The 70,176-nt window shown below is 36.9% G+C and overlaps 9 protein-coding genes and 1 pseudogene across 11 annotated transcripts in view; 6 read left to right on the top strand and 4 right to left on the bottom strand.

Annotated features, from left to right (window-relative positions):
* Positions 1-4,894, bottom strand: part of LOC124823062 (uncharacterized) — a 6,911-nt gene extending 2,017 nt beyond the window's left edge. Inside the window, exons 1-9 of one of the 2 annotated variants that reach the window (XM_047295190.2) lie at positions 4,285-4,894; positions 2,626-2,704; positions 2,465-2,521; positions 2,306-2,361; positions 1,306-1,534; positions 987-1,073; positions 824-898; positions 657-737; positions 1-60 (exon numbers count right to left, since the gene is read on the bottom strand). The exon at positions 1-60 is cut by the window's left edge and continues 5 nt beyond it. In XM_047295190.2, coding sequence (XP_047151146.1) covers positions 1-60; positions 657-737; positions 824-898; positions 987-1,073; positions 1,306-1,534; positions 2,306-2,361; positions 2,465-2,521; positions 2,626-2,704; positions 4,285-4,790 — 1,230 coding nt within the window. In that variant the 5' untranslated portion in view covers positions 4,791-4,894. The remainder of the gene's footprint in view (positions 61-656; positions 738-823; positions 899-986; positions 1,074-1,305; positions 1,535-2,305; positions 2,362-2,464; positions 2,522-2,625; positions 2,705-4,284) is intronic. The other variant, XM_047295189.2, reaches the window with a different exon arrangement.
* Positions 4,895-19,218: 14,324 nt separating this feature from the next.
* On the top strand, positions 19,219-26,186 carry SRT2 (sirtuin 2). The gene is made up of 11 exons (XM_047295191.2): positions 19,219-19,419; positions 19,700-19,742; positions 19,878-20,115; positions 20,278-20,343; positions 21,854-21,899; positions 22,440-22,600; positions 22,692-22,821; positions 24,097-24,261; positions 25,067-25,194; positions 25,552-25,651; positions 25,735-26,186. The coding sequence occupies exons 1-11, from the start codon at positions 19,396-19,398 to the stop codon at positions 25,783-25,785; spliced, it is 1,152 nt and encodes a 383-aa protein (XP_047151147.1). The 5' UTR covers positions 19,219-19,395; the 3' UTR covers positions 25,786-26,186.
* Positions 26,187-26,902: 716 nt separating this feature from the next.
* Positions 26,903-29,229, bottom strand: LOC124823065 (RNA polymerase II transcriptional coactivator KIWI-like). Of its 2 annotated transcripts, none has more exons than XM_088106413.1 (5): positions 29,110-29,229; positions 28,837-28,988; positions 28,636-28,741; positions 27,323-27,378; positions 26,903-27,174 (listed from the first exon to the last, which is right to left on the bottom strand). In XM_088106413.1, exons 2-5 carry the CDS (start codon positions 28,963-28,965, stop codon positions 27,115-27,117), a joined length of 351 nt encoding a protein of 116 aa, XP_087962539.1. In that variant the 5' UTR covers positions 28,966-28,988; positions 29,110-29,229; the 3' UTR covers positions 26,903-27,114. The 2 variants fall into 2 exon arrangements, with proteins under 2 accessions (XP_087962539.1, XP_047151152.1); XM_047295196.2 differs by having other exon boundaries at positions 27,323-27,345.
* Positions 29,230-30,314: 1,085 nt separating this feature from the next.
* On the top strand, positions 30,315-31,484 carry LOC148203603 (uncharacterized). The gene has a single exon (XM_088107674.1). It carries the CDS (start codon positions 30,315-30,317, stop codon positions 31,482-31,484), a length of 1,170 nt encoding a protein of 389 aa, XP_087963800.1.
* A 4,562-nt stretch (positions 31,485-36,046) lies between these two features.
* LOC148203602 (uncharacterized) lies at positions 36,047-37,286 on the bottom strand. Its single transcript, XM_088107544.1, has 2 exons — positions 37,154-37,286; positions 36,047-37,077 (listed from the first exon to the last, which is right to left on the bottom strand). Exons 1-2 carry the CDS (start codon positions 37,266-37,268, stop codon positions 36,047-36,049), a joined length of 1,146 nt encoding a protein of 381 aa, XP_087963670.1. The 5' UTR covers positions 37,269-37,286.
* An 867-nt stretch (positions 37,287-38,153) lies between these two features.
* On the top strand, positions 38,154-45,333 carry LOC148203601 (uncharacterized; annotated as a pseudogene).
* Positions 39,496-50,481, top strand: VPS20.2 (vacuolar protein sorting-associated protein 20.2). The gene is made up of 7 exons (XM_047325650.2): positions 39,496-39,930; positions 47,778-48,099; positions 48,305-48,457; positions 48,671-48,823; positions 49,420-49,503; positions 50,014-50,143; positions 50,240-50,481. The coding sequence occupies exons 2-7, from the start codon at positions 47,998-48,000 to the stop codon at positions 50,263-50,265; spliced, it is 648 nt and encodes a 215-aa protein (XP_047181606.1). The 5' UTR covers positions 39,496-39,930; positions 47,778-47,997; the 3' UTR covers positions 50,266-50,481.
* A 3,964-nt stretch (positions 50,482-54,445) lies between these two features.
* On the top strand, positions 54,446-63,742 carry LOC148203598 (uncharacterized). The gene is made up of 5 exons (XM_088107673.1): positions 54,446-54,495; positions 54,711-54,768; positions 63,211-63,285; positions 63,410-63,475; positions 63,566-63,742. The coding sequence occupies exons 1-5, from the start codon at positions 54,446-54,448 to the stop codon at positions 63,740-63,742; spliced, it is 426 nt and encodes a 141-aa protein (XP_087963799.1).
* On the top strand, positions 55,413-56,923 carry LOC148203600 (uncharacterized). Its single transcript, XM_088106640.1, has 4 exons — positions 55,413-55,472; positions 55,568-55,702; positions 55,787-56,232; positions 56,521-56,923. The coding sequence occupies exons 1-4, from the start codon at positions 55,413-55,415 to the stop codon at positions 56,921-56,923; spliced, it is 1,044 nt and encodes a 347-aa protein (XP_087962766.1).
* On the bottom strand, positions 57,639-61,725 carry LOC148203599 (protein FAR1-RELATED SEQUENCE 5-like). Its single transcript, XM_088106638.1, has 4 exons — positions 59,572-61,725; positions 59,248-59,478; positions 58,000-58,353; positions 57,639-57,914 (listed from the first exon to the last, which is right to left on the bottom strand). The coding sequence occupies exons 1-4, from the start codon at positions 61,723-61,725 to the stop codon at positions 57,639-57,641; spliced, it is 3,015 nt and encodes a 1,004-aa protein (XP_087962764.1).
* Positions 63,743-70,176: the final 6,434 nt, after the last annotated feature.

The following is a 70,176-nucleotide window of genomic DNA, read 5'->3' as shown; positions in this document are numbered from 1 at the left end:
TGCAATGCCAGAGCGGTCCAGTTTCTGCATAAGCAATGCTCTTGATTGGGCATTTAAAGCCTGTATACAGAAAAATGCATAATATATCAGCAACAAACTCATAACAAAAAACAGACTAAAGTAACAATTTTGATTCAGTTTTCTCAACCACCACACCATGTCCCAGAAGCCCACATAGAAAAGAAAAAGATGAAGGTTCTGGCTGCAGAATAAGTGGGAGCATAAAATACAATTTAAAACTTTAGATTTTGAGCCGGATCAGGGAAATAGTAGATGGAAATATGCCTAGTGAATATGCAAAAACAACACAAGTAGTAAGACATCAATTGGTATTTAATTTGTTTGACATCAAAAATTTGTAATGCCTTCTCAATCCTAAGCTTTACTCAGTAAAATAATAAAAATGGTCAAAACTTAATTGAAATAAAGCTTCAATCAAGTATCTATCAAATAGTAACAATCCAGTCATCTATCCCCGTGCAAATATTTAAAGCTAAATTATTAGTTACCAAAGTGCTACTCAAACAAACAAGTTCTGGTCAATTGAACCAAACAAACTGGAAATCAAATCCACCCAAAATTATCATACAATGAGAAATGCCAATTAAAAAATGCCTATAGAAACCATTTTTGTTTTTATTCAACTGAACACTTACCAATCCACCTTCATCATCATCAAAGTCTGCAGATTTTGCAGTTGTATCTTGGTTTCCAACATGATCTGTTACAGATGAAACCTGTGTTTGATGAACAACATTAATTACAAACTCAAGGACAAACATATGGGAGAAAAACAAATAGACCCACACAAAAACATGTCTACCTTTATAGTCCTGCCAGCAATTTCTAGCTTTCCATTTAAACTCTGAGCAGCCTTGGCATGCTCAAGATGAGCAAACTGTTCCAGAATTTAATATACAAAAGAGATGAGTAACATCATTATTATTGGAAACAACACTTTTTGAAGTTAAGCATTAGTAACAAACTTGAACAAACCCAAAGCCCTTGCAATGTCCTGTCTCCAAGTCAAGAGGCAGTTGCACAAGCTCCACTGGACCAAATGGCTCAAAAATCTAAAGAAAAAAAAAAGTCAAAAGCTTATAAATGACAAGTTATCAAATTATTTTAATTAATGTCTGACAGCAGACTAGATTGCACTAAGCAAGTTTAGCGGTTCCCAATTCACTTGTTCTTCAGGTTTTATTTAAATAAAATCAGTGTTTGGTTCTCCTCTTTCCTATTCCCTAGGATGACTGCAAGTAATGAAAATTCATGCCATATTCACCACACAGCAAAGTAAAATACCTCTCTTAACTGACTCTCTGTCATGTTGAAGTGAAGATTCCCCACATACAGTTTCCTGTCCACAGCTCCATATGGTCCTACTACCCCAGCAGCTCCACTGGTGGTATTAGATTGGACAAGGTTCTTTTCGGCCTCAGAAGGCTTGACCATTACAGGTTGTCCCAGAAGAAGTTGGCCAGAGAGAGCAATTGCCATTGGCACTGACATTGCATCATAAAATTCAATGTACCTGCAGCCTCATCAAGAACTTACATCAAGTTTTCAGAACTACAAAATAAAAAGAGTTCAAACAAAAACTTACAAAGAATACAGCAAAGATGTAGGGAAACAAAAACTCTAGCACACACAACTCAATCTGAGGGTATCTTTTGATGCATCTGATTCGTGAAGAAAATGTTAGCCTGATATAAAATACCGAACTAAAGCATATATTTCAATCAATAGAGAATAAGATACATGTCAGAACCAAAAGCCGTGGGAAACCACTAAGGCGGGGAGGATAGTAACCAGCAAGCAGCAACTCTTCTTTACTTATATGTGTGTTCAAGCAAATGAAATGCTATGAAAGGGACCTAAGGAAGGCAGGCCTGGAGAAGAAATTATTTCCACATTCAATGCCACTACCTATCCCCCAAAAAAGTAATAAAATGAATGGAGAAGAAATGTCCTTCCATATCAACCTCGTCAAGAAATATGAAATAACCAGTTCAAGAGATATAAACTGAAAAGGCTCAACAACAAACGAAAGAAATCTTCACTGCATGCAGAGGAAGAAAATTGGTAAAAGGACCAAAAAGGAAACCGGGATTATGTCATCTACCTTCAGTACGCAGCATGAATTGATTAAACATGAGTGCAAGGTATTCCCATCATCCCTCATCATTATCGCATTGCTAGTCCATTTAAGAATACAGTTAAACATAATTCTTGAAAGTTGATACCTAATACCACAATTGTGCATGCACATGAAGAATAAATTATGCTATAAGAGAGCGCATACCCAACTCCTTTAGATCGTCTTGAGTTCCTATCCATGATTAGACGGACATCCCTTACCTGAAAATAAGGAATACTAGACGTAAATAGTGATACTATTAAATCAAGCATACAGAAAACCACATCCAACTGTTCAAAATAACATGAGTGCAAGTTTACTGACCTTGCCAGCTTTTGAGAAGAATTCATATACATCCCTCTCTGACGCCTTTAAGGGCATCTGTAATCATCACATAGCAGATGGCATTAATTAGAACGAAATACCAAATCCCAAATAGATCAAGGCTTTTAATATTTATAACAAAAAAGGCTCAATCAATCAACCTGGTATGCAAAAACAGTCCTCTGATCCCTTTCTGGATCTGCCTCAGGCTCTGCTGCCTCTTTCTTGTCCCTAAATCTCCTGCAATTGAAATTGAATTTTAGCATAAGATATGAATAGAGCAGTTCATCAAACTTATACCTAATATTCAGATTGTATAATTTGTAGCATAAATCCAAACGTACATTGCTAATATTAGAGTCCCAAACAGCACCTAATCTTGAGAGGGAGTAATGTCTCAATCTCTTAACTGTAGCCATTATTCCAAAGTATATTGTTAATATAACAGTCCAAAGAAGCATTCAATCCTATAACATTCAGATATACCACTGCCCTTGTTCTGGACTTTATTTTCCCTCATAAATTAGTCAAAAATATTTCCAGGTTCTTAACATTTAAAATCCAATGCAACCTCCTAGCTGCTTGTGTATCTCAATATTTATCCCCATATTTTCAATCTCAAGTAGCAGGGCGCTGTAGCAGGCAGGTTCTTATTTTAAACACTACAATACAAACCACAAAAATTATACTCCTCTTATAACTATTCAAAAACCAAAACAACCCAAAATTAAAGAAACTGATGACAAATAATAAGTTGCTGTCCACGCACACAGTCACCACCAATCAAAGTAAAAAAATGGGAGATAATAGCGGAATTGATACTACAAAAATACTCGACATATTACATAAAACTAGCAGAACGTGAACTAGGAAGTATAAAGAAACAAGACAGCATGGACAAGGGAAAAGATAGTCCTCTAAAGTGTAAAGAAACATGGGTCAAAACAAAGGTAAGTTTTTGCAGGATAGTAAAGGAAGAAGGGTTTAAAATCTCACTATTTATATGAAGCAAGAAAACCATTACAAAATGGGGCAGAAATCACAATTGCAACCCAAAAATTCAAACATCATTGTTTCTAGGGTAAAATGTCTATATCACGGTAGCACCAATATAACACATGGAAATGGTCACTATCCAAAATCACACCCCTATTTGAATCCCATGGCAGCTTAAAACCTCCCCACTATTAGCACGCTATTGACTTTGTATACACTTAAGAAAAACCCAATATTTACTTGATGATGTAGAAAATTTAAATCTACATCCCGGGTGGAAGACATCAGACAACAAAACACCGGGACGGATTCAATGACTTTTTCGGTAACTCTGGTTAATTTCCATGTGTTAAATGACCAACCTCAATTTTCCAAAAAAATATACATGTATAAGAACCCAGTTAAAAATTGAGCAAAGTTATCGAAAGTTTCTTTACATTTCTCGAGAAAAAAAAATCACTTTCTCGAAAAAAAAAACCACGGAATCCCTTTCCTAGTACACCTCACTCATACACGAATAAAAGATACAAAGAGTAATGAAAAATAAATTAAATTAGTGCAAAAAAATTGACAGAAACTCTACTTGGCTCCAGAAAAGGGATGTGTACTTCCTGAAACCAAATAGTACTCTTAATTTCTCTGTTACATCCCATCTTCTAAAAGTAAAATGACTTGGATGATAGACAGTCTAGAGGAAAAATGAAGCTAATCATACTATCATGGACTATAGAATACCAAATAGTATATTTCCTGTGATTTAATATATAATATAGCCATAAATTAAAATGAGAGTTGGCAAAAAGAAGAAAGATTAGAAACATTACCTGGTATCTCTGGTGTCGAAATCCCGTTCTCGTTCTCTTTCTCTTTCTCGCTCAGAACGACTCCTGCTCCTCCGAGACCTCTCCCTCTCTTCCCGTTCTTTGTCCCTTCGGTCTCTATCTCTGTCTCTCTCCCTTTCCCTCTCCTTCTCCCTCTTCTCCTTATCTTTGTCTCTGTCCCTACGATCCCTCTCCTTGTCTCTCTCCTTCTCCCTATCTCTGTCTCTGTCCCTGTCCCTGCTACTTCTCTCGATATCTCTGTCTCTATCTCTATCTCTATCCCTGCTACTTCTGTGGCGCTCCCTGTCGCGGTCTTCGCGATCTTTATCCTTCTTCGAGCCATTCTCATCGTCGCCCCTTGACCTCTTGTTCTTCCTCTCCTCGGAGACCTCGTCGATCTCCTCGCGTTTCCGGTAGCTCCTTTCTGTCTCTTTCTTCTTCCTGCTTGAGTCGCGGTCATCTTGTTCCTCCACTGTCTTCTCCAAGTAATCGTACTCGTCAAAGTCCATTGCTCCTTCTCCTCCGGCGATTCTCAAATTCTAGGGTTTTGGGTTTTCTGTTATCTGCACGTGGATAGATAGAAAAAGGAAAACAAAGGACCGGTTTGGTTGGCTATTCCGCATCCTAATCAATAAAACCCTTTAATCATAATATTATTCTTATTATTATTATATTATTAAACAAAAATATATGTCATATATCTATTAAATCATTATGTCTATTGGTATCTTTTTATTCATATTTATTTTCCAAATTTATCTTTTAAATAAAAAATTTAAAATTTAAATTATTATTTTATAATTTTACTGTTTCTTTAAACTTAACCTACTTTTTAATTTGACCAATTTCATATATTTAATTATTTTTTAATTATAAAAATACTTATAAAATAACTTATAATAAAATTATAAATATTATTTATATTTTATTTTGATAATTATAATAATAATGATAATAATTTTATAATTTTTTATTATCGAAAAAAGTAATACACGTTTTCACTAATTAGATATAATAAAATAAGGATATTAATAAAAATAACTCATTATTCTTAAATTTTTTTTAAATTGTATAAATATATTATATGAGTCATCATCAAAATTCACAAGTATTCATAATTAATTATAATTTTTGAGTAAGAAAATATTCTTGTCCCAATAGTCAATTATGAATATATTCCTAAATATAATTTGTTTTTGTGGTTAAAGTATGGGATGAGGAAGTTTTATTTTAATTTCTTACAATTTATTGCGTATGTTACATGATTGGGATCATATGGTTCCATTAGTCATAAACATTAAGTGAATTGGTTAGTGAGTAATATGAATCGAGTAGTCAATTTTAAATAACAATTATGATGGATGATGATTAACTTACGTTAAAGCACAATCATTATTAGTTAGGTAGCAACTAAATAGACGTTAATGTGAAGCTCATTCTAAAATTCATAAATATAGGTTTAAGGTATTGTGGTAGGGTGGTTACATTTAATATGCATTTATTGTTAAGAATGTTGAATTTTTACTAACTTCGACATCAGAGTGTCTTCTATACGTAAACTCTCAGTACGACCGAACAGAGTAAAGGACGAGTGGTAATTGGTGCAAGGAGTTGGACAAACGGAGCTTGGAAGCCTAAGCCTTACGAATCGGGTATTACAAGCCAATGATGGATGAAGACTACAAAACATTTATTAAAATGTGCAAGAAGTGCCAAGAGCACGGAAACAACGTCAAGGTATTATTGATCGAGTTGCATAATATAGTTATCCCTTGACCGTTCGTCGAGTAAGGCATGGACATCGTGGGTCCCTTCCTGATCAATCGAGCCTAGAAGAAGTTTCTCCTTGTAGTGATAGACTAATTCACTAAGTGGGTGGAGGTAGAGCCTCTCGCAACAAAACAGCACAACAAGTGCAGAAGTTTGTGCAAAAACTCATTATTGTTTTGGTCTCTCCCGCACAATCATTACTAACAATGGCCAACAATTCATTGATAAGAAGTTAGTTGAGTTTTACAAAAACTTGGACAATAAACACGTGACGGATTCAGTGACGCACCCTTAAACGAACGATCAAGTCGAAGTTGTCAACAACACCATCGTGGTTGAGCTTAAACATTGACTAAGAGACGCTAAAGAAGCATGGGTAGATGAACTCCTAGAGGTCCTATGGGGATATCACTGTTCACCTTACGGTACCACTAGCAAAACACCCTTCAATCTCACGTATGGTACTAACACCATGATCCTAGTTGAAGTGGACAAGTCTTCTCTTAGGTGGAAAATAGAAGACATAAAGATCAACGAAGTTGAGTTAGACACCTTACAAGAAAAAGGAGAAGCAACAATCGTACAAAAATAGTATAAACGAGTAATCGCAAAATGGTATAAAACGAAGGTAAAGTCGAGGAAATTTTATGAAGGGGACTTGGTATGGAGAAAGACTTGTGAAACTCGTAAGAAATCCACTCAAGGAATGCTGGTAGCAAATTCGGAAGAACTGTTCAGAGTTGTTGAATATCTGAAGAATGGGGTTTACAGTTTAACACAATCATTCCTAATACTTAGAACGCCTCCAAACTTAAATTTTATTTTAGTTGAACTATATTGTAATCTTTTATTTTCCCAAATTAATAAAATTAGAACTTCGAACTATTCTCTCGTGTACAAGTGATCGAGTCAAGCAATTGAGTCAAGTCCGTCCAACAAAGGTTGCTTGGGGAATGTTCTCAATGAACTCCCAACGACCTCTAAATCGATCAACAAGGAACATTCCTAGTGAACTATTGTTGTATCACAAAGACGTGTTTGGAAAAACTCCCAACACTCTACCAATCGACAAGGAATGTTCTTAGTGAACTCTTGTCATATCGCAAAGACGAGTTTTAGGAACTTTCTTAGTGAACTCCCAACACTCAACCGATAAGGAAATAACGTTCTTAGTGAACTCTTGTTGTATCGAAAAGACGAGTTTGGGGAACATTCTTAGTGAATTCCCAACACTCGACCGATCAGCAAGGAACATTCTTAATGAACTCTTGTCGTATCACAAAGACGAGCTTGAGAAACTTTCTTAGTAACTCCCAACACTCGACTGATCGATAAGGAACATTCTTAATGAACTCTTGTTGCATTACAGATACGGGTTTGGGTAACGTTCTTAGTGAATTCCCAACACTCGATCGATCAACAATGAATGTTTAGTGAACTCTTGTCACACCATAAAAGCCAGTATGGGGAGTACTCTAGGTGAAATCCTAATATTCAACCAATTGACAGGAAACATCATAAGTCGGTCTTATCAAACAAATTAGAAGGAGCTTTAATTAAACTTCAATCACTAAACCCATCAGTTAACCGTACATGAAAATTAGATATCTAGAAAATGTGATAGTCATGAGAGTCATTATTTAAAATAAAAAAACAATTATTATGAAAGTGAAGGGTAACATAGTTGATTAGAGCTCCTTATAGGTTGGTGGTCTTGTGTTTGACTCTTATTCTATGTGTAATATATGTTTATTATTTTTATTATTTGTTTTATGCGCAAGTATGATTGTATTAATATTTATAATAATTGTTGTCCATATATTTGATAAAAATTAATTAAACTTGGAATAATGAAATTAACATGTTAATTAAAGTAGTTTAGAAAAAATATTATTAAAATAAAATAGTATTATTTTTTTTGAAATAAAATTTGAGTACACTAGTGATTAATTTTAGGTTTAATACCCAATTTTGTCCCCACTTTGGTTCGGAAATCTCAAGTTAGTCCCTTTATAAAAATGTGAGTGCAATGGATCCTTACTTGTAATTATTTGAGTCTAATGAGTCCCTTCCGTTAAATAAAAGGAAACGGAGTTAGTGGGCTGATGATGTGGCAGTTGTCTTTGGTGAGGTGTCAAGACGCAATTGTTTGCGTGCTTACGTGGTGTTAGGGTTCCCCATTTTGAAATTGGGTTTTATTAAAAATTGGGGATAAAAAGATTTGGGAGTGATTTGTTGGAGATTAGTGCATGTCCGTGTGTGCGAGAAAGAAGACAGAGGCAGGCAGTGATTTCTAAGAGTTTTAATCCCACTTTCACTATCATGTAACACCAATTTCCCTGGCTGTGGAATGATTGAAGTTTCACATACCAGTTTATGATTAGGTGAGTGGATTTCCAGAATTTTCCCCATGTAACTTTTCCCAGTTTTTTCAACTGCAGATCCATTCAACTGTTTCGTTTTCAACTTTACCAGACGAGCAGGGTCCCTACAAGCATTCTCAATACGCTCCTCGAGAAATAACTCATGTAGTCTGCAATAATGGAAATGGATCGAATTTTGAGTTACTAAATATCCATTTAAAGACCTTGCATTTCTAAAACCAGAAGAATAATTAATGCACCAAAATAAAATTATTGGAGCTCACTTTGCATGCGATGGTACGACTTCTGGGGTTTCACCATTCTTCAGTCGTGTTCCTTTCTTTTGCTGGGTACAACAAAAAACTACATATAATATGTATCAAGGTTGCAGATATTCAATTTTGCATGGCATAAATTGCTTTCCGTGCTATTTAAATCAATTGTCCAGAAATTTGTGATATTAAGTTGCAGAATCAGCCGTTTAGTACCTCAATTTTACGAATTTTCTTTTCCCTTTGAACTTCTGCTGATGCTGTTCCAGAGGAAGCAGACTTCACTGTAATAATCTCCAACAAATCACCCCCAAATCTTTTTATCCCCAATTTTTAATAAAACCCAATTTCAAAATGGGAAACCCTAACACCACGTAAGCACGCAAACAATTGCGTCTTGACACCTCACCAAAGACAACTGCCACATCATCAGCCCACTAACTCCGTTTCCTTCTACTTAACGGAAGGGACTCATTAGACTCAAATAATTACAAGTAAGGATCCATTGCACTCACATTTCTATAAAGGGACTAACTTGAGATTTCCGAACTAAAGTGAGGACAAAATTGGGTATTAAACCTTAATTTTATATCTTAAGTATAATGTATTTATATAAATAATATTTTAATGAGCAGCTTTGTTCTTTGATTCATGATATATTAATACATATTTTTGTTTTATTTAAAAACTTGAATTTACGTTTTTAATATGGAATAAGTTGGTTATAGTTATATTATATATATTATGTATACTATAATTTCACACTTATATATAGTTAATATATAAATGAATAATTATATTAAGTGGTGTTGTAGTGTTTCAATATTATATGGAAATAAATCATTATAAATTTTGATATTAAATATAGTTTATATAGGTAGTTAGATTTTATATACGAAAAAAAGAGAGTATATGATTAGGATAATTATAATATTATCTCACTGCAATTGTTTCAAAATATATATATATATATATATATATATGGCATACATTATTGTTATTGCATATGTTTGTAAGTTGTAATTAGTGATATACAAATTAAATATATTTTTAAAATAAATATGATTAATTGTGAGTTTCTTTTATATATACCTATAGTTTTTATATTATTTTATTATATAATTGTTATAATGGTTATAAAAGTTAACATGTATGGTTTTGATAATCTAATTGGAAGGTTTTGGATAATTTAATTAGAAAAGTTGAGTTAGTTTTTATAGAATATATTACTTAGAGACTTATCAAAATTAATTAAGATAAAAGAAAAGTAAGTTTATTTTCGAAAGATAACGGATTTTTATAAAATTCAAAAAATAAACCGAATAGAGATAAGTATAGGTCTTCTATTTATATTATGTTAACATAAAAACCTTAGTTATCAAGAAAAAGAGATAGAAAATCATATAACAATAGTGGGAGAGGTTTGAGAAGAGAAGATTATTTTTTGCCAAGGGAGAAGGAGTGAAGTTGTTAGGAGGGCTTAGAAGATCTTGATCTCTTTGTTGGATTAGAGGAAGGAGAGCTTACATTCTTGGTTTTGTCATTCTTGAATTTTATTCTTGGTTTTGTCATTCTAGATTTTTATTCTTGGTTTTGTCATTTTTTATTCTTATTCTAATTGGTTGCAAGTTATATATGATCCTATGGTATAGTTAAATTGATGTTGTTGTTGTCTTTTTATTGGCTATTGTTATTGTAAAATTGGTTGGTAGATGCTGTTTGGATCTTTTATCCGTGGTGAATGATAGTATGAATGATTTTGAATGAGTTACGAGACAAATTAAAAAAATCACAACAATACGAAAAATTAAAAACTCAACAGAATTGGATAAAAATATTGAGTTTTTTTTAATATGATAGAAAAATGAGATAAAAGAAAATATTCAAACCAGAATTTTGCTCTAGATACGATTCTGTCTAGAAAATAGTATGATCTTTAATTAATTTGAATTTTCAAGAGGCATAACAAAAATAAATCAAAGAAGAATGTAGAATAAGATAGAGATGGAGATGACATAATCTAGTAGATTGATAGGCAAATGAAGATTCGCCACAAAGATGTTAATCTTTGATAAGAATTAGAGTTTTAATCCAAAATACCAAGAGAATTGATGGAAGCCGCCCGAGGAGGAGACAAATTGGCGCGACGCGAACGCATGTAATGCTCCTCGAAGCTTCCTTTGATGAGAAGACGCAACGAAAAATGATTTGAACACAAGATCGAGAGAAAATCTATGAAAATCGAAGTGCAATAACCTTCGCAGAAACCCTAGGCACAACAGAAGAGAGAAATCGAAAGAGAACGAACCAAATTTGAGATAAAGCTCAAAGAACCCTAATATAGACAGAAGGATCCTTAGAATAATGAGGAAACACTAACTGAACTGATTAATCGGTGGGAATGATGGTTTAATTAGTCGAAAGTGAAGAATGATCAGTGTGATTGGCTTTAATCGGTCAAAAATGGAGGACAAGGTATAAGGAAGGGAGAAACCCTACTTTGACAGAGAAAATGGAAATCGGCTGATGAAGATGTGCTCGAGAGGAAACTCTAAAATGGCGAGGCGTGCATAAGAAGAAGATGTGGTTTCTATGAGAATGAAACTATGAGAAGTGAAGTGAAAATGAGATGCGCTGATGTGTTCAAAGCGCTGATGTATACAGGATGCAATTCGGACGAGAAGTTAACTGTATGGGCACTCAATTCCACCAAGGTAATTTCAACCACGAGTGGTTACCTCACTCAAGCATGGGTCAAAGTCAATTTAGGCAAGCTGTCGGACAATTCAATAGACCACCACAACAACAACAACAATGACAACAACAATCCTTTCTTTCAGAAAAAATGACAAAGCTAGATGACACACTTAAACAGTTGATACAAATGTCTGTATCTCATCATAAAAACACTGAAGCGACACTCAGAAGGATGAGGATGCAGATTGGTCACATAGTTCAGACGATGGAAGATTTTGGGGGTAATATGAAAGTTAACCCTAGAGAGGAGTGCAAAGTCGTTGTTACTAGAAGTGGCATAATTTTAGATGAGAGAAAAATAGAGAGAAAAGAAGAAGAAAGGTTGATTGAAAAAAAGAAAGATGTAGAGGAAGAGAAAGAAAAAGAAGAGAGTGAGAGAAAAGAAAAGGAAAAAGAGAGAGTAGTAGAGAGAAAAGAGAAAATTGAGTCAAAAGAGAAAGAAGAGAAAGAAGAGAGAAAAAGTGAGGTTGAAAGAAAGAGAGAAAAAAAGAATGTGGAAGAAGAGGTTGAGAGAAAAAATAAAGAATTATATGAAAAACCCCTTCCTTACCAAAAGAATTATTCTAGGAAGAAGAAGGAAAAACAATTTGAGCAATTCATGGAAATCTTCAAGAAATTGGAGATTAAAATTCCTATAATTGAGACATTGCAACAGGTTCCTGGTTATGTTCAATTCCTGAGGAAATTCAACAAAAAGAAAAAATATCCAGAAAAGGAAACAATTGAGGTGTAGGGCAATTGTAGTATGATCTTGCAGAAGGCACTTCCTCCAAAGGTTAAAGATCCAGGAAGTTTCACGATTCCCTACACTATCGAGAGCATCAATTTGATGCCCTTATCTGTACTTGAAAAGATTGGTGGTCTTGAAGTCACGCCTACAAATATGACCTTGCAAATAGCTTATACATCCACTAAGAAGCCCTATGGTGTGGTGGAGGATGTTGTAATTCGAATAGACAACCTTAGATTCTTGGTGGATTTTGTGGTGATGGAGATGGGGGAAAATTTGGAGATCCCTATTATTCTTGGAAGGCCATTCATGAAAACGGCCAAGGTAATCATCAATGTTGATGATTGAACTATAACCCTCAAAGACCAAGAAGAGGAGGTGATGTTCAACGTCTTCAATGCTGAGCAGTAGATCCAAGTGAAGAAGACTAGTCTCAAAGCTGCATGTGAAGATGCACCAGGGACTAGTACAAAAGCTGCTAAGCCAGGCAAGAAAGGTAAAAATTGTTTCCTGTCACAAGTGAAGGAAGAAGAAAAAGACAACAAAGGAAAAAATGTTCATCAAGACTCTTTGGTCAAACATGAAGAATTCAAACCAGGCATACCAGTGAGATTCAACAACAAATTTTGGGTTGTGAAAGAACTTAAAGCTGATGGACTGATAGAGATTGAATCTCCAATTTCAAGAAGAGTCAAGAAGGTGAACAGGAAGCTGCTGAAGATAAGTTGTTGTGGAGAAAGACAAGAAAACACCAAGATTAAAGATGTGATGGGAGTTTGATGGTGTCTAGCTAATGACGTTAAAGAAGCGCTTACTGGAGGCAACCCAGTTTCTGATTTTTCTTTTTTATTGATTATTTGTGTGGTTTGGATTTGATTTTTCTTTGTGTGTTTGAGTTTTTTTTAGGTTATATGCTGCTTCTGATGGTAGTGATGACAACATATACTGATGGATGTTAGGAGGACTCAGATAACAACATTTATTAATGGATGATGTTATGATGAGGATGACGAATAATAACATCTATTGATGGATGCTATGTGATTAAGCATCTACTGATGGATGTTATGAGATTAGACATCTACTGATGGGTGTATTGTCAATGTCTACTGATGGATGCTGGAAGATTCAGATGATAGCGTCTACTGATGGATGCTATTTTGCCTCTAGAATAGGATTTCTTTTATTTTTATGTCTATTGTTTTTATTGTTTTCATTATTGAACTATATTTTGCTTCTGTTTTTATTGCTTTGTTTTTATTGTAGTATAGGTTGATGTACTCTGCTTGAATTAACTGTGCTATAATGGTTTGATTATGATATGTTATGTGATAAGTATTGCTTTATGATGCTCTATTATATTGATTGATGTTAAGGTGATGCATGATGTGCTTATATACAGGTGATGACTCATAGTTTGTATGAAACAAATGCTTGAGGTAAAAAGTTGATTGAGATACTGAGCAGGATGTTTATCTGAATTCTGAACTTGAAAGTAACCTGTGTGAGGTTTGGGCTTTAGAGTTTTTGTGAATAATTGCTATTACTTTGAAAGCATGAATGATTTTGCCCAATGTTTTTGTGATTGAACTACTTGCTTGCAGGTTTCATATGATCAAGGCCATATGTTGTTATCCCTTCTTTTAGCCTACACATGATTCTAGCCCAATGAAAAGAGAACAATTTGTTCTAACCTTTGAACCTTGATCCTTAAGCATGTTTTGAAAACCCTGTTTGAAAATCTTTGCCTTGAGTTAAGTTGAGAACATTTGTAAGGTATTGATGAAGGTTCAAGTTTGGGGTTGTTGGGAAATTTGAAAAAAAAGATTAAAAAAAAGCATTGAGCTAAGTAGTGAGCAAATGAAAAGCAAAAACAAAAGAAAGGAAAAATGAAAAGAAAGAAAAGAAAAGCTCAATGCAAGGGAAAGTTGGGAATAAGTGAGGATGGTTCTGGGAAAGAAAGGTTGTGTTTGTATGATGAAATCATAAATGTCTCTCTTAACTCAAGGATTTTGTTATCCAGAAAAACCAATTTTCTTCTTATCCCAGCCAAGCTACAAGCCGAGAAAATACCTTGTGATGAAAACTTGCTTGTGAGTATGATTGGTTATGGTTAAATGAAAGGCAAAGTTAATTTGTGTGACATTGTTATAGTAGAGTGAAAGAGACACCAACACCTCACTATACACCTGTGAGTTTGAGTGATACACTTTTGAGTGATTGAGTGATACACTTTTGAGTGCTTGAGTGAAACACTTTCTTTGAATTCATGATTTCATCTTTGCTTGGTTGATTGATCATTCTTAAGGATAACATCTGTTGAAGTACATGAGCATCACATTAAGTTTGACTGAATTAAGGCATCTGTACATCTTGACTAACATCTTTATGATGAGCTGATAAAAATGATTACTTATCCTGGAAGAAAAAGTTTTGAAACATGCTGAGCCATTGTAGTAATTGTTGAGAAAAACTGAGTTACATTTTGTTTTGCTTGAGCACAAGCAAAGTTCTAAGTTTGGGGTTGTGATAACGGCTCAAAATACCGTTATCTATGATGTGATTTTGATACTAAATACACCCTTTTCTACTTAGAAACTTGCTTGAAATCATGTTTTTCTGTTAAGTTGTGTGAATAAGAGAGTTAAGGTTGAACTTGATGATTTTATGACTAAATTCTCATGTTTTAGCAAGAACTGAGATAATATGGAAGCAGAACTGAAGTGCCAAGGAGATTGAGCTCAGAAAGAGCTAAAAAAGCACCAGAAAGTAGGAAGGCCTGAAGCTTGAGCGCCCTTTTCGGGAGCCCTCAACGCCAAAGTCTACTACACACCGCCTGGGCGCCCTTTCTGGGGCGTTGAGCGCCACTTTTCCTGAACCACTCCTGCTTGCCCTCCAAGTGAAGCTGAGCATAAGTTTTAGTGTCGCAGCACGCCCGGGCGCCCTAAGTGGGGCGCTGAGTGCCAGCGAGATGGGCTTGAGCTTCGTTTTTGTTTTGATTCCACTCTGTTTAAAGGACACAGACGCCCTAGGTTTTGTATCTTTTACAGAGGAGGCGCAACAACACACTCTTCTAGTCCTTGAAGGCGGATTTAGATGCGGGAGCATTCATCTTCGACTTTTAGGGTTTTTCTATCTCATTCTTTTCTATTGTTCATCTAGATTCTTCATGACAATGGGGAACTAACTTCTATTTGTTGTTGGGGGATGATGTAACCTTGTGAACTCTCATGTATTTGAATTGATTCTGAATAATTTATGCTTCTTTCATTAACTATTAGGGTAATTCTTCTGTGATCAATGCTCACTTTGTTTAACTCATTCATAGCGTGATGTATGAATTGCGTGAGTGCCGAGAGGTTCCTTAATATTCAGGTTCTTGTAGAATTATTCCCAAGAGCAGTATTTCTCAAGGATGGGGGTGTGAGTCATGGTCGTCTTAAGCTCATGATCTTCAGAATTAATTATTAGGAATGCTAGGAATTGTATGAACTAGTAATTAAGGATAGGCTTTCTTCACCGAGGGATCGGGTTTTAAGTAATTTAGTGAGTGACGTTGACTTTCATGAAAGAAGAAGAATTCTTATATACATTAGAGTAAACGTGGTGAAATCTAAACCCAACATCATATTCATCTCATAACACAAACCTCATCCGCTCATCGCTGTGTTACTCTTCAAGTGATCAAAACTGTATTCATATTTAATTTTCTGTATTTGCATTCTAAACCAATTATTTCGTTACTTTTAAGTCTTAATTAATCGAGTTATCACACGATTGTCTATTGCCGAGAGTCTCTTGGAACACGATACTTGGTCTTACCATTTTATATTACTTGTACGATTCGGTACACTTGCCGAAGTCTCAAGAACAGACTCTAGATCAGATTGTAAAAACAAACAAAAGCTTCAATTAGGAACAACAAGTCAGAGTTCACATGTGAAGTAGACAAGACCAAGACAAGCAAATAGAAACAAGCTATTTAGAACAACTGACACACAAACAAAACCTAAGGAATATAATTAGAACAAATTATTAAGGCAATAAAAAGGAATAACGTTGAACCAATTATGATTGAAGAGAGCTATATAATTTTGGCAGAGATAGTCTACTAAAACAGTGAACACTATTGTGAATTGCACTAGTTCTCTTTGCATTTTTTATTTTAAATCCCAATTTGACAGCTAAACCAGAGTTGGATTACACTTTACAACTTGCTATTTTCATTCAAAGTTCACAATAGATCACCTAATAAGATTTTGAACTTAATCAGACTTTTGCAAAATGAACGTGCACATGATTCAACTCAAAGAAAATCCAAAGGAAAACAAGAGGCTAATCACTCTCAGCCACAATTGTAGTTTCATGAAAACTAACCACAACAAAGTCCCAAATACGATTGTTTTAAGCTTCCTTGAGTGACCAAAAATGTATCAAGAATCATCTATAAAAAATGTAAATGCATATATTATGACTCAAAGTGTCTACATATGCTTTTGGTACCTTTATATATAGGTACAAAAGTTTAAGAAAACCTAGAAACCCTAGCGAGGACATCTCGCTCAACAAATTTAACATTATGTAAAATTAAAATAAAATTACAATTTCATTAACTTCCTAAATTGTTCTTCAATTGCTCTCATGATCTCCATGTTCTTTAAATTCTCTCCTTCATAAAACATTATAAGATTCATGGAGACGTGTTTTGATATTGGACCTTGTCATAGATTCTTTGAATTACAAATGTTCTTCTACAAATTCTTCTCATATATGTTTCAAGAGATAGTCCTCTATCATACCATCTTTCTTAAAAAAAAAAATTGTCCTAAATTTGTACCACTTGAAGGTTCTTTATCATACTCTGAAACATGTATAAAGTACATTCTAAATTTTATATCAAATAGCAATGGAATAAGAAATTTCAAACAAGTACATTGGCGCTTAGAAGTGGCACTCAACACTAGGCTTCTTGTATATGGTGGTGCCCACTAGCAATCCTGGCGCTCAACGCCAAACTTTTTTGCAAAAGGTGGTGCTCAATGACAGTCTTGGTGCTCAGTGTCATTCTTCTCGCAAAAAGTGACGCTCAACAACACACTACAACCACTCAGTGTCTTGAAACAAAATGCTTTAGACCTGCAATGAAATATGGCGCTCAATGGTGTCCTACTACCGCTCAGCACCAAAGCATTCGCATTTTACTGTGTTCAACGATACAAAACTGGTGTTTAGTGATCTTGAGCTAAAATGCTGCCAGACCTGCACAATAAACTGACTCTCAACCTCAGTCTACCACCGCTCAACGCAGTATCAGAAAGCAGTTGACCAATTTTTGTGATTGGAGAAAAATGGAACTTGTTCAAATGGTCAAACCGGTATTTCCTTCTTAGTACCTTGGTAAAAATAAAACTTTTAATGTCAGGGCACATACCAATTGACTCAAATAATCAGATCTCAAATTCTTCAATCAATACAACTCAATTAAGACAAATCACAACGTAAACATCCAGAACAACCAACTTCAATAGATGAAACTTCATCAGAACATTCAATCATGCAAAGTCACAAATTTTAAGATATCTATAACTTATAAAAAAAAGCAATTAGTTTCCCTTACCTGAGAGACCGACGAACTAGCTCTAAGGAACCCCAAAACCCTTGAAGCTTAGAATCTATGCCTAAGAACAACATAAACACGATTAAGACACACCATTAGAACCACTTATTAGTAGAGACTAATATAGATAACTTAAAAAGACACATGCAAGTGGAAGAATACTCACATGCAACATATATCAAAAAGAGACTGAGAAAAAGGATTGAAACCCAACTTACATGAAACAAAGAAACCAATCGGTCTAAATTGAAGAGCTTATCACAACAATTAGCCCTACGATCTCAATTCTTCAGTCAGACAAACAAAGAGAAAAAAAAATCTTGGAGAGAAGTTAAAGAACTCTATTAAAGTGGTTTCTAGAGAGATTATGTGTTTTAAAATAATGAAACTCGTTCATAACAAAACTATTTGTATTAAAACTTTTTAATATTAAAATAATCGAGTCTCATTATTTTTAAATCATTATCACTTCTAAAATTTCATTTTATATGTCTTTACATACAATATTAGAAATCAATATTTTGACCCATACATTTCTCTCAATGTCAAATTGAATATCAAGATAGCCTAATTAAACTACGAAAGAATGAAAATAGGTGTGATTTATTAACAAAAGTTTGCTTTAATAAATTTTTAGACTAAAGATGTTTTCAGTTCCATAACTTTGATATGAAATTGGGATTCATTTATGTATGAAATTTTGATACATTTCTATCTCAAAACTTTAAAAGTAAACATATATAATCATTTAAACCCAATTACGTTAATTTTTTTTTTGTGTTAAACATGTATTCTATTGTTATTGAAGTGAGAACCTTTAAACGATCTAAACAAATTGATTGCATTAAAAAAAAGTTTAACGTAAAATTGAGTTTAAAGGATTATACATTTTTTAAGTTTAGAAACCATAATATATTAAACTTTTATTAATGAATTGAAAATTTATATTAAAATTAAATACTAAAAACATATTTAACAATAATTTTTTTAAACTTTGGAATAGTATTCCTTTTTGAAATTATGAGAATAAATTTTAATTTTTAATTTTACATTAATTTTTTTTGTACAAACTTGAGATGGCATACTTGAACTCCACATTCACGAGAAAATAAGTTTTTATATATTCACAGTATGGCTGATTAGTCAATTTTTTATTCATAATTAGGACTAAATCCAGGAAAGAAAAGAAAAAGGATCAAATTAAAATAAAATAACAATAAAGGGATCAAATTAAAATAAAATAACAATAAAGGGATCAAATTATAAGACAAATGTAATAATACGTAGTTGGATAGCGGACAGTGTCAGTGTGACGTGATAAAAAAATTATTTAGAAAAAAAAGAAAAAATTAAAACTATTTAATTGATTGAGAGGTTAGAAATTTCGACCGTGATAGTCTATTAATTATGTTCACTTTTCTAACAAAAAGATCATAGATTTATATATGATTATTGTGTTTTTGGAAAAGAAAACAAACTGTGTTATTGTAGGCGGAGAAGTATGCGACGTGGAAGTGGTTGAACATAATGAACCGAAATCCAGAGTAAAAGGCCAAAGAGCGATGCGCAAGGTTGTTTGGTTGTTCTCTCCACCACACAAACAAAATGCCTTTGTCTTTCTCTCTCACTGTAAGTTCCCTTTCTCTCTCTATCAGAGTCTTAACAAAGATTACTGCATCGAAATTGGATATTATGAGTAAAGGAAGAATCAGAAACTGGACAAAATTGAAGTAGAGAACCATTTTCCCGGTAATTTGGATTATTATTGCAAGGAGGGTTTTCTAGAAACATGGTTAATGATAGTAGCATTCCCTGTCCTTCAAATTGTTACTCATGTGATTATAGACACCGAAACATAGTTATTGATGTAACTAAAAAATGTGTTTTTTGTTTTTATCTAAATGAACAGTCTTTTGGGGTTGTGAGGAAAGTGTTGGGGAATCTTATAACAGGCAAGTATTCTCCCCTTGCATTCAAGCTTCTTCTTTTGCACTCACACAAACTATTAATTTGAGTAATTCCTCACAGTAGTGGCTTATTTTACTCACTATAGCATTGCGCTTCTGCAAATTATTTCATCTTAATAGATATTGTTAAACCAATGGGTGGAAATTGGCACTTAGCAAGAAGAGGTGAAAGACTTGTATCATTTAAAGGTAGTGTAAGGCTTGCACATACAACGTGCCGAATCTCTGTCCCTAGGACCTTCCCAATAAATGAAGAAAAGGCCTTGTCTAATATCTCAAGGGATAAGAAGACAGTTCCAGAAGCAGATCCTCCCAGTATCAAAGATGTTAATCTTTTGTATGAATTTTTCGACCAGAGGTTTAATTTCTTACTCTGTCTTTTTACGGGTTAGAAGTATATTAGATCCCTCCATGCATACTACATGTAATAATAACAGTACTTTGGTAGTTTTCATTTTTGTAAATTTTAACAGTTCCCTAACTAACAGTTCCCTAACTGAACTTCAATTTCAACGTACAGTACCAAGCTCACGGTATTGACTGGAGCTGGAATCAGTACAGAGTGTGGCATCCCCGACTACAGAAGGTTTCTGGCTCTTCTATGTACTACTTTCTAACGTTATAAAGCAACCTAAAATTTTTATCGGGCAAAAGTAAAACATGTGCTCATAATTGCTACTTGTGAGAATTTGTTTATGATATTGAAAACTATTTCCGCTATTTTTAATATTTGAACCGTGTAAGTTTTGTAGATGTAGCATTAAGCATTCACCGATGGCAACATAAAAGGATTTAACGTTTTACTCAGTTAGCTACTTTCTTCTTTGGTAATGTTATAGATACTGTACTTTGACTGATAATATTTACTATACTTCATCACATTTCTATTGATCCTACCACTTCCTTTAGAATATTCAGGTACTTTCCCTTTATTATAAAAGCAAGATGTGATTATATGTTAGGTTTCTTTATGCGAGAAACCTAAATCGATGCTCTCTCCTCACTCAAATACTATAACAACAAAAATGAAAGTATGTATGTGTATGAATTTTATTAATTCTGTAAAGTATGTAAAACAGAATTACAAGTATCCCCAAGGAAGCCTCCCTTCCTCCACTGGCAAGAATGTCCAGTCTATACCCAAAAGAAATAATCTAAACAAACAGAAAATCCACGAAGATTATTTATAGTGCTGCATTATACTATCTCATTCCTGTGCTCCCTCCTAGCTGAAACAACCGTTTGGTCTTTAACAAACAATCGTTCGGCCTTACCTCTCTTCCCCACCAACCATTCGGTCTTTTATAATTACTACCGTTCGGCCTCTCTTCCTCCACCGTTCGGCCTAACCTTCCCGTTGTCTTCCTTCTCTCATACACTCGTAGTATCCTACCATTATATGTATGTATTACCTACGTACTTTAAAATATTTTTCCTATTTTTGTTTCGTTGTAGATGATCTGAAATTTTTGGTCATTGGTATTACGTATGTTTCTGTCAATCTTAAGTAAAAAGGGATCTGTAGGTCTCTTTGGGTTTCATCTTTTTCATTTAATAGAGTTGGATTGGTGTTCTTTAACCAATCTGGGTGCTTTTCAAACTAGTAGATCAGGGGAACATAAAATAAAAAAATAAGTCTGAGATCACATGAATCTGATCTCAGTCTATGCTAATTTGATCTTATTCTATTCTATGCTTCTAGAAGAATTGTGTAATTGAAAAAAAAAATTCTAACATCATTGCTGCATCAATATGTAATAATGTATGTGTGGCAAAGAGGGCTAAGAAAAAAAACAAAGTTACTGTGTAAATAGTTGAAATCAAATGCATCAATGACTTATCAATTGGAGGGGTTGCGGTCCATTCACTCACTGTCACTAGTGCTAATTCTGACCAGTTTCCACTTTCAATCATCGGTGGAATCAAAGAGATATCCCGTACTTGTTGTGTGTAAAGATTATATAGACGTCATCCTTTTTGAGTTTGATATCTTTAGAATGTGGAATTCATTACTAAAATTTATTATTCATGTTGCTAGCTTTATTTTCCTTTATCTGTTCTTCACTTAACTGATAGCAGTTTATTATTTACTGCAGCCCCAATGGAGCTTATAGTTCTGGTTTCAAACCGATAACCCATCAGGTAATTTAAAGGCTTGTTCTGTTAGATTATTGTACCCTCATATGGCCTAAATAATTTAGAAAAACATGGCCAATGGAAGAGGGAAAAAAGGGCTAAGCATATGAGAACATAGATCTTTTGCTTTGAGATGTCGCATTCCCGATGTTGCTTTAATGGCTTGGGATTTCATATCATTTTTCAAATACATTAGATGTTACTGTTCATAGGGGAAAAGAAAGAACACAATACCTGCAGTATGCCGTTATCTTTGGTTGTGTTCTTTGATTTGAGAAAAAAAAAGTTATTTGCCAAAAGAGTAGGGAACACTGAATACTAACCATCTACAGATGGGTAAAAAGGACTTCAAGTTCGACTGTTGATAAGTTATTAAGAATTTGGCACCGGTATTTATGTGTGCATATTTAAATTTGAATGCTTATGGCAATGACTTTGATGAAGAATACTCAGCTAAATTTGCATGCCAAAATAGTCATGACTCAAGAAGTCCCTTGATCTTAATCTATGTCTTAAGTTCTCCTTTCTTTTGACACTATTTAAAAGGAGTTTCTCCGTTCAAGTCGAGCTCGGAGGAGATATTGGGCAAGGAGCTATGCTGGGTGGAGACGATTTACAGAGGCACAACCATCTGCTGCCCATACTGCTTTGGCAACACTAGATAAAGCTGGCCGAATTGATTTTATGATTACCCAAAACGTTGATAGGTACCTTATACAATTATAAATTTGCTTATTTGGAAAATATGAGATGTTAAAAGCAAGGCTATCCTGGAATTTCACTGTACCTCATTTGCAGGCTGCATCATCGTGCTGGTAGCAACCCATTAGAAATACATGGGACTGTATACACTGTAATTTGTATAGATTGTGGATATTCCTTTTGCCGGAGCTTATTTCAAGACCAGTTGAAAGCCCTTAATCCAAAGGTTAGGATTTGCAGCTAATGAAAAAATTGTATGATCGATGAATAAGAGTTTAAGAAGTGCTTTCTGTAATGAGAAAAATGCCATTGAAGTGAGTTTGTGATTAAGTCATGATACTTTAAAGATATAATCTTTTTGAAATTAGCACCTGTAAAACGTTGCTTACACGTGGCATTTGATCTATGATTAGTGGCTGATGATCAGCAGAGCCTCCTCCTCGTGCAAGGGTGCTGAAATCCCTATAAATTCAGCTCCTCATCCATTGTATTTCTCAATTTTGATGCAATTATAGTGTTATGTTGTAGAGATCACTCCAGCAATGCTATGCTTGAAAGTCACCACCACACACACCATAAATTCTTCCATCACACCATACATCTTCCATTTCTGCTGTACCTTTAGTTCTCATTTTCGTGGAGCTTCTGCGTTGGCTCTCTGCTTGTAATTCAGTGACTGTCCAAGGCCCTTGGAGCAAGTCACCATGAAATAACGTTTCTTGCTTTTCTTAACAAGGTTAAAAATGTGAATATACTGTCAAATTAAATATTTTGTTAAGTACTCGAACTTCATTTTTTGGCGTCTCTCTTTGTATGTCCTCGTGTCTTACACTTTAGACATTATTTGTTTCAGGAATGTTTGTGTCGTGTTGGATGTTTGTTAGAGTCCATGCTTCATAACTAAAGGTAGAGAGATAAGTATGGGAAAAACTCTGAAATATTTCAAATGTTTAAGTAAATATTCCATTTTTACGTAAATAAAGCTTAAATATTTCAAATGTTACCTAGTAATACTGGCTATTAAACCTCATGTTTTAAGCAAGACTTATGCCCTTTGTTGCGGCATTGATATAGACTTTCTTAACTCCTAAATCTTCCTCAAATACTTATTGTTTTCTTAAATTCCTTCACACTGCACATAAATAAAGGAGATAAAAAGACAATTCATTGAGGGGTTCATCTTGAATCTTGCAGGGATTACTAAACTGTGTACGGTAGAATTACAACGCTGACTATATATTAGGATGGTTAGTTGATTTTTCTTACGAATTATGCTTTGCATGTTGAGATCATTTCCATAATTTCTATTAAATGTGTCCCTTGTACTGAAACTGAAACTCTGAAAGTAGGAGAACATAGCTTGCGTCATTACTGTGCATCTGAAAGCAACAATATATTGCTTCATTTTATCAATGCTTTTATGCAGTAGTTGTAGTTTTCATTTCTCAAAACAATAAGACTGCATTCTTCTGTTCTGAGATTCCCTTTTCTGATAAACCAGTGGGCGGAAGCAATTGATAACTTGGACCATGGAAACCCTGGATCAGATAAGAGCTTTGGCATGAAACAAAGACCTGATGGTGATATTGAGATTGATGAAAGATTTTGGGAGGAGGATTTTGTAATCCCAACATGTCATAAGTGCAATGGAGTTCTCAAACCTGATGTAAGCCAATCGGTTTCTTTCAGTTGAAATATTTGGTTGTGCGTGATACTTTTCTGGATACTTCAGCCTGTTAGTATTGTTCTCTATTATCTAGTTGGTAACAAGTGGGGGCAAGAAGAGTATAAGAAATCTTAATCATTACTTTATAATTATGGATCTGATACCGTGAGCCTATGAGCACACCCTCTCTACTTCTCATAGAGAAAAAAACATTACCATAAAGCATTATACGACTTGAAATGTAGAGAAGCTGAGTAGACACCTCTGGATCTTTTGATTGCCAGTTCAGAATATATAAAGTCACTAAAGGACAGTGGTAGCGGGCTATGTAAGTTGGATATAATGATATATGTATCCACCCATCAACAAGTGACTCATTACCCATAGGCACCCATTAAAGATACCTATTTAATATCCATTTTATTATGAATTTTACTCATGAATATTGGAGCATGCAGATTATTTTGTCATCCCTGAGATAAAATTCCTTGTTGATGACCATCGAAGTTGAGTATTATTTTTTGTAGTTCTATTTTATGTGATAAATCTTGGTGTGTTCTCTAATGTATCTCTTTCGTGTGTTATGATTTATGCTATTCTATCTCCTCTTGAATAAGTTCAGGGATGCTATTCAAGATATTTCGCGATTCAGCTGAAGGAAAAATATACAAGTACATTTTGAACAAAAATGATTATGGACAGAGAAAGCATACTTAGTCAATCATGTATATGAAAATGTGTGATCGTTTTGATTTGTCTTATTACGCTGGTGTCCTTAATTTTCTCGTTTTGAATAATTATGAAGGTTGTCTTCTTTGGTGACAATGTTCCCAAGGACCGAGCTGATATGGCAATCGAAGCGTCCAGAAGATGTGATGCTTTTCTTGTTCTTGGGTCGTCTCTGATGACCATGTCTGCTTTTCGACTTGTCAGGTAGATTGAAGTTTACAATGTCCCAGGGTCTTCTTGTTATGGTGTCGATATTATCTAAATTCTAGTATTTGTTATACACAACATACTACTACGACTAATAATAATAATAATGATAATAATGTTTGAAATTAAAAAACTACCTGTTGCAATGCAATTCGGGCTATTATATTATTGAGAATGAGATCCGTATAAAAATATCATTTGAAATTAGAAAACTATTTGTTGTAATTAGCTTCAAAACTCTAATTTAGAAAGAAGCTTTTAATCCCCAATTTCAAGCAGTGAAATATTTTTCATTTTCTTGTGTGCATTGATTGCGTACATGACATAATTGGATTTGTGATTTGACTTTAACAGAGCAGCTCACGAGGCTGGTGCTGCTACTGCAATTGTGAACGTGGGTGTGACGCGTGCTGATGATTTTGTTCCCTTGAAAATCAATGCACGATTGGGTGAGGTATGGATTGAGTTTATCTTCTCTGTTTATACTCAATACTGCTGCATGCTGCCTCAAACCTTACAAGCTGTGCATTGTTGCAGATCCTGCCAAGAGTACTTGACATGGGATCTATAAGCATACCTGCTGTATAATGATGGTAGATGAAAACATGTATCAAGTTATCCACTAGCCCAACTTTCTTATACACTCTTATTCAGGTAAAATCTAAACGTTGCCACACTCTCCATTAGACATCTCTTCCTAACTCTTCAAATTCTGTATATGCCACTTTTCACCATAATTACCTGAAAATTAAAATGCATTGGGTGAAGCATTTTCAACTTCAGAAACAATGAAGTGATGCTTGCAGAGAATATACGCACTTCCAGATGATTGTTGTAGCACGACATTCTAGATTTTTAGAAATGATTGTGATGTATTTTTGCTCTGATTAACTTTCATTGATTAAGAGCTTCAAGCTTTAAAAGTGTTGCGTTCCCATTAGTGACTGCAAAATTGCTCCAATTTCATTGACTTATACGTTATTTTATCATTTTTGCCGTATAAGGAATTCATCTTACGAAGCTCAATGCGTGACAGAACTGTAGCCAGATACTTCATACAAATAGACAATTATAAATTCCTTCTCCTATAACGTTGAATTAGACCAACACTAACTAATGAAAATGCAGTATTAAATTTAAAAATGTTGCAGAACCCTTTTCACACCTCCCAGTGAGATTAAAAGTCTTCTAGATAATAGTCAAATATGGGAATACTCTAAATTTTCATGTCACCAAAGAAATTACTTCAGAAATTAAACTAATAGATTAAACAACTCATATTTTTCTGAAATATGAAAAAGAATTACATTCATTTATCGAGTTCCAAAGTAATGTACACATACACCCACCCTACAAACCTCATTTTTATTTTTTTAAACAGCAAAGATGAAGTAGATAAAAAGAAGTGTCGAAAAAGAACAATATAATTCTCTTAACCAAATTGATTAAATACAAAAGAAAATAATCTTAGCCCAGATGCTCCTCTAACATTAAAAAGGCCTAATAAAAGACGTCATACGACAATATTCGGAAAAACAGAAAATAGTTTGTTATAATTGTAAAATATTTTTCAATGCGTGTATTTTCTTTCCATTTTAAGAGAACTTCCAAGGTTTGTTCCAAGAGTTCATTTCTATCTTGGTTTGTGCATTCCAACGACGATGAAGAAGTTAAGTTTAAATCAAAGTTAATGGAAGACCCACACTAGACTGGAAGCAGAGCATATAGATAACAACTAGCATACAACTGTTCACTTTACAGGCACCATTAAACAAAGCTAGGCATCCAAAACCTACAATAGCAGTACCGGCTTACAAAAGGTATGAATTAGACATCACATAACCCTTCAGTGTTGTTCTAATAATCCAAAAAACTGTATACACATGTCATTTCGTAAGTACACACGGTGCCCATTTCCTAAGAATTCTCACTGACTGCTTTGTCAATTTCTTCAACATGAGTGCGAAGAACATTCCACTGCATACGAGAAAGAAAATGAATCATTGATTGCTAACTTGAAAATCATTTCTTCAGAACTTTTAGGAAAAAAATAAAGCTTTGATTGATCATATGCATAAAAAAAGAACTTGTAACCATGCAACATCCAAATTATTTCAAGATATACCTGATCCATGGTCAACGAGATACCTGAAAAGAAATTTAAAGATGTTAGGGTAACCCCTGGGTTTAAAATAAAAGGATAAATATCAAATATCTATGTAAATGAGCTCTATCAAGAATCAAATTTTTAGTGAGGACAAAATAGAAGACAACAAAATCTATTCCTGCACTCCAATCTTTCTACATTCTGGAAGAACTTCACAGGCCATCTAAGGATGCCTCAATTGCAATGCACAAGCATGATCTTGGAAACAAATGGATGGCATAAATCAGGACCTTTGAAAAGTCAATCAGGTCAAAAGCCAAAAAACTATTGTTCACAAAAATAGAAGATTGGTTAGCAGCAAAAGCAAATTTTCAATATAAATGCATAGCTACTGATCTAGGATATCAGTACATGCAGAGTAGCTATTATTCTACTTAAAAATGATTTATATACAAGTAAATACTCTCTCTCTCTCTGTCCTATTCAAAATACACAACAATTATAATAAACAACATAAATACATGTGTGAACAAAATGCAGCAGGAAAACACGGGAATACAGCAGAAACAGAAAAGAAAACATGTAGTCAGGAGGAGAAGAGAAATCCCCGTCATTATTTCCATGATAATTATGCAAAAGTGCAGTCCATATATACACATTAACAACATTATTTCCAATGAGCCAACAACTAATATGGTGACTAGTAAGTATTATTACCAGTTCATTCATAGAAAAAAGTCCAGATTCTTAAACAAAATCAAATTGAATGTTCACAGATTTAATAAATTTATTTATACTAACAGTAACAAAGTTCAAAATCATAAAAACCAATTCCGTTTTCATATTATCCTAAACCTAATTGTTTGCCAAAACCATACATTACAATGGACTAGAGTTTCCTTTAATCACAAAATGAGAAAAAATAGGCTATGAGTAACCAGTAGCTAACAAAGTAAATCTCAAAGAGGTGGCTTGATATCCCACGGAACGTGTTTATCATCAATCTTATCAATAATATATTACCAATCTACAAGTAAGAACTGCATAAATCATCAGCCAGAACATATCACGTTCATCAGTTTAACTACCTTCTCGAAACAAGAATGAGCTACCCCACCAGAGACATAGGGTATGAGATAGCAATAGTTCAACCATCCAGCAAAATACATTTTATACCCTTGGAAAATTAATCCAAAACCCTTCCTAATCCTCAAACAACGCACCCACTGAACTAAAAATAAACTCACAGACCAATACATAAAAAAAAAATAATCGAAGAACCAGATAATTTCGAAAAATAAAATCAAACAAAAACGTCAAAATAATATAACCTTTTTTGCCAGGATATTTCTTGCCATCCTTGGTGTAAAACTCGCGAATGTCAACCACAACCCTGCCTTGCCAGGTCCTCACAGAAACCCTCCTGTTCTTAGAAATCTACATTCCACCAAGATAACATAGTAAATAAACGATAAAATAAAATTTATAAAAAAAAGGAAAAAAGAAAACCCTAGTATAGTAGAGAAGTGGACCTCGCAAACGACAATGGAGTCGGATTCGTCGTCGGAATCCTTCTTGGATATCTTTTTTGGCGGCGGGTGAACTTCAGAGTCGGCGTCAGAACCACCGGCTTCGTCTCTCCTCTTCGCCTTCCCAGACATTTCTCGAATCCTCTTTTATGCGTCTGTGTCGTGAATGAGTGATGAGAGTGAATTTTAATGACAAACGAGAAAATGGGATTTTATAGAAAAATGAAAAAATGAAAACACTAATAGATTGAGAGAAAGACAAGAAAATATTGAAACCTAAAATAGCTTTTGGCGCCCAAATTTCACTCCAGTCCAAGAGTCACTCTCCTCGTGGAGTGAGTTAACTTGAATCGCTGCGTTTCAAACTTTTCACGTTCTTATTCTTTGTTTACACCTATCTAAGACGAAAAAAAACTTGTAAGTATTATTTTTATAAAAAATTAAAATAAAATAATAAAATTAATGATTGGTTTATGTTAATATTTATAATAATTATTATTAATTATAAAATAATTTTAAAATAATCACAAAATTACACATTATAAAAAGCATTGTTAAAATAAAATAATCGATAGTGTTTGATAAAATCATTATTGCAGAAACTATAATGGTAACCTAACCACTGAAAACGTTCACATATTTTGTTACGTAATAAACATTATTAAAAAAACATATTACAGCGGCATTGTAATAAACAATTATATTATATGTACCGTAGGATACCTGAATTCATCAACGGTCGACGATTACCACGGACGACAGCTTGTCGATCCATCTTACGATCGTAATGTCACGATCGCAGGAGTGTCGAACGTTTCTTAACATCAATCGTTTGTTGATGTCGACACACTGGTAGTCGATAAGCCAGCAGCGGTGTTGCGACATATAACACACGACACAACAGCGGTGTCACGACATATAACACACGACACAGAACACTCACAAGTCTGTCTCGATTCACCAGGCGCTCGACAATCAGTGAGCAATTCCTAATTTAGCAGTTAAGAGTAAACGGTTACAAAGATCAGTCAATGCCACGAATCACGGGAATAATTGACCCAGTGTCAAACACGATCCAACAGTTACAACATTCCAGGTAACCAACTTCGATAACTGACCGGATTTTCAGGTATACGGTTTATTTTACTGTTTTAAATATGAAGATCACACCAGAAAAAAGGTACGTTTTTCCCTTTAGAGAAATTAAGAGAGAGAAATTATTCTTTTTCTTCATCACTTTGAACTGAAAAGATTCAGTAGATCCCTTTTTGACTTGAGCGTCGGAGTGCCTTTGCAGGTACCCAGCCCATTTTCCCATCAGAGAGTATAGCGCAGGAAGGGAGATATCATAGTAGCGGCATCACAAGAAGGAGCAGCTGAGGTTTATTAGGTTCTATCTCGGTTTCCACATCCAGACAGAAACATTTTGGCGCCCACCGTGGGGCCCGAGATTTGACATCCCAACGACGACCACCGGAGCTATGGAAGACTTCAACACTCGCAATTTGATCCAGCAGCTGCAGACACAGATCGAGGCACAAGCACAAACCATAAGGGAACAACAAGAAATCCAGCGCAAACAGGCTGAAGAGATGGCAGCACTGAGGGCGCAACGTCCACCACCAGAGTTGTCTGCCTCGAACAGACAGGATGATAATGAAGGAAGCCATCATGGAGGAGCATCTGATCCTTTTGGCGGGGGGAGGAAAGGGCTTACTTCCATGCGCCTCACCAACTTACTCCCGTTCACAGAGGCCATTATGCAAGCAAATATGCCAGATAAACCTCCCCCAGCCTTAGAACGTTACAATGGCTCCGACGATCCCGACAACCACCTGCGTAATTTTATAGATGCCATGGCATTCTATACTAACAATGACCCTGTAATATGTAGAGCTTTTTCCTTATCTCTTAAGGGTGAAGCCCTAGAGTGGTTCCACACCCTTCCACGGAATTCGGTAGATTGTTTCGCAAAAATCAAATCCCTATTCCGAAAGCAGTACGCGACCAATAAAAAACCGGCGATGACTGCTGCTGAGCTTGTAAATACCAAGAAGGAAAAGGACGAAACCCTGAAAGCTTTCATGCAACGGTACACCGAGACGGCCCGGCGCGTGAAGGATATCAGTCACACTTTCATCATCAGCAATCTACCGTTGTGCCTAAGGCCGGGGTATTTCGCGGAGCAGTTGTATGCTGACCCTCCAGCAACAATGGAAGAGTTGCAATCCACAATTGCAAAATTCATCCGCATTGAAGACCTCCGAAATTCTAGGAGGAAGCAGCAGCATGATGCCTCCAACCATGATGCGAAGAAACCCGCCAAGCGATCGACCAACGACTATAAATCAGATCGAGCACCCCGAAAAGAATCGGGGTGGACGTCTAAGTATGATCGTTACACGACCCTCAATGCACCGAGAGCAAGAGTGCTCGAAGAGGCCTTGCACGCCGAACTCCTAACCGTGCGGCGAAAGGCTACTCCAAAGAACGCAGATAATAGCAAAACCTGCCGGTTCCACCTGAACCATGGGCATGACACGGAGGAATGCAACATGGTGAAGGACGAACTGGAGCGACTCATCCGCGCAGGCTACCTCCAGAATTATATCAAGGATAGAGTCTCCACTAGAGCCGCGACTCCTCGCTGAAAGGATCCTTCTAGGCGGAGTCACGAACGATCGCCTCCTAGAGATGACCGACATCGCAGGCGATCGCGCAGCCCGTCCCGACGGACAGAGAGGGAACGTTCGGTTCGAGGCCGAATCGACACCATATCTGGTGGTTTCGCCGGGGGGGAGTGTCATCTTCCGCCAAGAAGCGACATCTGAGACAGTTAAAGTCGGTTCATATGGTCGATCGACAGCCTCGGTCAATCCCTGACATCACATTCACGAACGCGGACTTCCACGCGCCCGACCCTGATCATGATGATCCCATGGTCATCACTGCTAATATAGCTCGGTACGATGTCAGCAAGGTTCTCGTCGATCAGGGGAGTTAAGTCAACATTTTATATTGGTCCACTTTCAGAAAGATGGACCTATCTGAGGACCTCATCGCCCCTTTTAACGAACAAATCGTAGGTTTCTCAGGGGAAAGAGTAGACACCCGAGGATACCTTGACCTGCGAACTCGGCTCGGAACAAGTCAGGAGGCACCTGAGCTCAGAGTTCGATTCCTGTTGGTCGAGGTGAATACATCGTACAACGCCTTGCTAGGACGACCTTGTCTGAATGCGTTTGGAGCAATTGTGTCTACCCCCCACCTCGCCATGAAGTTTCCAGCAGAGCGCGGTACTATTTGTACCGTGAGGGCGGATCAGCGCACAGCTCGACAGTGTTATGTGGCCGGGCTAAAGGTCACCCCTTTCGTACCAACTAGAAGGCTGAAAGGAGCTGAGACAGCGGCGGTCGACTTGGATCCCCAAACCAATGTAGACGAACGTCTTCATCCGCAAGGCGAAGTCAAACTCCTGTCATTGACGGCAGACGCGTCCAAAACCACCAACATTGGCGGGAATCTCACTTTGAGTGAAGAGCATGATCTGGGACGCATACTGCGGAACAATGCAGACTTGTTCGCGTGGACGGCCGCCGACATGCCGGGAATCCACCCCGAGGTTATGGCCCACAAATTGTCCATCTTCCGAGAGGCACGACCTGTCGCTCAAAAGAAGCGACGGTTTGGAGAAGAGAAGCGCAAGGCCATTCAAGTCGAAGTCGAGAAATTGATGAACGCCCAGTTCATCAGGGAGCTACCTTACACTACGTGGTTGTCGAACGTAGTCATGGTCAAGAAGTCGAACGGCCAGTGGAGAATGTGTGTCGACTTAACCGATCTCAACAAAGCGTGTCCCAAAGATTCATATCCCCTACCTAGCATCGATCGTTTGGTGGACAAAGCCTCGGGTCATGTTGTACTCAGTTTCCTCGACGCCTACTCGGGATACAACCAAATCCCAATGTACAAGCCCGATCAGAGCAAGACAGCCTTCATTACCGAACGCGCTAATTACTGTTATGAAGTAATGTCGTTCGGTTTGAAAAATGCTGGGGCCACTTATCAACGCCTCATGGATAAAGTCTTCCATCATCAGATAGGACGATGCATGGACGTATACGTCGACGACATGGTCATTCGCAACAATTCTGTGAAACAACACCTGTAGGATCTAAAGGAGGTGTTTGGCCAAATCAGAAGGTACAGCATGCGCCTTAACCCTTCCAAGTGTACCTTCGGAGTCCCTGCAGGTAAATTTTTGGGTTTCATGCTTACTCGTCGAGGCATCAAAGCCAACCCAGATAAGTGCAAAGCCGTACTTGACATGGCAGCCCCAACAACCCTCAGGGAGGTACACCATCTAGTTGGTAGGCTCACAGCCCTCTCTCGCTTCATTCCGAAATTAGCCGAACACATCAAGCCCATCCTGAAGAACCTGAAGAAGGGCATCGCACGACACTGGGATGATGATTGTGAAACAGCATTCAGCACTGTCAAGCGCATCCTCACTAGCCCTCCAATTATGGCTAGACCGGATGTTGGGTCCGACTTGCAGCTGTATATCGCAGCATCCCACCAAGCCGTCAGTGCTGCCCTAATCCAAGAAGCACCCTCCCTCAAGTTAATATACTTCATCAGTCGTACGCTGTAGGGGGCCGAAGAAAGATATTCTCGCATTGAGAAAATCGCGCTGGCCCTACTCACCGCTTCGCGTCGACTCCGACCAAGTAGTAGTCCGTACCGATCACCCGATCGCCAAGATCCTCCGCAAGCCCGACTTGGCAGGACGAATGATTTCTTGGTCAGTGGAGCTCTCTGAGTTTGGATTATGTTATAAGCCGCGAGGGTCCGTCAAAGGTCAGCATTTGGCGGATTTTGCAGCTGAATTAATACCCACACCTGATAACTCGACTCCAAAGTGGCTCCTCAACGTCGACGGATCCGTAGACAAAAGGGGGGGGGGGGAGCCGGGGTTGTCTTAGAAGGACCAGATGGTTTGGTCATAGAGCAAGCCATTACATTCAAGTTTCCTGCTAGCAACAACCAGGCCGAGTACGAAGCCTTGATTGCTGGCCTATCCTTGGCTAAAGAGTTCACGGTCGCTCGTCTAGAGTGTCGGATGGATTCAAAGTCGGTGATCGGCCACGTGAACGGAACCTATCAGGTTAAAGATAATCAGTTATTGCGCTATTTCCACAAAGCTCAGACTCTACTTCAAAACTTCGCCGAGGTTAGCATCGTCCATGTACCCAGGGAGCAGAACGCAAGAGCAGATCTCTTGTCTAAGTTAACTCACTCTAAGGAGAGAGCACAATTATCATCAATCATCAAGATAACACTCGACCATCCAGTCGTGGAAGCTTTCGTCACCGATGTGTCAACACCGGTAACAGACTGGCGACAGAAGATCAAGGATCTAATAGTGAAACAGGAACAAGGAGAGAGCATTACTCTGTCTGATTCAAAACGCATTGCACGTTTCTTGTGCATAGGCGACGACCTATACCGCCGCGGCCACAGTACTCCTCTATTGAAATGCATATCAGAGGACGAAACCGACTATGTCTTGCGCGAGCTGCACACAGGCATATGCGGATTTCATTTGGGTAAGCGGACGCTCCGAGCACGCATACTCCGCGCAGGATATTACTGGCCCACGCTCGACCAAGATTGTGAGACGTTCGTCAAGAAATGTATCTCCTGTCAGGCCCACGGTCACGACATCCACGCACCTCCCGAAGACTTGCATGGTATCATTTCTCCTTGGCCGTTCGCCCAATGGGGCCTCGACATAGTTGGACCCTTACCCCTTGCCAAAGCGCAGAACAAGTTCCTTCTCGTGGCGGTCGACTATTTCACCAAATGGATCGAAGCCGAACCGTTGTCCGTCATCAGTGCTCAGCGGGTGCAGAAGTTCATCTGGCGCCTGATCTGTCGATTCGGTCTACCACAGAAGATCATTACTGATCATAAAACACGTCACCTCCTCGGTCGAGCACCCTCAAACAAACGGCCAAGCCGAGGCCGCAAACAAAGCCATACTCACTGAGTTGAAGAAGCGACTCGGCGAAGCCAAAGGTTTGTGGGCGGAAGAGCTGCCAGAGGTCTTGTGGGCGTACAGGTGCACTCCACATGGATCCACAGGTGACACACCATTCAACCTCACTTATGGCACTGATGCCATGCTTCCAATCGAGGTCGGCGAACCCTCATTAAGACGGAATATCACTGATATGACGCTTAATGAAGAACATTTACGGGTGAATCTCGACATCCTCCCTGAGCGTCGAGAGGTCGCTACCATTCGTGCAGCGGCGCAAAAGCGAATGTTATCTCGCCGTTACAACACCAAAGTCAAACCCAGAGCCTTCAAAAGCGGCGATCTGGTGTGGCGTAAGCGGGGAGAAGCTAGGAAGAATCGAGCGCACGACAAACTAGCTGCCAACTGGGAAGGCCCATTCCGCATCGTCGAGGACATGTCGAATGGAGCTTACCGCCTCCAACTCCTCGACGGACAGCCCGTTCCCAACACATGGAATGCTACTCATCTTAAATATTATTTTAGTTAGCGTTCATCTTTTACTGACACATTATTCATTTCAGTTTCAAACATGAAGTACATTTCGTTGATATTATTTTGTCGTTTCTTTTACAATTTCTCGCATGTCGAGTCTCGGGTCGTTGTCGATCGCCCCAGGTACATCCACTTCCGCACGACTTGAAAATACCCCAACTGGTAGATGTTCCCCCTGGAACACCCAGTCCATTAGGGATACACTCCCATTGGTAGATGTTCTCCTTTGAACACCCAATCTGCTCGGGATACACTCCCACTGGTAGCTGTTCTTCCTTGAACACCCAGTCCATTCGGGATACACACCCACTGGTAGATGTTCACCCTTGAACACCCAGTATTCCCCTACTCGACCCTCACCCTCGACGGTCGCGCGCGGCGCTACTAACACGCTCGACATCGACACTAAAGATATGATCTTCTTAGTCGATCATCCTCTTCAACATTCGTTCACCCAGACGAATATTCAACACGTTTCGTTCACTCAAGCGAATATTCAACACGTCAATCAGTACAAGGAAAGTTCATCACATCCAAGAGAAAGAAAACATCCCAGAAAACATTCACAAAGAAAGCATTCACAATCATCAAAAGTTCCACACATTCAAGTTCAACATTAAAAAGAAAAACAAAATCTTAATCTATTACAGTATTAGGTGTGCCGCCAGCGGCATCTCCAGCAGTCTTCACAGTCGGTTTATCCACGGCGACTGCTTCATCAGGCTCCTCGGTAGCAACCACCTCTTCATCTTCTTCTTCGTCCATGAAGGCGTCTTCAGGGATTTCGTTAAGGGGTTTCAGTTGACCCTCATACACATCCTTCCGAACGTCAAAATCCACTCCATCAGTCGACACCTTAAGCAAGTGTCCGACTTGCCTCAGAGCCTTCCGGAACCCCCTGGTATGTTCAATCATTACCGCCTCCTTCAATTCTTCTATCAGCTCCCTGTCCTCCTTTCCTTCCGCCCTCAACGCATCCCTCTCTTTGATCGCCGCCGCCCCTATCTTCTTGGCTCGTTCTAGCTCGCTCGACAGTTGATCACGCTCCTTCCTCAACGTCAAACCGGCATCCCGGGCGTCGTTCAACAGCACTTCAACCTCTCTAAGCAGTTTCTCTGACCGTTTCTGCTTTGAATCACTAACGGCATGAGCCTCAGTAAGCTCCTTCAGCTGAGTCCGCGCCTTGTCCAATTCAACCCGCAGAACACCTCTGTCAGAGGCATATGCAAGATGCCACGCTAACATCTGTGACCGAGTCGTCATTTCCAACAAGGCGTCGGCCATTTGTTGCTCAGTCATGCCCTCCACCACCTTCTTCTCCGAGTTGTCCAAAATGAGATCGACCTTATGGCTCAAGGTGAAGGAGGGATCCCATACGCCGAGCGGGAGGGGACGCGCCGTCTCATCTACAATCTCCTTCTTCTTCTTCGACACAGCACCAACAGTGTCGACCACTTTCCCTTTTCTTTTTCGTACCAAGGGTTGCTCTTCCGCGGCCGTTGTCTCATCAGTCGAAGTCAACGTTACCACTGGACCGGTTGGTTGCACTTGCGTACTTTGTTGTCCCTGCATACGTCTGGAGGACGACCCTGGCAAGTCACCTTCGGCCTTCTCGTTGTCGATAGTTTGGAACCAATTTCGGCCACTTCCCTTTCTTCCCATTATCTCTGCACAACAAAGGTCAACCAAGAACAGTCAACAACTACAACACAACAAATACAAATAACAAGAAGAGGATCATACCAAACACCCTCGAATCAGCATCGTCATGCTCAAGGCAGTTCATGAGCCGACGGGAAGAAAAGGGGCGTGGCAAGGCCGTCAACACGTTCAACGCCTCTAACTCCTCGATCGTCATTATATCCTCGGCCCACGAGGTAAACCTCAGCGGATCCTGCGTCCAGTACAATGGGAACTTGGGGTTTCCCTCTCCATCAAAAAAGTGCCTTCGTCCAGAGTCAAGGATCGACACTTTGAATAATTTATTTTTAAAACCCCTATATGATTGCAGGAAAAGCTCCAACAGAGCATTACCCGCCTCAGAAATCAACGACACCCAACCCTTTTTCGTAGTTGGTCGACACCTAAAGAAATGTAAAAACAAAGCCACGGTCGGCCTAATAGCCAAGGCTCGACACAGAAACAGCAAATGCCTGCAGATATCCCCAACTGTTGGGATGCAATTGACTAGGCGTGACATTTAAGGTCCTCAACACATCCATTTGGAAGGTTGTGAAGGGCACTCTCAGATACAAATCGTAAAACGGCGACGCATAGTAGTAAAAGAACTCATTGGAGCTATTCTCCCTCCCGTGAAACACCCTCTCATCCTCCCTACAGGCCACCAACTTCACACACGATTTATACCCTAGGGTTCTCAAAATACAGCTATTTTCTACCTAATCTGCTAACACTGCCCTACTCCTAAACAAACTACTATATTCGTCAACTTCACGCGCCACCCAGGCATAATCGCCGTCACGAGCCGGCAATGTTCCACGCGCCTCTGGACCTTCACTCCCCACATTTCCATAAAAAAACGCGTTTTCACCAAAGGGTACAGTGGTGACATCGGGACACTCAGCCGATGACGACGACCTCGGTAGTTCTGTACCGGCGCTCTGCCCCTTTTCTTCCATTTTCGGCCAAAAACAAACCACACTTGGACGAGGACAAGGTTGGATATTTACCTGGAGTATTGCGTCTGAAGGTCACAAGGTTGAATGATTTCGCAGCACGCGGGATGACTCTCACCGGCAGGCAGATGACACTCTTAGGTTCTGGTAAGCACAATGCGTCTTTTCATCTTCGTTTCGTATTAAAGAAGCCAAGACTGCAAGTGCATCCAGCGCCGTCAGATCAATTCCAATCCAGCGGCTTGAGTTTCTTGTCTCTTCGCTTCCGAAAAAAAGCGGGAAAACCCTAAAAATTCTAACCTCGAAACGGTGCGTTTCATTTCCCCAATAAATCACCACTCGACGTCCTTCCGTAAACTCACAGGCAAAATCCGCACTCGTTTACTCGGACTCGGGGGGCATGTATCGTAGGATACCTGAATTCACCAATGGTCGACGATTACCACGGACGACAGCTTGTCGATCCATCTTACGATCGTAATGTCACGATCGCAGGAGTGACGAACGTTTCTTAACGTCAGTCGTTTGTTGATGTCGACACACTGGTAGTTGATAAGCCAGCAGCGGTGTCGCGACATATAACACACGACACAACAACGGTGTCACGACATATAACACACGACACAGAACACTCACAAGTCTGTGTCGATTCACCAGGCGCTCGACAATCAGTGAGCAATTCCTAATTTAGCAGTTAAGAGTAAACGATTACAAAGATCAGTCAATGCCACGAATCACGGGAATAATTGACCCAGTGTCAAACACGATCCAACAGTTACAACATTCCAGGTAACCAACTTCGATAACTGACCGGATTTTCAGGTATACGGTTTATTTTACTGTTTTAAATATGAAGATCACACCAGAAAAAAGGTACGTTTTTCCCTTTAGAGAAATTAAGAGAGAGAAATTATTCTTTTTCTTCATCACTTTGAACTGAAAAGATTCAGTAGATCCCTTTTTGACTTGAGCGTCGGAGTGCCTTTGTAGGTACCCAACCCATTTTCCCATCAGAGAGTATAGCGCAGGAAGGGAGATATCATAGTAGCGGCATCACAGGAAGGAGCAGCTGAGGTTTATTAGGTTCGTATCTTGGTTTCCACATCCAGACAGAAACATATACCCAAAACAATTATAAAAAAATATCATCTTATATATTACTGTATATCTATAATTATATATAAAGTAGTATATTTTTTCTTGCTACACAATTTTTGGACAATTTTATCCTTTATTAATATATTTTATTCATTATTTTATTTTTAAGTTTTTCATAAATATTTATTTAATTCACTCTAATTATTATGTAGCTGTCTTTTATATACCACTCTTTACTAACTTTATCATTTATTAATATATTTTATTTTATTTTTAAAGTTTTATAAATATTTTTTAAACTCAATTAACTATACAAATTAATTGGACCGAAAGCACCTGTTTCTGTATTTTTTTATTTGCCTTGAGTGACTTAGGTGAAAAAGGGAAAACCGCTCTCTGCGAAATTATCCAACCCTAGATCTTTAGAGTGCAAAAATTTTGTGCAATCTCGATTGGCTCTTTTGACGTTCGAGGATCGAAAGGGGAAGGGGAGATTGTTATTTATTTATTTATTTTTGTGAACCCAACCGTGATAGGCTTCGGGTGCGATTCTTTGAGAGAGAGAATTCTTCGGATTTTCTTGGGATTTTGGAGCAACCTCGGGGAGAGCTTAATTAGTGGCTAATTGAGGAAGACAAAGAAGAGGAGAAAAAAAAACGCTGCAGAATGACCGACAGAAAGACTCTTGAGAACGAGAGAACGCGGAGGGCGAGTGAAGAACGTTAGAAGCTTGAAGTCTGTCGGTGACGAGGGTGTGACCATAAGAGGAGCTAGAACCAAAACTAGGTATGGGGAGCTAATCGGTTTTATTTTGTTTAGATAAAATTATCTGTGAAGTTGGTGATTTTTTTTTTTTTGTGAAATTGGTGCTTGTTATTTGGTTCTTGTTTCGTTGTTTTGGGTTGTTTTAGAATTATGCACTCTTTTAGTTTAAACAAAAGAGAAAGGTGGTATTGTGTCCATGTATATTGAAGTGGGTAATTCGGTGATTTGAGAATTGATATGATTGTGTCGGTTTGCTACACTAGGGGCGCTATGTTGGGTTATTGTTGAAACAGTGGGTACTGGTTTGATTCATATATCTATCGTTCTGGGTAACGTTTTCGCATGATAATGTAGTTGTCTTGTACATGGTTAGTAGGTGCCAATGCTTGCTGTTATAAGTGGTTGAGTTAGCATTTGTATCCTTTTTTTTTAATCTGTAGGTGTGTGAAATTAAGGATTTTAAGTAACTGTAATGAGGGGCTATAGAGCGGAGATAATTGCATTGTTTATTGAGTAACACGGGCGTAATGTGTTTGGGGGAGCTAATTTCAATCTGTTTTATTATATGCGTGTGTATCTGTAAAAGAAAAACCTGAAATTCTCTTTTTGATTCTTGATTTGTGATTTTGATATTGTTTGAAGATTATAGACATGTCCAGTTTATAAAATGTTATGCCTTTTGATTCGAACATTAGAATTTTCAGTGATTGAGATTGCATTGTTTAGAATTTGGGTTCTGGAAATGATAATGGTCTATTATGTGATATATTCCATAAGAATGTAAATGAGTGTGCCCTGCGTTTTTTATTTGATTAGAAAAAAAGAGAGTGCTGTATACATTGGAATTTTCGAAATGGGACATAAGAGGTGTTAGATATATTATATCTTTTATCTTTATCTTTTAGTTAGTTTCTTATTATTTCTTATTTGTATTTTGGGTTAGCCCATATTTCTTCTATTATAAATAGAGAATCCTATGTATGTATTTAACACAAGGAGATTAATCCCATATATAATTTTCACTATATTCAACATGGTATCTAGAGCTTAAGGTTCTTTTTTGAGGAAAAAGTTTTTGGCGCCTCTGCCACTACATCCGCCACTGCCGGCGGCGGCGCCATCTACTGCCGCCGGCGGTGCCATCGTCTACCGCTGTCACTACCGGAGTTCTAGTTTCGACTGATGATCACATTGTTTTCATCGTCTCGGCCAGACGACTACCGTGCCTTTAACGACGCCTTCATCGGAGTTCCTTTTAAAGTTATGGATTTGCTCCCTTTTTCGTCGTGCATTGTGGCATGTTTGGTAGTTGTTTAGAGCATCGAGGTTGCTCTTTTTCCTTTTTCTGGTGTCCTGATTGGAGAATTTTGGATTTTTTATGGTTTCTCTCTCTTATTCATCCATGGCTTCTTCCGCTGGTGTCTCTTCTGACCTCATTTTTTTGTCACCATTGTGTTTGACCCGTCTATATATGCTTTTCTCCCATGGAAAAGATGGTTCTTGTTAGTTTATTTATAGCCATGGTGGCTCTTCAACAATTACATCTTTATCCACTGGTGGCACTCTTCAACGGTGATTTGCAAGAAGAGATTTACATGGAGCAACCTCCCAGATTTGTTGCTCAAGGGGAGTCTTTTGGGTTGTTATTTCGTCTTCTATGTCGTCTTGCAAATCATTAGCAATTTGATGTCACGCGAGTGTAGAAGTAGATATTTTCACTAAGTCTTTATGGATTATATTAGTAACAAGCTTTTGTACATACGATTTGTATGCACAGCTTGAGGGAGAGTGTTAGATATATTATATCTTTTATCTTTTAGTTAGTTTGTTATTATTTCTTATTTGTATTTTGGGCTTAGCCCATATTTCTTCTATTATAAATAGAGAACCTTATGTGTGTATTTAACACAAGGGAGATTAATCCCATATATAATTTTCACTATATTCAACAAGAGGAATGTCTATGTTTAATTGTTTTTTTCACACTGTTTAATTATTGTTTCTGCACCAGAAAACTTTGCTGTTTGCTGTCAAAAAGGTTGTTGTTTCTGCTCTGTTTTCTTGCTGTTTGGTGCCTGTATTGCACTTAAATCATTTGCTGTTTGCTGCCAAAAAGGCTTGCTGTTAGCTGTTATAAATTCTGCAAATTCCTTGCTGTGTTAAAATGAAATTCTGCAGAAAAATGGTTGCTGTTTTACTTTGTTTCTGCCACGAAAAATGCTGTTGTTTTTACTTTGTTTCTGCCCAGAAAAAAATGTTACTGTTTTTAAAGTTTCTGCACCAGAAAATGTTGCTGTTTGAATGAAAATACTGTATCAGAAACTTGCACTTTGCTGATTGAACGAAAATGCTGTTTGGAATTTTAAAGTTTTGCTGTTTTGGGTTAAAAATCTGCAGAATATACTTGCTGTAATTGCTGAATCTTGGCTACTGATATTTGTATTGTTAATAAGAACAAATTTAGACCGAACATTAAGTGATTTTCATTTCCTAGGTTAATGGATCATTATTATCTTAAGTGGAATGTATTTTCCTTTATTGAATCTTTGTAATTCTGATGGCAAAGATTTTATATAAGCTAAACCATTTTTATCAAGGAAACAAGTTGAGTTTTATTCAGAAATATTAGAGTTTAACTTGTTTATCTTAGTGAGAGTGATTCTCCTAAGTTCTTGAATGATTGAAGTACCCCTTGACTGCATGAAAGGACTTTCACATCCTTTGTGAGATGCCTCCCTTGGAAAGAGTGATTCTTTCCTTCCACCTTTCAATACTCACTTTTTATTCTTCCTTCACCAGAATTCAGAAAACTCAATCCTACCCAAATTTATCTCGTAGTCACAACTCACATTCTACACGCCCGAATTGAGTGGTTTTTAGCCTAAATTGAAGTTTAAAATTAGCACTTTCACCTCATTTTGGAATAATCTCAATTGAAGTTTTATAACTTGTGTTATCGACATTTCTAAAATTTTGAACCAACCTTGGAATTTTCGCCACTTTTCAATCCACCCCTTCATTAATTTTCTAAATTTCCCACAAGATTCTAACCCTAAAGATTCTAATTCAACCCTTGTGCAAATGGGGTTTAGATCATTTGGTTATCAGAGCTTCAATTTAAGGTAATATATTGGTGTTTTTGAAAGATGATTGATAATTCTCTTATTTACCAATTTTCTTTTACCCTTTGCTATAGCGATTTATTAGTCTTTCTCTATCTACCTAACCTTATTGTGGACACATTGGACCATTGTTCTTTGTTGTGACCATAATCTTTTGAATTGCCTAAGAATCCAAGGAGAATTTGAATGGTGAAAGGAAAAATTGTTTTCATTATAAGAAAAGCCATAATTGTGTGATACACTAGAGTGCGGCAAGTTTACAATATTTTTTTTATTTTCTATTTTATTGTTGCGTTGATATATTTGTTGTGATGGCTAGAAAAGGAAAATTCCAACCAAAGAGCAAGACTTAGTCCATTCAAACAAGGACTTTGACACAACATTTGGAAGGATTGATGATGTGACATAAGAATGAGCTCCTTGAAAGGTTGGATTAGTTGGAGAGTAGAGGTCTTGAAGAAGAAGAAAAAAGAAATAAGAAAAGAAATGATGGAGTTGCAAGACCAAGTAGGCTTGAAGGAGTCAAGCTTAACATTCCTTCGTTTAAAGGAAAAAGTGATCCAAAGCTATACTTGGAGTGAGAGATGAAAATAAAGCATGTGTTATCATGCAACAATTATGAGGAAACCCAAATAGCAGTCACATGGTTTTCCAACTATGCTCTTGCTTGGTGGAACAAGCTACAAAAGAAGAGAGCTAGAAATAAGGAGCCAATGGTTGATACATGTACTACGATGAAAAGGATCATGAGGTAGTGGTATGTGTCGGCTAGTTACTTAAGGGACTTTAAATTCAAACTCCAAAAACCTATTCAAGGCAACAAGGGGAGTGAAGTATTTCAAGGAAATGGATATGCTTATGATTCAAGCAAGGATTGAAGAAAATGAGGAGATGATTATGGCCTAATTTATTGGTGTTTTGAATGATGATATATGTAATATTGTTGAGTTGTATGAGTTTGTCGAGACGAAGGGTTTACTTCATAAAGCAATTTAAGTGGAGCAACAACTCAAAAGAAAAGGAGTGGCCAAGAAAAGTTCCACCAACTTTGGATCTTCTAGTCGGAAGGACAAAAGCATGAAAGATGGGGCTGCTACTTTTAGTAGTTCCACACCTATTCCTTTAAAGACTCCTTCAAAGTTCCAAGAAAAACCCTGTAAAAGGAGTAGAGATGTGAAGCGTTTCAAGTGTCAAGGCTTAGGGCACTATGCTTATGAGTTCCTTAATGTCCATGGTTCAGAGATGGAAAATATATAAATGAATCTAAGGTTGAAGAAGGAGAGGAGAGTGAGGACATTGAGGAAGAGGAGACTTCGAAGGGAGATTTGTTGATGATTAGTCAATTACTTGGTGGTCAAGTGAAGCCTATGGAAGACAGCTAAAGAGAAAACATCTTTCACACTAGATGTTTAATCAATGGCAAGGTGTGCATGGTGATCATAGATAGAGATAATTACACCAATGTGGCTAGTGCTATATTAGTGTTTATTGAAGTTTCACATCAACTAAAGGTTAGATCAATTTAGAGTATATATATATGAGTGCAAACCTCACTTTAAAAGTCAGTTTTGCGGGGTTGAGTTAAGCTTAAAGTTCACTTCTTAACATGGTATCAGAGTCATGTATTAGAGCCTATCCTAACAAGATTGTGTTTGTTGGACATATCATTCCATCTGCTATCGGGTCGCTATTGGATCACCCATTAATATCTAGTTCCACGCACAAGATGTATATACCTTGGTATGAGGAAGGTGTGTTGGAAGTTCCACACCAACTAGAGATAAAGTCAATTTAGCTAATAAACCACATCCAAGGCCATATAAACTTCAATGGCTTAGTAAGGATAGATTGGTGCAAGTGAGGTAGTAAGCTAAAATAGACATTTCCATTAGAAAAATACGAGGGTCAGAATCTTCTCCCTCACTCTCATCATCACTTGTGCCTTTCTCTTCTTCTTCACTACCATATGACTCAATACTCCTTAAAATTATGGTCTTTTTGGTGGGAGATTGTGATACAATATGACCTCTACCTTGATACTTAAAACATTTAATGTCATTAGTGCATATAGATGATGATAATTCTTCCTTTCTATTTTCCTTTCACAAATTTCTTGGGGGATTACTCTCCTTTCACTTGTTTTCCCTCCCTCTTATAGTCTTTCTTAACACTAGAGTTAAAGTGGAAAGTTTTCAAACCTTTTCTCAAAAGTTGTTACTCTACTTTTATGCAAATTTGCACCAAATCATTCAAATCTTAGTAATGCAACAAGGATGGCAAGATGGATATCTCTTTCAATTTTCTCTTTTTCTTTTAAGATTGTTTCTTGCTTCCTCCAAAGTTTAAGTGATTTTAGCTTTTGGGTCAAATTGTTCAAACTTGGTTGGACCTCTTCACTAGAATCACTTTCAAGTTGGTAAGAAGGGGTTTTAGACATGCTTAGGCTTTTAGATGCTATGCACAAACAAAACTTATATTTCAAAAAGAAATTTCCTAAGAGACTTAAGGAGACAAAATGAACTCAAGTTCACATCCAGAGAAAGGAGGTGAATCACAAATGATTACTTAATAACCAAGAATTTCTTACCAAAGTATACCTCAAGCCCTCTTACATTAAACTTCTCAAATGGAATTAAGTTTAATACATAAGTGGATACACACTAAATTATAAGCAAATATAGAAAACAAATAAACTAGATTATGTAACTTAATAGTAAAGTTAGAAGGCACTTAGAACCTTTAAACCTTTACCAACTAAAAACATTTTTAATATGGTATAAAGAGTTTCTAATTAGGAGATGAGATTGGACACCAAAGACTCCCCACCAAGACACCTAATTAGGTTATGAGATACAAGAGGAAAAAAGAAGCAAATTTAACTCAAGAAATACAAACAAATTGAAAGTCTTCCTCCCAAGTCTTTCTCTCTTTTTCTTCTTGTATCCTTAAGACTTGAAGCTCCAATTATGTCTCCGCCACCTAGAATGCCATCTCAAGATGTTGGTTCACCTCAAAAAAGAATTTACACCACAAAATATTACCAAAGTCGTGAGTGGACGCCAAGGAAAAGAAAGAAAAGGTCTCAACAAGGAAGACTATCAAAAAGGATTTATATATGACAAAACCGAGAAGAAATTAGGAAAGAGGAAAAGAGATAGTTAGAAGACAAGTTAGAGTACCTTTTCTTGCCCGACAAAGTGTGCGTCTAACATTCAACACCGGTGGTGGCCTTGAAGACGGTTTCATATCCTCTACTTCGTAAATCCCTCCTGTTCATAAATCTCTCTAGTTTCTAAATTCCTAATAGCACATTGGCATAACAACACAATGCGTAATCTCTAAAGAGGCAAAAGATAAAAACTTCAACATCTTAAACCCAATGATTAAAATGTAATTTCATTTTCTCAGTAGGCACTTGTGGATATGGGTAATATGATATTGGTAGGTACTTGTGATATGGATAATATGATATCGAATCCGACCCGTTAACGAATGAGTACTAAATTACTTGGTACTCACAAGTACTTATTACTTGAGAATATCAACTCACAAGTACTTATTACTTGAGAATATCAACTATTCACAATGAATTTTATCCGCAAATACCCACTGACATAGATATTTTTACCATCCTCAATTAGATCTATCAAGGAAATGTTTCTATACTTTAATTTTACTAATTACTGGTAGGTATAATATGTACTATTAATGAATACATTTTTACAAGAATAAGAAAATGAGTCTAACCACTAATGCTTATCCATTACTACTTTCCTATAACTTATCTAATTCGTGGAAAATAAAGAGAAAGTCTCTATTTAAAGTGATTGGTTCATCTATACCTATTTATAAAAATGATTTTTTTATTTATTTTGAAGTCTATCTTTATCTTTTATTTTTATTTTTAAATAAAAGTTGTTCTAAAATAAAATAATTATTTTATTAATTTTTTCTTTAAGTAACCGTTTCTTTACATTTAACCATTTTTTCATTTGACAATTTAATTTAACCATTTTTTAATTAAAAAATTACTTACAAATAAATGAAGACCATTTACAATAAAATTATAAAAGTTATTTATATTTAATTTTATACATATAATAATAAAAATAACTTTATTATTTATTATTATTATTATTAAAAAAAGTTAATATAACGCTTGTGTTTTCACTATGAATCAATATCATAATTAAAATAAATGTAATAAAAAAGTTGTTTGGCAAATAATTTACCATTAGAATCCATAAGCATTTTAATTATATTATGATGAAGGAAATATATTTTAATATTTATAACAATAATACAATTATTTTTATTTTTATTCTTTAAATAACTATTTTATTCAAATAACTATTCATAATATTTTTATTTTAATAATTAAAGATTACTTTATAGTTTAATATTAATTTTGTTCAAATAATTATTATACTAATAAATCTTTTATTTATAGTAAAAAAAGTAGACACAAGAACATAGTAATAATATATAAATTATATATTAACTTTTTTAATAAATTATTATCTATAAACCTATAAATTAAATTTGAAATTAATAATAACTAATTTATATAATATTATGTTTACGTAATAATAACTTAAAAAAAAACTACATTTCAATTGAAGAATAAAGATTAGTACTAAAGAGAAAAGAAGAGAAATAAAGACTCATAATATGATATCTTCATGATACACTAAATTTATCCAATAAAGAGAAACAATTACAGTGGTTTTTTTCTTTTTTTTCTAGGGTAACAGGTTGTTTTAGTAAAGGACCAAAACCCTGTAAAAGTGTGTGTTTGGTCTGGTAAAACTAAAGCACCAAAGGTTTTGTTTGATTCGCTGGCAGCTTCAACAGAACTATAATCATCAATGCCCATTTCTTCTCAAAGATCGTTCGATTGAAGTCCAAGCACAAATTAGGAGACAATTGTAGGCTAAGGACAGTGAAATTCAGATCAGAATAATCGATGGGTAATTTGTTTGTGAAGAAACCAAAGGTCACAGATGTTGATAAAGCAATCCTCGCTCTCAAGACCCAGAGACGCAAACTCGCCCAATATCAACAGAAGGTTTCCCTCTTTCTCCACAAATCATTTTTTTCTCTGATTGAATTTTATGTTACAAGACAATAGGGTAAAAAATATGATCAGTAAAGATGCACAGATGAATTTGGATCTTTTGGAATCTTTTCATGGCTAGTTCCGATGAATAAATGTTTGCTGAATTTGGATCTTATGCTATTTCATTTTTTTTCTATTATTTTGTGTTTTCCAGCTTGATGCAGTTATTGAAGCAGAAAAACAGGCTGCACGAGATTTGATTCGTGAAAAGAAGAAGGATAGGGCCTTGCTAGCACTGAAGAAAAAGAAGACACAAGAAGAATTATTGAAGCAAGTTGATACTTGGCTTATAAATGTTGAGCAGCAAGTAATATTTTTATATTATTATTCTGTCATTTATATATTCTGTCTTTGTTTTTGTTTCATTTTGATCCATCAGTAATAACTATACTATTACCTGTTTGCATCTCATATGGTTTTACAATTATCTGTTTCTTTGCAATAATCAGAAGAGATTATTGTGAATTAACATTGCTGTCTTTTTACTTGATTATACACCTATAACAATCTTCTTTTTCAGTTAGCAGATATTGAACTGGCAAGCAAGCAGAAGGCTGTGTTTGAAAGTTTGAAGGCTGGTAATGATGCAATGAAAGCCATACAAAGTGAGATAAACATTGACGATGTTCAGAAACTCATGGATGACACTGCTGAAGCTAAAGCCTATCAAGATGTGAGTTTGACTTTACTATTGTGGTTACACTTCAGTTTTCCTGCTTACAAAACTGATTTCCATGTCTGGCTTTTTTTATATTGAGGGTTTTCCTTTTTTGGGGAAGGTAGATGAAGGTGGGGGGTGTTCAAACATGTTTACAGCTGCTATAGCACCATGGCATTGTGAAATTCCTTGAATCCATGATTGCAACTCCTTTTGTTAGAAGTGTTGTTGTGGCATGTCACCTACTTCCTCTTGTTATCTATAGGAAGTCTCTGCCTAATTGAAATTTTGAATAATTATTATGCCTATTTGTGCGCATTTTATCTTTTATATGCATACATAGAGCACAGTTTTTTCTTATACATATATAATTGGTATATGCAATATATTCCAGCTGCTATGTAACTTCCATAATTTTCCCACGTTGCTATTCACTATATGATACAGCGGATTGTTGGCTTTCTGCCATTTTCTGCTATCTAAGATTGATAAAACCGGGCCTTGAAAGTGCTATTATTATTTGGCTGCTAGTTTTCTGTTTACTATTTTTCATATGCCTTGTTTATATTTGATGCTCACTGATGGTTGCCATAATTTTGTTGAATGTGAAGGAAATTAATGCGATACTGGGGGAAAAATTATCAGCAGAAGATGAGGAGGAGATTTTAGCAGAATTTGAAGACTTGGAAACCCAGGTATATGTTTTCCCAGTCTTATAATTTGGTATTAGTTCTACCTTTTACTCTCTCCAATATAAATATCATCCATTCAAATTGTTCCTATTGAATTTTCGGTTAATCATATTAGTATGGATTATTGAAGAGACATAAATTGTTGTGCTTCATTTTAACCATTTTCACACATACTGTACATCTTTGGGAGAATGGCATGAGCATATTATTGTTGTGCTAGCCAAGGCTAATAGAGCTTCTTATCGGTTAAATTTGCCAACTGTTTGTTGTTAAGATGAATGGGGATATAATATTATTTGGGGAATCTAACTGAGGTAGGCTTGGCAATTCTTCTAGTAAAAGCATGGGATTCAATTGTGTTTGCCTGTATGCAAAGTTTTGAGCTAGTGATTGACTGCAGAGATAATGAATTTGGAATAGGAATGATACATATAACAAATGGTCGCAAAAATAATTCTGAATTTAAAGAGGCTTAGATATGGAAATTTTACAGAGTTCATTTTGTTGCTTCAGCTTACAGTCCAAGATCTTCCTGAAGTTCCTCCCTCAGCTCACGAAGAAATCGAAGAAAAGTTGGACCTTCCTGATGTCCCAACCAAAGCACCAGTTACCAGTGATGCTGAAGTATTTACGAAAAAAAAAGGTATCTTCCACTTCCTTCTTGTCGACTTCCAAAGCAGAGATAAAAGAAGAAAAGAAATTATCTAACTTCTAATTAAACTACTTATTACGCAAACAGTTATGGAGGAACCATTGGCAGCTTGAAGAACATTGCGACCATAAACATGTCAATTGCTCTGTAAACCAAGGCTTGCAATATGACTGTCTTTGCCTGTATCTTATAGATTTCTCTTGCAATGCACCTACTGAGTTTGATTGATTTATCTGCAGTGGCATTTAATTTGTACAGATTTCCATGTATAATTATACATGACTTTTAACAAGAGCTATAGACTAAATCATATGTTTTGTTCCCCCTCCTCCCCTTTTTCGACTACTTTCACATTATTTACGACAGATACTCCAAGGTTAACCGAAAATGTTTACCAATAATATCCCGAAATTCTTGGTTGATGATGTTGTGCCATTCGTTAGTGCATTCGTTGTCCATGTGGAAACATTGATTACAAGGTTGCCATGTAAGTTAACTGAACTATTAATTAACTATATTATGTTATACAAAAAATATTGAACTGTTTGTAGTTCAGTTTTTTAAAACTTAACTTCTAAAGTTGTAGTTTAGATAACTACTTGTTAATTTAAAACTACATTGTTTTATATTTATTGAGAGTTTTTAAAGTTATAGTCTAATTTGACCGTTGTTGACTAGACCAAACTTTAGTCATGGCTCAATTGATTGAATTTGGTCGATTTTTAGTTGAAGTCGACTTGATTGATTTTTGGTTAGGACTAATTTAATCGAATTTCAGTTAGGATAAACTCAGTTGAATTTTAGTTTTGGTCAACTTAGTTAAATTTGGTCAATTATTGGTTAGGATCGATTTGTCAATTCAGTTTAATCTTGATCAAGACTCACTCAACTCAGTTTCAGCAGTGGTCATCCAGGTTGAATTCAACTAATTGTCGATTGGTGCCAACTCATTTAAATTTTAGTCAAGATTAACTTGACTGAGTTTCAATCATTGCCTTCTCGGCCAAATTTAATTGATATTCAGTCGGGGCCAACTCGACCAAATTTCGATCAAAACTAATTCAAGTGAGTTTTGATTGTGGTTGTTCCGATTGATTTTTGGTCAAGGTTGACTTAATAGAATTTGACCAAATTTTGGTTGGGTCTAACTTGACATATTTTCAGTGTGGTCGTATCGATTGAATTCAGACTAATTTTGGTCGGGGCTAACTCAACTGAGTTGCGACTATGGTAGTCCTAGTTGATATCAAAATTTTACATTCTTTTAATGTGAAAGGCATCTCGTTTGAGTTGTTCCCATAAAAAAATACTAAGGAGCTACTACTTTGAACAAAAACGAGTTAAGTCCTTTCCGTTAGTGCTTATAAACGATGTTTTTTTTACTACATAACGTAAAAGGCTTAATTGTTACGATTTTACAAAATTTAGGATTTAATTGAAACTATTTTCAACGAAATGATCCATTTGAGATTCATAAATAAATATGAGGACTAAACGAGGTTTGAGGGTTTGAAAAAAAGAAAAGTGATCAAAAAACAAAAAAAAAGTAAAAAATATGAAATAAGGAGTTGATTAACATTTCTTAAAATTTTTTTAAGAGAATATAACTGAACATGAATTGCTCGAAGATTATACATTAATTTTATACTTAAGTTTATATTTTAGATGTGAGAAACAATCTATATAAATTGCTCCCATATGCAAAGTTGATTGCTAACTAATCCTTTTAGTAAGAGTTATTTCCACAATCATACGTTAAACATTTGTTCTTACGTTTTTCTTCCATGGGAGAAGTGTAAGGTGGATATCATATGTTGAACTAGTTATTTTCCAATTTATTAAAAACCGTTCTTAATCAAACACAAAAATTACAAAAAAATGGAGGGAAACAATAGAAATCTTCACAGTAAATAAATAAAAATTAAACTAAAAGTACCAAATAGATTTCATTAAGCTTGAAATTGTTCAAACACATATTGTAAAGGGAGTGCTCACCTTACTATGTTATTGCTTCCTGCACCCCTAAAATCACTAACTGCACTCTCCTAATGGTAAAAAACTTCTCAAATACTTTTCACCACTGCACAACACTACCGTTATTAGTATTGCTACCGTCACCGTTTCCGTAGTCACCATTTCAAGGAAGAAAACACTACCGCTACTAGTATTGTTACTGTCACCGTTTCCATAGTCACCATAGTCACCATTCCTGTAAAGGAAGAAGAAAAGAGAAAATGTGATAAAGAATTTCATTCTGAAAAGTTTTTTCCGCAAGTATTTCATCTGTTTAGAAACACACTTCATACATACAGGGGTCTTCATCAAAAAAATCATTTTGAAAAATATTATATGCATTTCAAAAAGTTTTTTTCTTTCAGAAATTCTAATTTCAAAATGCATTTCATATGTTTCGAAAATTCTTTTCCGAAAATTTTATTTGAAAGATTTTGTAAAACTTATTTAGGAAATTTTGGAAAGTTTGTTCCAGAAAGTTTACAGAACATGCAATTTGGAGGTCAGTTTTAAAAAGGATAAAATGATTATTTTGAAAATTGGAGGACGTGTCAAAAAAGATTGTGGGAGTGTAGAAAGTAAAAAAGCCTCCTTATCCTTAAAGTAGGAAAACAATCCACAATTGTCCTTTTACTATGGAAAATGATACTCGAACAACCAAATTTGACAACATTTCGACACAGCACACGTGTCAGCGTTTGAGAGGGCCACGTTCAAAACGAAAAAAGCTGCTGCGTTCTGAGGAAATCTGATCAAACCTGCTTCAAATGTGACGTGGCGAGGACGGGCACGGGCAGCTTGCGTTTCAAATTTGAAATGGTATTCGAACTTCGTAGACAGAGAAGCGCGAACAACCAAAACCGACTTGTGTGACCTAGACGAGAGAGTTGGAGAAAGGGTTCAGGAGCGACAGAGAGAGAGACCGAGTCGTTGCCGGAGTGCCGCCGCCGTTCACTGTTGAAGGCCGTGTCGGAGAGATCGAACGCCCTCCAGCCCGTTCCGTTTGAGGGGCGCCGCAGCTCCGTCGAAGCGAACAGGGCATCGTGTTCCGTCCGTTCCGGCCCAGCGACCTACGGAGGCGTTGAAGGTGTCGCTTCGTCCCAGGTGGTGCCGTCCCTGTCGCGTAGTGCCGCCGGAGGTTCGCCGGAGTGTGGGCTGTGAGGTGGACCAAAAGGAGGGGTTTTCCGCACTGCGAGTTCCACCCACACCTTAGGCAACCGTATCTGTTCCAACCGCCACACGTCGTCTTCACCCAAGGTTGGTTTGTTTTTGCATTTTTCAATGGAATGAATGTTGAATACATGGATGATGTTGTTTTTGGATTGGATTTGGTTATGTAGGAAACCTCTCCCAAGTGGATGTTGTTCTGTTACTAATTTTTATACAAGTTCTCTGCTTAATCTTACACTGTTGCTCTAATTCTGTTGGATTCGTAGTCATGGTCGTAGTTCGCCTTGGTGTCAAAAGACTTGAACCCAATCACCCACTTCATTCGGGTTTGGTAGCAGTAATGTTGGTGAAGCAAGGGTCGTAGAGAATGTATTTTTATGGGAGACGAATTTGTTAATAAAATGTTAAGAAATTGTTCCGAAATTACTTAGAAGTAGCTGAAATGAGGTACAACAAACAAGCCACCCCAAAATGAGAGTGATGGACGAACGTGGCCTTTGTGTGCAAAAACTGGAACCCAGGTACCCAGTTATTTTGCCTGAGGTAGCAGTCCTGTTCCTTTAGCATGAGTGTATGAAAATGTTGTTTTATGTGGCACGAATATGTTAAAAAAATGTTATCCTGAGTATTCCCAGATTGCTTAGAAGTAGGTTAAATGAGGGAAAACAAACAACCCACCCCAAAATGAGAGTGATGGACGTAGTTGGCCTTGGTGTGCAAAAACTGGAACCCAGGTACCCACTTATTTTGCCTCAGGTACCAGTCCTGTTCCTGTACCATGAGTGTTTGAAAATGTTGTTTTGTGTGGCAGGAATATGATGAAATAATGTTAACATGAGTGTTCCCAGATTACTTAGAAGTAGATAAAACGAGGGAAAACAAACAAGCCACCCGAAAATGATAGGGGTGGACGTAGTTGGCCGTGGTGTGCAAAAACTGGAACCCAGGTACCCACTTAATTTGCCTAAGGTAGCAGTCCTGTTCCTGTACCATGAGTGTTTGAAATTGTTGTTTTGTGTGGCAGGAATATGATGAAATAATGTTAACATGAGTGTTCCCAGATTACTTAGAAGTAGATAAAATGAGGGAAAAGAAACAAGCCACCCGAAAATGATAGGGGTGGACGTAGTTGGCCGTGTTGTGCAAAAACTGGAACCCAGGTACCCACTTAATTTGCCTAAGGTAGCAGTCCTGTTCATGTACCATGAGTGTTTGAAAATGTTGTTTTGTGTGGCACGAATTATATGCATTCATAAATGAGAATTATATTTTATTGTGTTTTAACAAATGCTGACAATGTTTGTTATGATTTCCAATTTTTTGTTTTAGTTCATTGTGTTGGTGTAATGTAATTTAAGTTTTTGTGTTGCTGTAGTGTGATGGAGGAAGAACGTGGTGAACAAAGTGACAAAGGAAGTGATAGAACGAAGAAGGTACGTAGGATTATATTTGATTTCCATACATTTGTTGTTTGACTGTATTTAATTAGTAAGCATGACTTCCTATGCAGTTAGTGTTCAGACACTACTGCAGAAGCAAGATGATAGGTGTTTTGAACGAACGGTTGACTATTGAGCAGAAGGGATACATTGAGAACAGTGTTTTTGGTTGGTTGTTATACTTGCCAAGTTCTATTAAGATAGGTAGGAATTTGTTATCTAAGTTATGTGGTGAATGGGTAGATAGCATGAGTGGGTTTTATTTTGGGGGCAAAGTTATTAAGTTTACCGAATTTGATGTGTGTCTGTCGTTAGGGTTGCCTGTTGTTGGTGAAGCGATAGATTTAAATAAAGTTGGGCATCGTAGTGTTTGTAGGGAGTACTTCCTAGAGGGGAAAGTGGATGTCAGGATGGTATATGAGTTTTTGTTAGAGGAACATCAAAATTTTCCAATAGAACATTTTTGCAGCTTGTATATATTGGTAGGCATATCAGAGTTTTTGGTTCCGAATCGAAGTGGAGTAGTATTTCCAATCATATTTGACCTTGTTTCGGAGTTTGGGAGTGTGGCTAAGTACAATTGGGGCAGTTTAGTTTTTCAGTACTTTGTTGGAAGTGTATGTGGTGCTTCAACAACAATGAAGAATGAAACAACCAAAAGCCATATTCATGTTGAAGGATGTGCTTACCTGTTGCAGGTACGTGTTTGTTATGTAATTGTTAGTGAAAGACAATGATTGTTTATTGTTTGAATTATTTTGTTTGTCTTAGTTGATGGATTAAACATTTCCAGGTATGGTTTTGTCACCATTTTGTTACATCGAAGTCCATTTACAGTACACGGGTAACAAAATTCCCAAGGTTGTTGAACTGGATTGATATGAATATTGGGGATAAGTTTATCAAAACTGCTTTGGCAAAGGGATCGGTGAGTAGTTGTTGATTACAGGAAGGTGCAAAGTTTTTAATGATTTGTGTTATTATGAAACAAAAATTGTTAATCACATTGCAGGTTGTTATTGATGTTGGTGTGTCCAAAGAGGAGCTTTGTTATGGTATGGTGAAAGACGCTTGTGAGAAATTTGGTATTCCATTTAAGAAGCAAAATACAGGAGATAAGGAAAAATTACTTTTTGTTGTACAAGAACAAACACGGGTAATCGCGGACATGGAAAGCAGTATTAAGGATTTAAGAAAGTTGGTTGAAGCAAAAAATGAAGCTAAGAATGAAGATAAGAATGAAGAATTTGTGCAAGAACCGTGTTGGGGAAGTGAAGATGGTTGTCAAAGTACACCGGTTCAGCATGAGCAGCAAACCACTGTGGTTGAAGGTGGATTTCAAATGCAACAAAGCACAATGTATGATCGTATGAAAGCGCAACCCCGAATACGGGTTAAGAGTGTGGTAAAAAGAAGTCCTTATACTGCAGGTGTTAGAAGAAACAAATTAGTACCTGAGTAATTTGTATTACATTACGAATGTCACTTTTAGATAATGTTATCATGTTTGGAATCATGTTGAAATAGTTGTTTTAATTTTGAAAACATTGGAATCCTTTTTTCAATTGTCATGATTTCATTGTTATTGATGGGGAATTTGAGGCATGACAGTGGAGTTTTTGTCATGGTTGTGGATAGAAATATGGTTTTCAAATTGATTATTATTTTTGTTACACCGGAAATCATGAAAAACAAAATAAATCGAAATATATTGTTGGTCATACAGCATCATTGTGCAAACTGAAGATTACAAATTGTTAGGGCCTGGCGAGTTTACGAGAGAAGAAGATTTAGGAGGGATAGGGAAGGGAACCGTACGGTAGAGGACGAGCGTCCTGAGCGAGTGGGAGAGGGAGTGGGTGCAAGAGGGCTGAACGAGCGGAGCGAGGTCGAGCGTCCTGAGCGAGTGGGAGAGCGAGTGGGAGCAAGAGGGCTGAACGACCGGAGCGAGGACGAGCGTCCTGAGCGAGTGGGAGAGGGAGTGCGATCAAGAGGGCTGAACGACCGGAGCGAGGACGAGCGTCCTGAGCGAGTGGGAGAGCGACTGCGATCAAGAGGGCTGAACGACCGGAGCGAGGTCGAGCGTCCTGAGCAAGTGGAGATACCGAGGGGCGAGGACGAGCGCTGTGAAACATTAGTCCCCACTTAATTGAACGGTGATCCCATTTGTGTTTTGTTAGGTCCAGCTGTTGTTTTGTAACATAATTTTGGGACTTAGGTTGTGTTATATATTGATAATTTAACACGCTTATTATAGTAAAATATAATAATTTATAACATGATGGTGAATATTACAAGTTCAAACCGTTTATGAAAGAGCTACTGCACCGTAGTGTGCATAACTTATAAAGTAAGTACCCAATCATATTAACTACCATCCCACACGTTAATTTTTGATTTTGTATTATCATGATTTTATTTTTTAAATTTTCAAGACTAGATGAAAACCTTGATGTCCAACTAAGTCTACCTTATTGGGCTTTTTTGTCAGGTAGAAAGATGATTTCGAAGTTCACAAACCCCTGTGGGCAAAACTGATAACGTAAGTACCCAAATATTTTAACTAAAGTCCTATTTATGTAGAATATTTTCGAAAAAATTATTTACTTTTTTATGTTAGTGATAATTTTGACAAATGTTTTATTGCATTGGTTTTAATGAAGTTAAGTCAAAATTATTTATTTTCGAAAAGATTATTTATTTATTTTTTCCATAACAAATGAAGTTAAGTCAAAATTATTGAAGTTAAACTACAACAATTGAATCAAGACCAACGTGGTTGACAGAAAAAAGTAATAATTGCATTTTCATTACATCATAAAAATTCAAAGACAGTTACATGAATTCCTAATGTAGATTATGGTTTACAGTGAGATTGGATGTAGAACAGTACAGGGACATCCATTAATATAAACTTCAACTAAAATGTCATTTCCAAGATTGTTAACCTCAAACACTAGGACGTCTCCCTCCTTCAACCCATATTCCCTGCAAAATTCCTTCCATCCTTTGCCAAACTTTGTGGAATTGCGAGTGACAGAAACCAAAACACTACACATGACGCCGTCCTTCTGTCCAAGGAGCATAACCTGTGTCAAGCCTTTGCTCCTGATAAGATTCCCAAATGCAATTTGCAAGTCCTGTGCCAGTAACAAAAATGAAGTAAATCACATTATCCAATTTATGACAAGTTATTAACAAAATAAAAATTTAGGTAGGACGTACCAAATGACTACCCTCTGCTTGTGATTTTGTCAACTTCACCGGAAACAATGAGGTATCAGGATAATTGGTACCATCATAAATGAAGGATTCCCTACTCTCTTGGGAGCAAGCACCGAAATATATGGTGATATGGAAATGATTATTACCCACATAGTCGAAGCTTATGTGGGAATCGTTCAATCTTTCGGGGTATATGTTTCTCATTTCACCCCAACCATTAGTTATTCTTGGATTGACGGTATCCATGTTATAAGTCACCACATGCGTGTGACCATTGTTGTCCACCAAGGACCATGTCGGTCCTAATTCATTTTGAAAGGCCGCAGCAAAGTGCCTATCAACGTACCCAATGTTCTGCACAAGTTTTAAGCAAGTATAAGCTAACTGTCATGAGAAGAAATTAATTACGAAGAACATGATTACCGAATGAGAAAAGTGGATGGATCCAAATTTCCACAACACTCGTAATGTTAGAGCGGAGGTTGAGGCAGCCATAACTTCAATATGCAAAACCAATATGTTTGGCTCTTTCCATTTACCCAACCCTAAACCACAAATATATATACACAATGAAGAGGTTTGACCAAAAGTCAGAACAGTGCACCGTCAGACGTGTGTAATGAATTCGTAGAGTGAATTAATTGGTTCGTTACAAGAACGATGAATGCCATTGGGAGGTGAGGAATTTGAATCCGTTCAACGAAGCAGTTAATGTGTTGAACCGTTTCAACAACCATTTATTTCATAATAAATGACTCGTACTAGTTTATGACGTGGTGGTTGGGGTACATTAAATGGATAACAGAAGAAGAATAACCACATTAAGAACGAACGCTACTAACATTGACAACGAACGTTCTGCGAATAAGAATATTACGGAACGACCGCCAAATAAGGACCGTCCTAACAACGTAGTTGACAAACCGAACGTTCAAAGTCAAAAGTACAGCACATGTCAAACCCCATAATTGCCGAACAAAACGAACGATGCTAAGAATGGGCGAACGGTGGCTACATAACGACCGTCATACCAAGGAAGCACAGCACGCGCAACGTTTACCCAACAAACACACCGTTCGGTAGTAAGCATTCCTCAGTAACCATATTCATGAAAAATAAATGTAACCAAGTGATATATTAATGTTATTTATTTGAATGAAACGACACACATTATATTGAACACCATACATACCCCAAAAAAATAAGTTTCTACCCACAGTACATGGGTTAAAGGTGTGTATAAGTAACTCCTGAAAAGTCATCATTGTGAACAATGTATTCTCCGGATGTCAATAAAGACATGAAATCTGATTGGGTGACTTGAGATTCGAACATCTCCTCAGTTGGAAGTTCCTGAACATTGTGGACGTCCGTTATGTCCTCAGTTGGAAGTTCGTGAACATTGTGGACGTCCGTTATCTCCTCAGTTGGAAGTTCCTGAACATTGTGGACGTCCGTTATGTCTTGGTTACTTGTATCCTGAAATAAGAGTATTAGTTAAGGTTTAAATCAATGAAGTTGATCACTAATAAAAGTACATCAAAAGAAACGACATGTGTGTCTGTTACTGACATTGGAATTCCTTCCATGTTTGGTTTTAGCACCATGGGACTTTTTCTTTTTGGTAATTTTTTCAACTGTTGATTGAAACCTTTTTGTCCTGGGTCGGCCTTTGCGTTTGACAGCTACAGGACTGCGCACAAGTAAGCCGTCAATTTGACAGCTACGTGGAACCTCTTCATTACAATGCAGACGTCCATCCATGTGAGATGCATCATTCACCGTCGACAATGTGGTTGATGTACATACACCCAAAGTTTTGGCTATACAGTTTAAATCCGAAAGCAAGTTTTCAGATGCAGTGTCAGAGTCACAGGCAACCTCTGCGATGTCATAGAAACGCTTACACAAAGCTTGGTACCTTTGCATCTTAGGGTCTTCAATGTTGTTGGTGTAAGATGCTTTAATGAGAGTATGTCTTCTACGCACGTTTTTGCTCCACCTACGCAAAACATATTTTGTTGGTACATTACGCACATCTTCTTGCCCTAGGACCAATAAGGAATGTCTACACAAGATTCCCCTAAACTCAAATAGTTGGCAACTACAGTGAGTGTCAGTTGTCGCAGGATCAAAGACTACTTCATGAAATTTTGAACGACACTCAGCCTCCCATATGAAGTCTTCTTTAACACTGTACGTAGTTATTGTACCTTCTTTTGTCATGTTTTTAACGAAGCAGTTCATGCGGGACCGAAATTCGTTTTGAACTTCCACAAATTTTGCCTGTGTGTACTCGGTTTGATATTGTCTTTCAATAAGAGATTGAGATCCACATGGTAGTGTCGTATTCATTGAAGAAAAATCGACCTCAAGTTCTTTTTGCGCTTTTTGTCGTAGGGCGTTATCGTACTGCTGCACAAATTGTTGAAGTGTTGTACTTGAATTTATGAATCCATCAAAGAATGCATTCATGCCCTCACTTCGTTGGGTAGTTGACATTCCCGCCCAAAATTGATGTTTCATATAACAAGGAACCCATCTTTGTCTATCTGCATACAATGAATTTAGCCAATCATTATTCTCTAACCCTTCACATGACATCAATTTTGCCCACCCTAACTCAAAGTCTTCATAACTGACTGTGTCATACACAAGCCTCTTAAGTTCACTTTTGATTGCTTTATAGCCTTTGTAGCCTTGCAACTTCTCAGGTATTTTTTTCATGATGTGCCACAAGCACCAACGGTGTTTTGTGTTTGGAAACACAACGTTTATGGCATTGGACATTGCCTTGCATTGATCAGTCACGATACCTTCAGGAGCCTTGTTTGACATACATCTAAGCCAAGTTGAAAATAACCATGTGAATGTCCTAGTGTCCTCTGCGGAAATCAAAGCACAACCCAGTAATATTGAATGACCATGATGATTAACACCAACAAACGGTGCAAATGGCATATCATATTTGTTTGTTAGGTAGGTTGTGTCAAACGACACAACATCACCAAAATCTAGACATGCTGCGCGACTTCGTGCATCGGCCCAAAACACACTGCTTATTCGGTTCTCGTCGTCCATTTCCATATCATAGAAAAAATCATTGTTTAATTCTCTCATTCTTGAAAAATATGTTAAAAGTGCTTGGCCATCACCTTCCTTACAAAGAGTTCTTCTCTGCTGCCCAATATAATTACGGGCATCACGTTCCACGAATTGCATATTTTCGAACCCACCGGCCTCATTGACCAAAGATATGAAACTTTTGTTAATGTGAACACCAGAATTATCATTGATATTAAGGGTGTGCTTCGCATGCATATTAATTCTTCGATTACCACGTATAAGGTTGGAGTTATTTGGACACATGTCATGGCTGTGTTCAGTAACAACTGTTCTCACCTGCCATCTTCCTTCTTTCATAACAACAGTTATTCCAGCTGGACATTGGTTTTTCTGACTTGGCTGGGTTTTCCATTCTGGAGCAATGGAAGATAGGTACTTCCCTTCCCTAGAGCAAACTAATTTAAGGAAGATTAACTCGTTGTTCTTATTTGTCCTAGAAGTCCGTATCCGAACACCAAAACCACTCCTCACAGCATACTCAGTGTAAAAACTTTTAACCTCTTCAATTGTATCAAACCACATATGAATTTTAGGGACAATATCGTTCACATTCTCAGTGGAATCGTTGTTCACCGCACAAGGTACTTCTTCAGACGCCATAATACGTGACATACACATTCAAAAGCAACGCCTACTCCAACATGACATGGACGTCAAAGGTTAATGAAAGCGATCATTAAAACATGACAACAACATATTTGGTATTCCGGGACCACTAATGTTCATGCCCACACTTTGTCAAAACGACAAATTTCTTGTATTTGCAACTTTCAAACAATATTGTAACAAAAGGCAACATTTTTCTTTGTTCAATCAACCACAAAATAACTCTTTAATAGAAGGCATAACATTAGAAATGAGTAAAACATTAACTTACTAAGAGAACCAACGTCCTTTCACAACTGCTTCAATAAATGGCCTTCAATATCCCACCAAGGTCCAACGGCCAAGCTCCTGGGGATTAAATGCTCTTCAATGTCTGAACAACTTGCTGGGATTAAATGCTCTTCAATGCCTTACCAACTTCATACACGGAAGCTGTTGCTTTCGGCCATACCCTGTAATTCTTGAATGAGCAAAAGGTGAGTAATGCGAACAAAGAAATTAATGACAAAAGGTCCGGTTTATTTGGCTTCATACTCCATTAAATGGAACTTGGTGGATGGGCGGGAAACTCCAACGTAAGGAACGCCTAAACATTAATTGCATGACAAGCCAATTAAGGGTTTTAGCTGCACAAACGTCTTGTCAAAATAATATAATATTATTATATGATTATTCAATTGTTAAGTTATCCCTGCGTCAGTTGTGTTAAAAAAGTTTCAAGTGTAATTATGGCGATTTAAGTCAATATTATAATATTATATTCGTCTATATAATACAGCTTTCGATTTCCTATTGGCATATCTCTTCTAAGTAGTTTGGACGTCAGGTACAGTAGCTTCTCCTTTAACTACAAGTAGTGTGTTTTTTCGTTGGCCCATGCATAACCTAATTCCTTTTCAACGATGCAGTTTGAAGGAATGGAGCCATGAGAGGGACTTGATATAGACGACAGTGATCTCAAAGCATTCTTAAAAAAGTGCAACTCAACTGCAACGTTGATACCAGGACCAGCTGGAAATGTACAAGCGACCATGCTAAACAGGCAAACAGATGAACCTAAGTCAACACAGGAATTTGTTAATGACATTGCAAAGGTAACATTTGATCGAGATTTTAAATCTAATCCTTAGATATGGGCTGAGAAGTTCATTAAACACCATGGTCAACTTTTTCATTATCAGTGGACACGATTAAGTAGTTTAAATGTTTAATGTTTTCAATAACAATGGTATGATATTGTTTGCAGGACTTGTACAAGATGGCAACATTAACAACGTCACCCAGCTAGAACGCGTGAAGTCAATGCATGTCCTTCCATTTGTAGCATGCATTGTTAAAGAGTGCAACCCAAATGGATTGGGTGACATGAAAATTGTTGTCAAGGTCAATCACTTACATGATTGAACTGCCACAGTGTCTACATTGTTAACTTTGTTAAAAGCGTGGTATGTTAACTTTTTCGGTATTCCTTCCTAACAGGATCAAAGTACGTCATTGTCTGCTTCGGTTCACAACAAAGTCCTTCTGCATCCAGAGTTTGGGCCGGATATAGGAGTTGGTGCTGTGTTATTATTGCAAAGTGTAAACCAACTACACCTTCTAATTATAACCTTTAAGAATCATGCACCATGTTAACTTATTCGTTGCTTTAAAATGTTATACATGTCTTTATGCACAGGTTGGTGCATTGAGTCCTTTTGGCAGGATTTACTATTTGAATATAACAGTCCGGAACGTTGTGAAGGTAATATCGTCAAGTCATAACTAAATCCTAATTATTTTGTTCGATACGTACGGCCGTCGTATTGTTAAACTGACTTTAACCAATGTGTAGGTCTTCAAAGCTGACATAGGTCCTCCAACTGAGGAACTACTTAACGCTTCATCAAGACCTGTGATTCGATCCAACCCATGTGCCGAAAACAACAACAAAAACAAAGATGTTGGTCCATCTGAAAAGTCTTGTCCTTCTGGCTCTAATAATAAAACAACAACCCCCATGGAAGATTGATGACCGTTTAGAAATTAACGTTATGTTTGTATTTGAAGCATTACTTAACATAAATATTAGTTATGTTTTGTAACGTCCACTATGCACTTATTTCAATATCAATGAAGGTTACCTATTCACAATTGAAATCAAAGAATAACCATAATTTACGTTCGACATCATTGTCACCCACCTTACGTAGCCTTCCTTTGGTTTCAGCATTTGCTATTGGATCCATCCGACATCGTTCATGTCAAACAAATTGAGCTGATTTGATATGTTGAAGGCCTGTATGGATGGACAACATACCCAACAACCAAGTCGTCCGTACAAACCATCCCACAAAACCCCACTTCATCCAACGAAATAGATGACATACTAAGGAAAGTTGTTACTCCCTGATGCGAACGTTTTGTTGTTAAACATTTACGCACGTTCAGTTTTCCGTGATGCTGTTACAATTAAATTTGGCTAATGTGTTCGACTTCTACGTAATTTCCAAAGAACGACATTTATGATCTCCACTGCTATCAATGGCTAAATAAGTGGACGAGCGTTCACTTATCAATGGGCGAGCGTTCGTTCACTTCCGTCCACAGGGCGACCGTCGTCTTCTCCCTGGACGAGCGTCAAATGCACGTTCGTTCTCCTGACGAGCGTTCGTTCTCTTGGGCGACCGTCCTTTCCTGCTTCCGCACTTGGACGAGCGTTCGGTCTCTGAAAAAGTCCAGCTGCAGGACCAGAACTGTTACCAAAGGCTAAATAAGTGGTTACTTTGGTATAACTCTTTGCACACAGAGGACCAGTACGTACTTCGATAAAACGTTTTGCACATGAGAGTCAAATAACTTCAAATAACTTAATTTGAACTACCACATATATTTCTCAAAATTTTCAAAAATCACATTGGATGTGCAACCAGTACATAAATATCAGACGTATCAACAAATGTTCAAACATCATTAATTCCCAACATTCTACAACATGCCTAAATCTTCCAACACTTGATTCCTCCGCACGTTGTCCACATCCAAAATCCATTGACAAACATAATGCTCCCTAAGTTGTTGTAGTTCTTCATGCAAACACAATAATGCACAAAACATTAATCCAATGCAACATTTGTATGAAAGATGCACAACATACAAATTTAGACAGCTTACAGTTGTGTAACTGGGCATTGTCTTTCTTTCATATTTGTCAATGCCATCCCACAACTCCATAATTTTCAAAACAATTACTCCACAATCAAATCTACATCAAAACAAGTCCAACAACACCAGTATGATATTTAACATGTCAATTATACAATAAAATATTATACTTACAAAAATCAACATTATAAACATACTTGTTTGGTTGGATTGGAGTATGCAAGTGTTGTATCTCCAATGATGGTTTGTTCTCTTCCGAACAATTCAACAAATGTCCAAAAAGCAATGCAAGATTATGTGCCTGCAAACAACATACTTCGCTTATAAATTTGGAATCACAAAGTAAACATCAATTACTATACATACAATGACATTGTCAATCTTTTGTCGTTCCTTTCTTTTGTGCCCAAAAGAGTCCAGTGCAAACATTTCCAATGATGGAATCTTCACAGCGTAGCACCACCAATGGCCGTCATGGATAATTGGGACAAACAACTACAACAAAAATAATATCACACCATCAACTACGAATAACCATAAACATACTCTCCAAATTACTTCAATGAAATGTAATTGCACTAACAAATTCGGCATTAACAATGTCATCAAATCCGATGATATTAGACTGGAAGTAGTGAGAGTAGTCATTCAATGTCCAAACTTTGCGATTACTCTTTCTCTTTCTTGACTCAATTAAAACATGGGTCTGCAAGGAAATGACACGGTTAGCTTTCATTTCTCATGTTAACAGATTATTAAGAGCATAAAACAACTACTATTTTAACGTACCGCATATAATGGACTAAAACATATCCTTTTCACTACTCCGGTACTCCTTCTTTCAAAGAACATGAACACTGATGTGGCAAACAAAATCCCCTACACAACCAACAACTTGTTAATGCTATACAATTGAACGGACATATAAAATAAAATAAATCATAAATTCACACACCAAATTTGATTATTACCGTGTTGCCAACCTGCATCCTAGGTCCAAAAGAATAACACTCTTGGGTTCCAAATGTTTGACCGCAAATTTCAGAAACAACCCTTGAAAGAAAAATATGACATAACTCAACATGTTTCATCATCACAGTATTACTAAATGGAATTTAATAATTGTCAAATTCATTACCTCCAAGGAAGTTTAAACGGAATAACCATGTTGTACAACTGTGTTCGATTTACATTCAATAAATTATCATCGTCAGTGTCATCATGTAGTGGCACAGTGCTTACAATAGGTTCAATATCCATAACGTCCTCAACGTCATCCTTCTGTCCTTCGCAACAACCACCCCCATCAGTATACCTGAATGTTTGAAAACATTCGCCTTCCCCATGTGATCCACCATCACCATGAACATCACCATCCTCTTCTTTATCATCATTCCCTTTGTCATAATCTTCCTTCCCAACACCTACCGATGTAGCCAAACTTCTTAATTCTTTATCCATTGCAACCATTTTTCTTTGGTTGTCTTCAATTTTCTTCATGACCAATTCTTCCCAACTTAACCCTAACTCATCTCCATCATCTTCCGCTATTGACCCTTCTTCCAAATGAAGGGCCGCACAAATGATTGAGTTTTGACGGTCCTCGTCCCGCAAAAACCACTCCCAACATATCTATAAACATCCTTATGTAATTAATCATTTAATAACAATCAAACACAATTCATGTACTGCATATCAAAAAAATGTCAATTCAAATTACACCTAACTTACCTCTTTCCGTTTAAACAATTCCTCTATTTTGTTAGACCTTAACTTAAGCGAACGCCAATTCATTATTCGCGGGAACACAATGTCATGTGCACTGTCCGCTAAACCCAAACGTTCAACCGCCCATATCTAAAAAACAAATATTATCCAAAACATTAATCATATGATAAACAAATTACGGCCACATCAAACATAATAAAATTTTGAATTTCTTACCTGCAACACTGCAACATTCCCACTAAGACCTAGGTCCCTTATGTCACCTTGCCTGATCTTCCGTGAAGCATTTCCTAAACTATTTACCACAAATGTGTGCACAGCTTTTGCCCAATTATAGTCGTACAAATTATCAATGTTATCTAATACTGTAAAAGGCATGTTACTAACTGCCCTTGAATGTCTAGGAAAGTAGAAAACAATAAAACAAACTAAAATATACAAACGACAAACACAATCAACATCCGTCTCATTATTTTGTATTAACACCTTTATCCTATGTATGACATCTTTTACAGTGAATGACTTTGAAGAAAATTGATGACAAACAATAGCATCAAAGTTATCATCAAAATTTACATCTAAACCACCAACACCCAACCCTAAAGCCATGCAAACATCCGCAATTGTAAATGGTACCATTGTTTGCTTCAAAACAAAAGATTCGTTGCGGCTAACCCAACGTCTAACCATTTCCTTCAACAAAGGAGTGCAGAAGTCAATTGGACTGTTCATATTAACACACCACTTGAAGGGAGTCATTTCCATACGTCTCCTATGACTGTCGCGTAGTATGGAATTAAGGTCCACTATCGGTTTTGTGTCATTCCATGCCCGCAACCGCAACTACAATTCATTTTCAAACAATTAAACCATCATACCCTGTTTTGAAAGAAAGCTTAAACTTTTCATATTATTAAATATGCTTACATTCTTGTAACCTTCTTCGTTATTGCAATCCATGACTACGAATCCAACAGAATTAGAGCAACAGTGTAAGATTAAGCAGAGAACTTGTATAAAAATTAGTAACAGAACAACATCCACTTGGGAGAGGTTTCCTACATAACCAAATCCAATCCAAAAACAACATCATCCATGTATTCAACATTCATTCCATTGAAAAATGCAAAAACAAACCAATCTTGGGTGAAGACGACGTGTGGCGGTTGGAACAGATACGGTTGCCTAAGGTGTGGGTGGAACTCGCAGTGCGGAAAACCCCTCCTTTTGGTCCACCTCACAGCCCACACTCCGGCGAGACACCGGCGAACCTCCGGCGGCACTACGCGACAGGGACGGCACCACCTGGGACGAAGCGACACCTTCAACGCCTCCGTAGGTCGCTGGGCCGGAACGGACGGAACACGATGCCCTGGTCGCTTCGACGGAGCTGCGGCGCCCCTCAAACGGAACGGGCTGGAGGGCGTTCGATCTCTCCGACACGGCCTTCAACAGTGAACGGCGGCGGCACTCCGGCAACGACTCGGTCTCTCTCTCTGTCGCTCCTGAACCCTTTCTCCAACTCTCTCGTCTAGGTCACACAAGTCGGTTTTGGTTGTTCGCGCTTCTCTGTCTACGAAGTTCGAATACCATTTCAAATTTGAAACGCAAGCTGCCCGTGCCCGTCCTCGCCACGTCACATTTGAAGCAGCTTTTTTCGTTTTGAACGTGGCCCTCTCAAACGCTGACACGTGTGCTGTGTCGAAATGTTGTCAAATTTGGTTGTTCGAGTATCATTTTCCTTTTACTATATAGCAATATACTTTAATGTTTTCCTTTTTCACATTTTCAACATGCATTAAATATTTTCAATTAACGAATAAAATTTTTGTCTCTTCCTTCCTGATTGGAAAAAGGGGTAACTGTGTTATTGTTTGAAATATTAAAGGTGATAACTTGTGTGGTTTTTCATGAAGCAATTAGTTAGAATTTTCATATTTTTCCAACGAATCAATATTGCTACATTATGTGGGTTAAAATTACATTTTTAAAATGTTTATTTTATTATTAATATTTTAATTGAAAAAATGTTAAAAGAATTAATTAACATAAGTGATAATGATTTTTCTTTTAATCCTAACATCCCAAATTTACTAACTTATAACAGATAAAATAAGATGTGAAATACAGATAAAACAAAATATATTTATCTTTAACTTATAGATATAATATTAATACAATTGTAAAAAAAATTATAATAATAAATATATCTAAAATAATTAAGGATAATTACTAGACAATCAAGAAGAAAACTCCGTAACATCACTGTCTTCCACTAAAGATGTTTCAATATCTATCCTTCAATTGCTCACACCAATAAGTTAATCATCACGAAAGAAACAACACAACCACAAGAAAACACAAAAAACAAACATGGTAAGGTAATGTGAAAACTCATATTAGACTTAATTCATATAAATACATCACTCATTCATAAAAACAATCATCTCACATATGAAGACTCATATTAGACTTAATTATTTAGATAAAACATTAATGTGAAATCTTGGGGAATCTTGCACCTTTGGTGGTGGAACAATTTGCCTACCCAAACTACCATACACAAGGTTAGTTTGTCAACATCTTTGGCCAAGGTAAAGCTCCTAAACTAATACTTCTTGCACCTTGCATCACATCTAGACTCTCACGTCAATGCTTACACTAATGAAATGTCACCATAGAATCTTCCCAAGAGATCCATGGAATCACACTAAACACACATGCAATACTCATCCTCATTACAATATCATACATGAATAAACACCATGAAAGAAGAAGACAATCTCAAAAGGTATCGCTCAACGTAAGCTATGGCATTTAGTGTCATTTTTCTCGCAAAAAGTTACACTCAACGACACTTTCTAGTGCTTAATGCCCTGGAGTTAAAATGCTTAAGACCTGTACTATAAAGATGGCACTCAACAACACCTTGACATCGCTTATCACTAAATCATTCATAAATATTGGCGCTTAGTGGCCTGAAACTAAAATGCTCCCAGACCTCCACAATAAATTGACGTTCAACTCTAGCCTGTGTCTGTTTAGCGTTGTATCAGACATCATCAGATGAACTTTTGTTACTTAGGGAAAATGAAACTTGTTCAAATGGTCAAATTGACATTTGCTTCTTAGTACTTTGGTAAAAAAAACTTTTAATATTAAGGCACATACCAACTGGCTCAATTGATGAGATTCTAAGTTCCCCAATTAAAAAAAACTCAACCAAGACAAACAACATGACAAACATCTAAAACAAAATAGCAGATTCAATTTCATCATACAACTCGATCATGAAAATCACAATTTTAAGATATCTATAACTTTAAAAAACAATGCAATTATCTTTCCTTACTTAAGAGATAAATGAACTTAAAGAATCCCAAACCCCTTCAACCTCACAAGATATCCTATCTACACATAGAAAATACACAAATATGATCAAGATACACTATTAGAACCACTAATCAATAGAGATTCATATAGATAACTAAAACGACGCATGTAAGTGAATGAATGCTCACATGCAACATATAACAAAAAAGACCAAGAAAAAGAGCTGAAACTAAACTTACA

This window comes from Vigna umbellata, chromosome 2 (genome assembly GCF_029865625.1).
Source record: "Vigna umbellata cultivar VRB3 chromosome 2, Vumbellata_1.0, whole genome shotgun sequence".
Classification (NCBI taxonomy): Eukaryota; Viridiplantae; Streptophyta; class Magnoliopsida; order Fabales; family Fabaceae; genus Vigna; species Vigna umbellata.
This window is presented reverse-complemented; position numbering and strand designations above follow the sequence as displayed.

Bases quoted from the DNA above. Each gene is read 5' to 3' on its own strand.
- SRT2 (XM_047295191.2), top strand. From the start codon at position 19,396: ATGCCTTTGTCTTTCTCTCTCACT. The intron at 19,420-19,699 runs GTAAGTTCCCTT...CTAAATGAACAG, and splicing joins CTTTGTCTTTCTCTCTCACT to TCTTTTGGGGTTGTGAGGAA. The intron at 20,344-21,853 runs GTTTCTGGCTCT...TATTTACTGCAG, and splicing joins GGCATCCCCGACTACAGAAG to CCCCAATGGAGCTTATAGTT.
- LOC124823065 (XM_088106413.1), bottom strand. From the start codon at position 28,965: ATGTCTGGGAAGGCGAAGAGGAGAGACGAAGCCGGTGGTTCTGACGCC. The intron at 28,742-28,836 runs GTCCACTTCTCT...GGTGGAATGTAG, and splicing joins ACTCCATTGTCGTTTGCGAG to ATTTCTAAGAACAGGAGGGT. The intron at 27,379-28,635 runs GTTATATTATTT...TTTTAAACCCAG, and splicing joins GAAATATCCTGGCAAAAAAG to GGGTTACCCTAACATCTTTA.
- LOC148203603 (XM_088107674.1), top strand. From the start codon at position 30,315: ATGGAAGACTTCAACACTCGCAATTTGATCCAGCAGCTGCAGACACAG.
- LOC148203602 (XM_088107544.1), bottom strand. From the start codon at position 37,268: ATGACGATCGAGGAGTTAGAGGCGTTGAACGTGTTGACGGCCTTGCCA. The intron at 37,078-37,153 runs GTATGATCCTCT...TTTGTTGTGCAG, and splicing joins TGCTGATTCGAGGGTGTTTG to AGATAATGGGAAGAAAGGGA.
- VPS20.2 (XM_047325650.2), top strand. From the start codon at position 47,998: ATGGGTAATTTGTTTGTGAAGAAACCAAAGGTCACAGATGTTGATAAA. The intron at 48,100-48,304 runs GTTTCCCTCTTT...TGTGTTTTCCAG, and splicing joins TCGCCCAATATCAACAGAAG to CTTGATGCAGTTATTGAAGC. The intron at 49,504-50,013 runs GTATATGTTTTC...TTGTTGCTTCAG, and splicing joins TTGAAGACTTGGAAACCCAG to CTTACAGTCCAAGATCTTCC.
- LOC148203598 (XM_088107673.1), top strand. From the start codon at position 54,446: ATGATAGGGGTGGACGTAGTTGGCCGTGTTGTGCAAAAACTGGAACCC. The intron at 63,286-63,409 runs GTTGGTGCTGTG...CTTTATGCACAG, and splicing joins AGTTTGGGCCGGATATAGGA to GTTGGTGCATTGAGTCCTTT. The intron at 63,476-63,565 runs GTAATATCGTCA...ACCAATGTGTAG, and splicing joins CAGTCCGGAACGTTGTGAAG to GTCTTCAAAGCTGACATAGG.
- LOC148203600 (XM_088106640.1), top strand. From the start codon at position 55,413: ATGAAGAATGAAACAACCAAAAGCCATATTCATGTTGAAGGATGTGCT. The intron at 55,473-55,567 runs GTACGTGTTTGT...AAACATTTCCAG, and splicing joins GATGTGCTTACCTGTTGCAG to GTATGGTTTTGTCACCATTT. The intron at 56,233-56,520 runs GTAATTTGTATT...TGCAAACTGAAG, and splicing joins AGAAACAAATTAGTACCTGA to ATTACAAATTGTTAGGGCCT.
- LOC148203599 (XM_088106638.1), bottom strand. From the start codon at position 61,725: ATGGCGTCTGAAGAAGTACCTTGTGCGGTGAACAACGATTCCACTGAG. The intron at 59,479-59,571 runs GTCAGTAACAGA...CTCTTATTTCAG, and splicing joins AACATGGAAGGAATTCCAAT to GATACAAGTAACCAAGACAT. The intron at 58,354-59,247 runs GTTACTTATACA...AAACTTGTGCAG, and splicing joins ACAATGATGACTTTTCAGGA to AACATTGGGTACGTTGATAG.